General features: G+C 67.0%; 4 protein-coding genes across 4 annotated transcripts; 1 reads left to right on the top strand and 3 right to left on the bottom strand.

Annotated features, from left to right (window-relative positions):
• Nucleotides 1-24,529: 24,529 nt before the first annotated feature.
• Nucleotides 24,530-40,263, bottom strand: PPFIA3 (PTPRF interacting protein alpha 3). Its single transcript, XM_065658029.1, has 29 exons — nucleotides 40,033-40,263; nucleotides 39,342-39,443; nucleotides 38,954-39,118; nucleotides 38,308-38,382; nucleotides 37,581-37,697; nucleotides 37,210-37,398; nucleotides 35,668-35,814; nucleotides 35,143-35,277; nucleotides 34,450-34,533; nucleotides 34,233-34,364; nucleotides 33,922-33,984; nucleotides 33,754-33,833; nucleotides 33,246-33,381; nucleotides 31,760-31,935; nucleotides 30,964-31,174; nucleotides 30,547-30,671; nucleotides 29,965-30,116; nucleotides 29,754-29,847; nucleotides 29,386-29,467; nucleotides 28,603-28,803; nucleotides 28,091-28,153; nucleotides 27,956-27,982; nucleotides 27,466-27,641; nucleotides 26,687-26,784; nucleotides 26,105-26,280; nucleotides 25,627-25,695; nucleotides 25,319-25,481; nucleotides 25,053-25,113; nucleotides 24,530-24,613 (listed from the first exon to the last, which is right to left on the bottom strand). Exons 1-28 carry the CDS (start codon nucleotides 40,261-40,263, stop codon nucleotides 25,055-25,057), a joined length of 3,528 nt encoding a protein of 1,175 aa, XP_065514101.1. The 3' UTR covers nucleotides 24,530-24,613; nucleotides 25,053-25,054.
• Nucleotides 40,264-43,495: 3,232 nt separating this feature from the next.
• Nucleotides 43,496-49,803, bottom strand: LIN7B (lin-7 homolog B, crumbs cell polarity complex component). The gene is made up of 6 exons (XM_065658032.1): nucleotides 49,739-49,803; nucleotides 49,056-49,174; nucleotides 47,340-47,411; nucleotides 45,674-45,883; nucleotides 43,986-44,146; nucleotides 43,496-43,630 (listed from the first exon to the last, which is right to left on the bottom strand). The coding sequence occupies exons 1-6, from the start codon at nucleotides 49,776-49,778 to the stop codon at nucleotides 43,609-43,611; spliced, it is 624 nt and encodes a 207-aa protein (XP_065514104.1). The 5' UTR covers nucleotides 49,779-49,803; the 3' UTR covers nucleotides 43,496-43,608.
• A 408-nt stretch (nucleotides 49,804-50,211) lies between these two features.
• Nucleotides 50,212-59,665, bottom strand: SNRNP70 (small nuclear ribonucleoprotein U1 subunit 70). Its single transcript, XM_065658030.1, has 10 exons — nucleotides 59,578-59,665; nucleotides 58,988-59,145; nucleotides 58,211-58,273; nucleotides 57,771-57,825; nucleotides 57,627-57,691; nucleotides 57,078-57,140; nucleotides 56,893-56,974; nucleotides 53,297-53,398; nucleotides 52,212-52,299; nucleotides 50,212-50,896 (listed from the first exon to the last, which is right to left on the bottom strand). The coding sequence occupies exons 2-10, from the start codon at nucleotides 59,132-59,134 to the stop codon at nucleotides 50,323-50,325; spliced, it is 1,239 nt and encodes a 412-aa protein (XP_065514102.1). The 5' UTR covers nucleotides 59,135-59,145; nucleotides 59,578-59,665; the 3' UTR covers nucleotides 50,212-50,322.
• A 1,014-nt stretch (nucleotides 59,666-60,679) lies between these two features.
• On the top strand, nucleotides 60,680-66,724 carry KCNA7 (potassium voltage-gated channel subfamily A member 7). The gene is made up of 3 exons (XM_065658028.1): nucleotides 60,680-61,446; nucleotides 62,244-63,255; nucleotides 65,879-66,724. The coding sequence occupies exons 2-3, from the start codon at nucleotides 62,737-62,739 to the stop codon at nucleotides 66,722-66,724; spliced, it is 1,365 nt and encodes a 454-aa protein (XP_065514100.1). The 5' UTR covers nucleotides 60,680-61,446; nucleotides 62,244-62,736.
• The last annotated feature ends 1,079 nt before the right edge of the window (nucleotides 66,725-67,803 follow it).

The raw sequence follows: 67,803 nt of genomic DNA, 5'->3' as shown, positions 1-67,803 counted from the left end.
GTAGAGGCCGACAGGGGCCGACAGGGCCCGACAGGGGCCGACAGGGCCCGACAGGGGCCGACAGGGCCCGACAGGGAACAGTAGAGCCCGACAGAGCCCGACAGGGCCCGACAGGGCCCGCAGAGTCCAGTAGAGCCCAGTAGAGCCCAGTAGAGCCCGACAGGGCCCGACAGGGCCCGACCGGGCCCGACCGGGCCCAGTAGAGCCCGACAGAGCCCGACAGGGCCCGACAGGGCCCGACAGGGCCCGACAGGGCCCGACAGAGCCCGACAGAGCCCGACAGGGCCCGACAGGGAACAGTAGAGCCCAGTAGAGCCCGACAGAGCCCGACAGGGCCCAGTAGAGCCCGACAGAGCCCGACAGAGCCCGACAGAGCCCGACAGAGCCCGACAGGGAACAGTAGAGTCCAGTAGAGCCCGACAGAGCCCGACAGAGCCCGACAGAGCCCGACAGAGCCCGACAGGGAACAGTAGAGCCCAGTAGAGCCCGACAGAGCCCGACAGAGCCCGACAGAGCCCGACAGAGCCCGACAGAGCCCGACAGAGCCCGACAGGGAACAGTAGAGTCCAGTAGAGCCCGACAGAGCCCGACAGAGCCCGACAGAGCCCGACAGAGCCCGACAGAGCCCGACAGAGCCCGACAGAGCCCGACAGAGCCCGACAGGGAACAGTAGAGCCCAGTAGAGCCCGACAGAGCCCGACAGGGCCCGACAGGGCCCGACAGGGCCCGACAGAGCCCGACAGGGCCCGACAGGGCCCGACAGGGCCCGACAGGGCCCGACAGGGCCCGACAGAGCCCGACAGGGAACAGTAGAGCCCAGTAGAGCCCGACAGAGCCCGACAGGGCCCGACAGGGCCCGACAGGGCCCAGTAGAGCCCGACAGGGCCCGACGGAGCCCGACAGAGGCCGACAGAGGCCGACAGAGGCCGACAGAGGCCGACAGGGCCCAGTAGAGCCCGACAGGGCCTGACAGGGCCCGACAGGGCCCAGTAGAGCCCGACAGAGCCGGACAGAGCCCGACAGGGCCCAGTAGACCCCGACAGGGCCCGACAGGGCCCAGTAGAGCCCGACAGAGCCCGACAGAGCCCGACAGAGCCCGACAGGGCCCGACAGGGCCCGACAGGGCCCGACAGGGCCCGACCGGGCCTGACAGGGCCCAGTACAGACCGACAGAGTCCGACAGAGTCCGACAGAGCCCGACAGAGCCCAGTAGAGCCCGACAGAGCCCGACAGAGCCCGACAGAGCCCGACAGAGCCCGACAGAGCCCGACAGAGCCCGACAGGGCCCGACAGGGCCCGACAGGGCCCGACAGGGCCCGACAGGGAACAGTAGAGCCCAGTAGAGCCTGACAGAGCCCGACAGGGCCCGACAGAGCCCGACAGAGCCCGACAGGGCCCGACAGGGAACAGTAGAGCCCAGTAGAGCCCGACAGGGCCCGACAGAGCCCGACAGAGCCCAACAGGGCCCAGTAGAGCCCGACAGGGCCCGACAGGGCCCGACAGGGAACAGTAGAGACCAGTAGAGCCCGACAGAGCCCGACAGGGGCCGACAGGGGCCGACAGGGGCCGACAGGGGCCGACAGGGGCCGACAGGGGCCGACAGGGAACAGTAGAGCCCGACAGGGCCCGACAGGGCCCGACAGGGCCCGACAGGGCCCGACAGGGAACAGTAGAGCCCGACAGAGCCCGACAGGGCCCGACAGGGCCCAGTAGAGCCCAGTAGAGCCCGACAGAGCCCGACAGAGCCCGACAGAGCCCGACAGAGCCCGACAGAGCCCGACAGAGCCCGACAGAGCCCGACAGAGCCCGACAGAGCCCGACAGAGCCCGACAGAGCCCGACAGAGCCCGACAGGGAACAGTAGAGCCCAGTAGAGCCCGACAGGCCCCGACAGGGCCCAGTAGAGCCCGACAGAGCCCGACAGGGCCCGACAGGGCCCAGTAGAGCCCGACAGGGCCCGACAGGGCCCAGTAGAGCCCGACAGGGCCCGACAGGGCCCAGTAGAGCCCGACAGGGCCCGACAGGGCCCGACAGGGCCCAGTAGAGCCCGAAAGAGCCCGACAGAGCCCGACAGAGCCCGACAGGGCCCGACAGGGCCCGACAGGGCCCGACAGGGCCCAGTAGAGCCCAGTAGAGCCCAGTAGATCCCAGTAGAGCCCGACAGAGCCCGACAGGGCCCGACAGGGCCCGACAGGGCCCGACAGGGCCCAGTAGAGCCCGACAGGGCCCGACAGGGCCCGACAGGGCCCGACAGAGCCCGACAGAGCCCGACAGAGCCCGACAGAGCCCGACAGAGCCCGACAGGGCCCAGTAGAGCCCGACAGAGCCCAGTAGAGCCCAGTAGAGCCCGACAGAGCCCGACAGAGCCCGACAGAGCCCGACAGAGCCCGACAGAGCCCGACAGGGCCCGACAGGGCCCGACAGGGCCCGACAGGGCCCAGTAGAGCCCGACAGGGCCCAGTAGAGCCCGACAGAGCCCGACAGGGCCCGACAGGGCCCGACAGGGCTCGACAGAGCCCGACAGAGCCCGACAGGGCCCGACAGGGCCCGACAGGGCCCAGTAGAGCCCGACAGAGCCTGACAGAGCCCGACAGAGCCCGACAGGGCCCGACAGGGCCCAGTAGAGCCCGACAGAGCCCGACAGGGCCCGACAGGGCCCGACAGGGCCCAGTAGAGCCCGACAGAGCCTGACAGAGCCCGACAGAGCCCGACAGGGCCCGACAGGGCCCGACAGGGCCCAGTAGAGCCCGACAGAGCCCGACAGGGCCCAGTAGAGCCCGACAGGGCCCAGTAGAGCCCGACAGAGCCCGACAGAGCCCGACAGGGCCCAGTAGAGCCCGACAGAGCCCGACAGGGCCCGACAGGGCCCAATAGAGCCCGACAGAGCCCGACAGGGCCCTACAGAGCCCGACAGGGCCCTACAGAGCCCGACAGAGCCCGACAGGGCCCGACAGGGCCCGACAGGGCCCAGTAGAGCCCGACAGGGCCCAGTAGAGCCCGAAAGGGCCCAGTAGAGCCCGACAGGGCACAGTAGAGCCCGACAGGGCCCGACAGGGCCCGACAGAGCCCGACAGAGCCCGACAGAGCCCGACAGAGCCCGACAGAGCCCGACAGGGCCCAGTAGAGCCCGACAGGGCCCGACAGAGCCTGACAGAGCCCGACAGGGCCCGACAGAGCCCGACAGAGCCCGACAGAGCCCAGTAGAGCCCGACAGGGCCCAGTAGAGCCCGACAGAGCCCGACAGAGCCCGACAGGGCCCGACAGGGCCCGACAGGGCCCGACAGGGCCCGACAGAGCCCGACAGAGCCCGACAGAGCCCGACAGAGCCCGACAGGGCCCGACAGGGCCCAGTTTAGCCCAGTAGAGCCCGACAGAGCCCGACAGGGCCCGACAGGGCCCAGCAGAGCCCGACAGAGCCCGACAGAGCCCGACAGAGCCCGACAGAGCCCGACAGGGCCCGACAGGGCCCGACAGGGCCCAGTAGAGCCCGACAGAGCCCGACAGGGCCCGACAGGGCCCGACAGGGCCCGACAGGGCCCAGTAGAGCCCGACAGAGCCCGACAGAGCCCGACAGGGCCCAGTAGAGCCCGACAGAGCCCGACAGAGCCCGACAGAGCCCGAAAGGGCCCGACAGGGCCCGACAGGGCCCGACAGAGCCCAGTAGAGCCCGACAGGGCCCGACAGGGCCCGACAGTGCCCGACAGGGCCCAGTAGAGCCCGACAGGGCCCGACAGGGCCCGACAGGGCCCGACAGGGCCCAGTAGAGCCCGACAGAGCCCGACAGAGCCCAGTAGAGCCCGACAGGGCCCGACAGGGCCCGACAGGGCCCGACAGAGCCCAGTAGAGCCCAGTAGAGCCCGACAGGGCCCGACAGGGCCCAGTAGAGCCCGACAGAGCCCGACAGGGCCCGACAGGGCCCGACAGGGCCCGACAGGGCCCAGTAGAGCCCGACAGAGCCCGACAGAGCCCGACAGAGCCCGACAGAGCCCGACAGAGCCCGACAGAGCCCGACAGAGCCCGACAGAGCCCGACAGGGCCCAGTTTAGCCCAGTAGAGCCCGACAGAGCCCGACAGGGCCCGACAGGGCCCGACAGAGTCCAACAGAGCCCGACAGAGCCCGACAGGACCCAGCAGAGCCCTACAGAGCCCGACAGGGCCCGACAGGGCCCGACAGGGCCCAGTAGAGCCCGACAGGGCCCGACAGGGCCCGACAGAGCCCGACAGAGCCCGACAGGGCCCGACAGGGCCCGACAGGGCCCGACAGGGCCCGACAGAGCCCGACAGGGCCCGACAGGGCCGGACAGAGCCCGACAGGGCCCGACAGGGCCCGACAGGGCCCGACAGAGCCCAGTAGAGCCCGACAGAGCCCGACAGAGCCCGACAGAGCCCGACAGAGCCCGACAGAGCCCGACAGAGCCCGACAGAGCCCGACAGAGCCCGAAAGGGCCCAACAGGGCACAGTAGAGCCCGACAGAGCCCGACAGAGCCCGACAGAGCCCAGTAGAGCCCGATAGAGCCCGATAGAGCCACACAGAGCCCGACAGAGCCCGACAGAGCCCGACAGAGCCCGACAGAGCCCGACAGAGCCCGACAGAGCCCGACAGAGCCCGACAGGGAACAGTAGAGCCCAGTAGAGCCCGACAGGGCCCGACAGGGCCCGACAGAGAACAGTAGAGCCCAGTAGAGCCCGACAGAGCCCGACAGAGCCCGACAGGGCCCGGCAGGGCCCGGCAGGGCCCGGCAGGGCCCGACAGAGCCCGACAGGGCCCGACAGGGCCCGACAGAACCCGACAGGGCCCAGTAGAGCCCGACAGAGCCCGACAGAGCCCGACAGAGCCCGACAGAGCCCGACAGAGCCCGACAGAGCCCAGTAGAGCCCGACAGAGCCCGACAGAGCCCGACAGAGCCCGACAGAGCCCGACAGAGCCCAGTAGAGCCCGACAGAGCCCGACAGAGCCCGACAGAGCCCGACAGAGCCCGACAGAGCCCGACAGAGCCCGACAGAGCCCAGTAGAGCCCAGTAGAGCCCGACAGGGCCCGACAGGGCCCAGTAGAGCCCGACAGGGCCCGACAGAGCCTGACAGAGCCCGACAGAGCCCGACAGAGCCCGACAGAGCCCGACAGAGCCCAGTAGAGCCCGACAGGGCCCAGTAGAGCCCGACAGGGCCCGACAGAGCCCGACAGAGCCCGACAGGGCCCAGTAGAGCCCGACAGAGCCCGACAGAGCCCGACAGAGCCCGACAGGGCCCAGTAGAGCCCGACAGAGCCCGACAGGGCCCGACGGAGCCCGACAGAGCCCGACAGAGCCCGACAGGGCCCGACAGGGCCCAGTTTAGCCCAGTAGAGCCCGACAGAGCCCGATAGGGCCCGACAGGGCCCGACAGGGCCCAGCAGAGCCCGACAGAGCCCGACAGAGCCCGACAGAGCCCGACAGAGCCCGACAGAGCCCGACAGAGACCAGTTGAGCCCGACAGAGCCCGACAGAGCCCGACAGAGCCCGACAGGGCCCGACAGGGCCCGACAGGGCCCGACAGGGCCCAGTAGAGCCCAGTAGAGCCCGACAGAGCCCGACAGAGCCCGACAGAGCCCGACAGGGCCCGACAGGGCCCGACAGGGCCCGACAGGGCCCGACAGGGCCCAGTAGAGCCCGACAGAGCCCGAAAGGGCCCGACAGGGCCCGACAGGGCCCGACAGGGCCCGACAGAGCCCGACAGAGCCCGACAGAGCCCAGTAGAGCCCGACAGGGCCCGACAGGGCCCGACAGGGCCCAGTAGAGCCCGACAGGGCCCGACAGGGCCCGACAGGGCCCAGTAGAGCCCGACAGGGCCCGACAGGGCCCAGTAGAGCCCGACAGGGCCCGACAGGGCCCAGTAGAGCCCGACAGGGCCCGACAGGGCCCAGTAGAGCCCGACAGGGCCCGACAGGGCCCGACAGAGCCCGACAGAGCCCAGTAGAGCCCGACAGAGCCCGATAGGGCCCGACAGGGCCCGACAGGGCCCAGTAGAGCCCAGTAGAGCCCGACAGAGCCCGACAGAGCCCGACAGAGCCCGACAGGGCCCGACAGGGCCCGACAGGGCCCAGTAGAGCCCGACAGAGCCCAGTAGAGCCCAGTAGAGCCCGACAGGGCCCGACAGGGCCCGACAGGGCCCAGTAGAGCCCGACAAAGCCCGACAGAGCCCGACAGAGCCTGACAGAGCCCGACAGAGCCCGACAGAGCCCGACAGAGCCCGACAGGGCCCGACAGAGCCCGACAGGGCCCGACAGGGCCCGACAGGGCCCAGTTTAGCCCAGTAGAGCCCGACAGAGCCCGACAGGGCCCGACAGGGCCCGACAGGGCCCGACAGAGTCTAACAGAGCCCGACAGGACCCAGCAGAGCCCGACAGAGCCCGACAGAGCCCCACAGGGCCCGACAGGGCCCGACAGGGCCCGACAGGGCCCGACAGAGCCCAGTAGAGCCCGACAGAGCCCGACAGGGCCCGACAGGGCCCGACAGGGCACAGTAGAGCCCGACAGAGCCCGACAGAGCCCGACAGAGCCCGACAGAGCCCGACAGAGCCCGACAGAGCCCGACAGAGCCCGACAGAGCCCGACAGAGCCCGACAGAGCCCGACAGAGCCCGACAGAGCCCGACAGAGCCCGACAGAGCCCGACAGAGCCCGACAGGGCACAGTAGAGCCCGACAGAGCCCGACAGAGCCCGACAGAGCCCGACAGAGCCCGACAGAGCCCGACAGAGCCCGACAGAGCCCGACAGAGCCCGACAGGGAACAGTAGAGCCCAGTAGAGCCCGACAGAGCCCGACAGGGCCCGGCAGGGCCCGACAGGGCCCGACAGGGCCCGACAGGGCACAGTAGAGCCCAGTAGAGCCCGACAGAGCCCGACAGAGCCCGACAGAGCCCGACAGAGCCCGACAGAGCCCGACAGAGCCCGACAGGGCCCAGTAGAGCTTGACAGAACCTGACAGAGCCCGACAGGGCCCGACAGAGCCCGACAGAGCCCGACAGGGCCCAGTAGAGCCCGACAGGACCCAGTAGAGCCCGACAGAGCCCGACAGAGCCCGACAGAGCCCGACAGAGCCCGACAGAGCCCGACAGAGCCCGACAGAGCCCGACAGAGCCCGACAGAGCCCGACAGAGCCCGACAGGGCCCAGTAGAGCCCGACAGGTCCCGACGGAGCCCGACAGAGCCCGACAGAGCCCGACAGAGCCCGATAGAGCCCGACAGAGCCCAGTTTAGCCCAGTAGAGCCCGACAGAGCCCGACAGGGCCCGACAGGGCCCAGCAGAGCCCGCCAGAGCCCGACAGAGCCCGACAGAGCCCGACAGAGCCCGACAGAGCCCGACAGAGCCCGACAGAGCCCGACAGAGCCCGACAGAGCCCGACAGAGCCCGACAGAGACCAGTTGAACCCGACAGAGCCCGACAGAGCCCGACAGAGCCCGACAGAGCCCGACAGGGCCCGACAGGGCCCGACAGGGCCCGACAGGGCCCGACAGGGCCCGACAGGGCCCAGTAGAGCCCGACAGAACCCGACAGAGCCCGAAAGGGCCCGACAGGGCCCGACAGGGCCCAGTAGAGCCCGACAGGGCCCAGTAGAGCCCAACAGAGCCCGACAGAGCCCGACAGAGCCCGACAGAGCCCGACAGAGCCCGACAGAGCCCAGTAGAGCCCGACAGGGCCCGATAGGGCCCGACAGGGCCCAGTAGAGCCCAGTAGAGCCCGACAGAGCCCGACAGAGCCCGACAGAGCCCGACAGGGCCCGACAGGGCCCGACAGGGCCCGACAGGGCCCGACAGGGCCCAGTAGAGCCCAGTAGAGCCCGACAGGGCCCGACAGGGCCCGACAGGGCCCAGTAGAGCCCGACAGAGCCCGACAGAGCCCGACAGAGCCCGACAGAGCCCGACAGAGCCCGACAGGGCCCGACAGGGCCCGACAGGGCCCGACAGGGCCCGACAGGGCCCAGTTTAGCCCAGTAGAGCCCGACAGAGCCCGACAGAGCCCGACAGGGCCCGACAGGGCCCGACAGGGCCCGACAGGGCCCGACAGGGCCCGACAGAGTCTAACAGAGCCCGACAGAGCCCGACAGAGCCCGACAGAGCCCGACAGAGCCCGACAGAGCCCGACAGGGCCCGACAGGGCCCGACAGGGAACAGTAGAGCCCAGTAGAGCCCGACAGGGCCCGACAGGGCCCGACAGAGAACAGTAGAGCCCAGTACAGCCCGACAGAGCCCGACAGAGCCCGACAGAGCTCGGCAGGGCCCGGCAGGGCCCGGCAGGGCCCGACAGGGCCCGACAGGGCCCGACAGAACCCGACAGGGCCCGACAGAACCCGACAGGGCCCAGTAGAGCCCGACAGAGCCCGACAGAGCCCGACAGAGCCCGACAGAGCCCGACAGAGCCCGACAGAGCCCAGTAGAGCCCAGTAGAGCCCAGTAGAGCCCAGTAGAGCCCAGTAGAGCCCAGTAGAGCCCAGTAGAGCCCGACAGAGCCCGACAGAGCCCGACAGAGCCCGACAGAGCCCGACAGAGCCCGACAGAGCCCGACAGAGCCCGACAGAGCCCGACAGGGCCCGACAGGGCCCGACAGGGCCCAGTAGAGCCCGACAGGGCCCAGTAGAGCCCGACAGAGCCCGACAGGGCCCAGTAGAGCCCGACAGAGCCCGACAGGGCCCGACAGAACCCGACAGGGCCCAGTAGAGCCCGACAGAGCCCGACAGAGCCCGACAGAGCCCGACAGAGCCCGACAGAGCCCGACAGGGCCCGACAGGGCCCGACAGGGCCCGACAGGGCCCGACAGGGCCCAGTAGAGCCCGACAGGGCCCAGTAGAGCCCGACAGGGCCCGACAGGGCCCAGTAGAGCCCGACAGAGCCCGACAGAGCCCGACAGAGCCCGACAGGGCCCAGTAGAGCCCGACAGAGCCCGACAGGGCCCGACGGAGCCCGACGGAGCCCGACAGGGCCCAGTTTAGCCCAGTAGAGCCCGACAGAGCCCGACAGAGCCCGACAGGGCCCGACAGGGCCCGACAGGGCCCGACAGGGCCCGACAGAGCCCGACAGAGCCCGACAGAGCCCGACAGAGACCGACAGGGCCCGACAGGGCCCGACAGGGCCCGACAGGGCCCGACAGGGCCCAGTAGAGCCCTGTAGAGCCCGACAGAGCCCGACAGAGCCCGACAGAGCCCGACAGAGCCCGACAGAGCCCGACAGGGCCCGACAGGGCCCGACAGGGCCCGACAGGGCCCAGTAGAGCCCGACAGAGCCCGACAGAGCCCGACAGAGCCCGAAAGGGCCCGACAGGGCCCGACAGGGCCCGACAGGGCCCAGTAGAGCCCGACAGGGCCCGACAGGGCCCAGTAGAGCCCGACAGAGCCCGACAGAGCCCGACAGAGCCCAGTAGAGCCCGACAGAGCCCGACAGGGCCCAGTAGAGCCCAGTAGAGCCCGACAGAGCCCGACAGAGCCCGACAGGGCCCGACAGGGCCCGACAGGGCCCAGTAGAGCCCGACAGAGCCCAGTAGAGCCCAGTAGAGCCCGACAGGGCCCGACAGGGCCCGACAGGGCCCAGTAGAGCCCGACAGAGCCCGACAGAGCCCGACAGGGCCCGACAGGGCCCGACAGGGCCCGACAGGGCCCGACAGGGCCCGACAGGGCCCAGTAGAGCCCGACAGGGCCCGACAGAGCCCGACAGGGCCCGACAGGGCCCGACAGGGCCCGACAGGGCCCAGTAGAGCCCGACAGGGCCCGACAGGGCCCGACAGGGCCCGACAGGGCCCAGTAGAGCCCGACAGGGCCCGACAGGGCCCGACAGGGCCCGACAGGGCCCAGTAGAGCCCTGTAGAGCCCGACAGAGCCCGACAGAGCCCGACAGAGCCCGACAGAGCCCGACAGGGCCCGACAGGGCCCGACAGGGCCCGACAGGGCCCGACAGGGCCCAGTAGAGCCCGACAGAGCCCGACAGAGCCCGACAGAGCCCGAAAGGGCCCGACAGGGCCCGACAGGGCCCGACAGGGCCCAGTAGAGCCCGACAGGGCCCGACAGGGCCCAGTTTAGCCCAGTAGAGCCCGACAGAGCCCGACAGGGCCCGACAGGGCCCGACAGGGCCCGACAGGGCCCGACAGGGCCCGACAGAGTCCAACTCAGCCCGACAGGACCCAGCAGAGCCCGACAGAGCCCGACAGGGCCCGACAGGGCCCGACAGGGCCCAGTAGAGCCCGACAGAGCCCGACAGAGCCCGACAGAGCCCGACAGAGCCCGACAGAGCCCGACAGAGCCCGACAGAGCCCGACAGAGCCCGACAGAGCCCGACAGAGCCCGACAGAGCCCGACAGAGCCCGACAGAGCCCGACAGAGCCCGACAGAGCCCGACAGAGCCCGACAGAGCCCGACAGGGCACAGTAGAGCCCGACAGAGCCCGACAGAGCCCGACAGAGCCCAGTAGAGCCCAGTAGAGCCCGACAGAGCCCGACAGGGCCCGACAGGGAACAGTAGAGCCCAGTAGAGCCCGACAGGGCCCGACAGAGCCCGACAGAGCCCGACAGGGCACAGTAGAGCCCGACAGAGCCCGACAGGGCACAGTAGAGCCCGACAGAGCCCGACAGAGCCCGACAGAGCCCGACAGAGCCCGACAGAGCCCGACAGAGCCCGACAGAGCCCGACAGAGCCCGACAGAGCCCGACAGAGCCCGACAGACACCAGTTGAGCCCGACAGAGCCCGACAGTGCCCAACAGGGCACAGTAGAGCCGGACAGAGCCCGACAGAGCCCGACAGAGCCCGACAGGGCCCGACAGGGCCCGACAGGGCCCGACAGGGCCCAGAAGAGCCCGACAAAGCCTGACAGAGCCCGACAGAGTCCGATAGGGCCCGACAGAGCCCGACAGAGCCCGACAGAGCCCGACAGAGCCCGACAGAGACCAGTTGAGCCCGACAGAGCCCGACAGAGCCCGACAGAGCCCGACAGAGCCCGACAGAGCCCGACAGAGCCCGACAGACACCAGTTGAGCCCGACAGAGCCCGACAGTGCCCAACAGGGCACAGTAGAGCCGGACAGAGCCCGACAGAGCCCGACAGAGCCCGACAGGGCCCGACAGGGCCCGACAGGGCCCGACAGGGAACAGTAGAGCCCAGTAGAGCCCGACAGGGCCCGACAGAGCCCGACAGAGCCCGACAGGGAACAGTAGAGCCCAGTAGAGCCCGACAGAGCCCGACAGAGCCCGACAGAGCCCGACAGAGCCCGACAGAGCCCGACAGGGCCCGACAGGGCCCGACAGGGCCCAGTAGAGCCCGACAGAGCCCGACAGAGCCCGACAGAGCCCGACAGAGCCCGACAGAGCCCGACAGAGCCCGACAGAGCCCGACAGAGCCCGACAGGGAACAGTAGAGCCCGACAGAGCCCGACAGGGCCCGACAGGGCCCACTAGAGCCCGACAGAGCCGGACAGAGCCCGACAGGGCCCGACAGGGCCCAGTAGAGCCCAGTAGAGCCCGACAGGGCCCGACAGGGCCCGACAGAGGCCGACAGAGGCCGACAGAGGCCGACAGAGGCCGACAGAGGCCGACAGAGGCCGACAGAGGCCGACAGAGGCCGACAGAGGCCGACAGAGGCCGACAGAGGCCGACAGGGCCCGACAGGGCCCAGTAGAGCCCGACAGAGCCCGACAGAGCCCGACAGAGCCCGACAGAGCCCGACAGAGCCCGACAGGGCCCGACAGGGCCCGACAGGGCCCGACAGGGCCCAGTAGAGCCCGACAGAGCCCGACAGAGCCCGACAGGGCCCGACAGGGCCCGACAGGGCCCGACAGGGCCCGACAGGGCCCAGTAGAGCCCGACAGAGGCCGACAGAGCCCGACCGGGCCCGACCGGGCCCGACAGGGCCCAGTACAGACCGACAGAGCCCGACAGAGCCCGACAGAGCCCGACAGAGCCCGACAGGGCCCGACAGGGCCCGACAGGGCCCGACAGGGCCCAGGAGAGCCCAGGAGAGCCCAGGAGAGCCCAGGAGAGCCCAGGAGAGCCCGACAGGGAACAGTAGAGCCCAGTAGAGCCCGACAGGGCCCGACAGAGCCCGACAGGGCCCGACAGAGCCCGACAGAGCCCGACAGAGCCCGACAGAGCCCGACAGAGCCCGACAGAGCCCGACAGAGCCCGACAGAGCCCGACAGAGCCCAGTAGAGCCCGACAGGGGCCGACAGGGGCCGACAGGGGCCGACAGGGGCCGACAGGGGCCGACAGGGGCCGACAGGGGCCGACAGGGGCCGACAGGGCCCGACAGGGCCCGACAGGGCCCGACAGGGCCCGACAGGGCCCGACAGGGCCCGACAGTGAACAGTAGAGCCCGACAGAGCCCGACAGGGCCCGACAGGGCCCGACAGGGCCCGCAGAGCCCAGTAGAGCCCAGTAGAGCCCAGTAGAGCCCGACAGGGCCCAACAGGGCCCGACCGGGCCCGACCGGGCCCAGTAGAGCCCGACAGAGCCCGACAGGGCCCGACAGAGCCCGACAGAGCCCGACAGAGCCCGACAGAGCCCGACAGAGCCCGACAGAGCCCGACAGAGCCCGACAGGGAACAGTAGAGCCCAGTAGAGCCCGACAGAGCCCGACAGGGCCCAGTAGAGCCCGACAGAGCCCGACAGAGCCCGACAGAGCCCGACAGAGCCCGACAGAGCCCGACAGAGCCCGACAGAGCCCGACAGAGCCCGACAGAGCCCGACAGAGCCCGACAGAGCCCGACAGAGCCCGACAGAGCCCGACAGAGCCCGACAGAGCCCGACAGAGCCCGACAGAGCCCGACAGAGCCCGACAGAGCCCGACAGAGCCCGACAGAGCCCGACAGGGAACAGTAGAGTCCAGTAGAGCCCGACAGAGCCCGACAGAGCCCGACAGAGCCCGACAGAGCCCGACAGAGCCCGACAGAGCCCGACAGAGCCCGACAGAGCCCGACAGAGCCCGACAGAGCCCGACAGAGCCCGACAGGGAACAGTAGAGTCCAGTAGAGCCCGACAGAGCCCGACAGAGCCCGACAGAGCCCGACAGAGCCCGACAGAGCCCGACAGAGCCCGACAGAGCCCGACAGAGCCCGACAGAGCCCGACAGAGCCCGACAGAGCCCGACAGAGCCCGACAGAGCCCGACAGAGCCCGACAGAGCCCGACAGAGCCCGACAGAGCCCGACAGGGAACAGTAGAGCCCAGTAGAGCCCGACAGAGCCCGACAGGGCCCGACAGAGCCCGACAGGGCCCGACAGAGCCCGACAGAGCCCGACAGAGCCCGACAGAGCCCGACAGGGCCCGACAGGGAACAGTAGAGCCCAGTAGAGCCCGACAGAGCCCGACAGGGCCCGACAGGGCCCGACAGGGCCCAGTAGAGCCCGACAGGGCCCGACAGAGCCCGACAGAGGCCGACAGAGGCCGACAGGGCCCAGTAGAGCCCGACAGGGCCCAGTAGAGCCCGACAGGGCCCAGTAGAGCCCGACAGGGCCTGACAGGGCCCGACAGGGCCCAGTAGAGCCCGACAGAGCCGGACAGAGCCCGACAGGGCCCAGTAGACCCCGACAGGGCCCGACAGGGCCCAGTAGAGCCCGACAGAGCCCGACAGAGCCCGACAGGGCCCGACAGGGCCCGACAGGGCCCGACCGGGCCTGACAGGGCCCAGTACAGACCGACAGAGTCCGACAGAGTCCGACAGAACCCGACAGAGCCCGACAGAGCCCAGTAGAGCCCGACAGAGCCCGACAGAGCCCGACAGAGCCCGACAGAGCCCGACAGGGCCCGAGAGATCCCGACAGAGCCCGACAGGGCCCGACAGGGCCCGACAGGGCCCGACAGGGAACAGTAGAGCCCAGTAGAGCCTGACAGAGCCCGACAGGGCCCGACAGGGCCCGACAGGGAACAGTAGAGCCCAGTAGAGCCCGACAGAGCCCGACAGGGCCTGACAGGGCCTGACAGGGCCCAGTAGAGCCCGACAGGGCCCAGTAGAGCCCGTCAGAGCCCGACAGGGCCCGACAGGGCCCAGTAGAGCGCGACAGAGCCCGACAGGGCCCGACAGGGCCCGACAGGGCCCGACAGGGAACAGTAGAGCCCAGTAGAGCCCGACAGGGCCCGACAGGGCCCGACAGGGAACAGTAGAGACCAGTAGAGCCCGACAGAGCCCGACAGGGGCCGACAGGGGCCGACAGGGGCCGACAGGGGCCGACAGGGGCCGACAGGGGCCGACAGGGGCCGACAGGGGCCGACAGGGGCCGACAGGGGCCGACAGGGAACAGTAGAGCCCGACAGGGCCCGACAGGGCCCGACAGGGCCCGACAGGGAACAGTAGAGCCCGACAGAGCCCGACAGGGCCCGACAGGGCCCAGTAGAGCCCAGTAGAGCCCGACAGAGCCCAGTAGAGCCCGACAGAGCCCAGTAGAGCCCGACAGAGCCCGACAGAGCCCGACAGAGCCCGACAGAGCCCGACAGAGCCCGACAGAGCCCGACAGAGCCCGACAGAGCCCGACAGAGCCCGACAGAGCCCGACAGAGCCCGACAGAGCCCGACAGAGCCCGACAGAGCCCGACAGAGCCCGACAGAGCCCGACAGAGCCCGACAGAGCCCAGTAGAGCCCGACAGGCCCCGACAGGGCCCAGTAGAGCCCGACAGAGCCCGACAGGGCCCGACAGGGCCCAGTAGAGCCCGACAGGGCCCGACAGGGCCCAGTAGAGCCCGACAGGGCCCGACAGGGCCCAGTAGAGCCCGACAGGGCCCGACAGGGCCCAGTAGAGCCCGACAGGGCCCGACAGGGCCCAGTAGAGCCCGACAGGGCCCGACAGGGCCCAGTAGAGCCCGACAGGGCCCGACAGGGCCCAGTAGAGCCCGACAGGGCCCGACAGGGCCCAGTAGAGCCCGACAGGGCCCGACAGGGCCCAGTAGAGCCCGACAGGGCCCGACAGGGCCCAGTAGAGCCCGACAGGGCCCGACAGAGCCCGACAGAGCCCGACAGGGCCCGACAGAGCCCGACAGGGCCCGACAGGGCCCGACAGGGCCCAGTAGAGCCCAGTAGAGCCCAGTAGAGCCCGACAGAGCCCAGTAGAGCCCGACAGAGCCCAGTACAGACCGACAGAGCCCGACAGAACACGACAGAGCCCGACAGAGCCCGACAGAGCCCGACAGAGCCCGACAGAGCCCAGTAGAGCCCGACAGGGCCCGACAGGGCCCGACAGGGCCCGACAGGGAACAGTACAGCCCGACAGAGCCCGACAGAGCCCGACAGAGCCCGACAGAGCCCGACAGAGCCCGACAGGGCCCGACAGGGCCCGACAGGGCCCGACAGGGCCCGACAGGGCCCGACAGGGCCCGACAGGGCACAGTAGAGCCCAGTAGAGCCCGACAGGGCCCGACAGGGCCCGACAGGGCCCAGTAGAGCGCGACAGAGCCCGACAGGGCCCGACAGGGAACAGTAGAGCCCGACAGAGCCCGACAGGGAACAGTAGAGCCCGACAGGGCCCGACAGAGCCCGACAGGGCCCAGTAGAGCCCGACAGGGCCCGACAGGGCCCGACAGGGCCCAGTAGAGCCCGACAGGGCCCGACAGGGCCCGACAGGGCCCGACAGAGCCCGACAGGGAACAGTAGAGCCCGACAGGGCCCAGTTTAGCCCAGTAGAGCCCGACAGGGCCCAGTTTAGCCCAGTAGAGCCCGACAGGGCCCAGTTTAGCCCAGTAGAGCCCGACAGAGCCCGACAGAGCCCGACAGAGCCCGACAGGGCCCGACAGGGCCCGACAGGGCCCGACAGGGCCCGACAGGGCCCGACAGGGCCCGACAGGGCCCGACAGAGCCCGACAGGGCCCAGTAGAGCCCGACAGGGCCCGACAGGGCCCGACAGGGCCCAGTAGAGCCCGACAGGGCCCGACAGGGCCCGACAGAGCCCGACAGGGCCCAGTAGAGCCCGACAGGGCCCAGTAGAGCCCGACAGGGCCCAGTAGAGCCCGACAGGGCCCAGTAGAGCCCGACAGGGCCCAGTAGAGCCCAGTAGAGCCCGACAGGGCCCAGTTTAGCCCAGTAGAGCCCGACAGGGCCCAGTAGAGCCCGACAGGGCCCGACAGGGCCCGACAGGGCCCGACAGGGCCCAGTAAAGCCCGACAGGGCCCAGTAAAGCCCGACAGGGCCCAGTAAAGCCCGACAGGGCCCAGTAAAGCCCGACAGGGCCCAGTAAAGCCCAGTAGAGCCCGACAGGGCCCGACAGGGAACAGTAGAGCCCAGTAGAGCCCGACAGGGCCCGACAGGGCCCGGTAGAGCGCGACAGAGCCCGACAGGGCCCGACAGGGCCCGGCAGAGAACAGTAGAGCCCGACAGAGCCCAGTAGAGCCCAGTAGGGCCCGACAGGGCCCGACAGAGCCCAGTTTAGCCCAGTAGAGCCCGACAGGGCCCGACAGGGCCCAGTAGAGCCCGACAGGGCCCGACAGGGCCCAGTAGAGCCCGACAGGGCCCGACAGGGCCCAGTAGAGCCCGACAGGGCCCAGTAGAGCCCGACAGGGCCCGACCGGGCCCAGTAGAGCCCGACAGGGCCCGACAGGGCCCGACAGGGCCCAGTTTAGCCCAGTAGAGCCCGACAGCCCCCACAGAGCCCCCACAGAGCCCCCACAGAGCCCCCACAGAGCCCCCACAGAGCCCCCACAGAGCCCCCACAGAGCCCCCACAGAGCCCCCACAGAGCCCCCACAGAGCCCCCACAGAGCCCCCACAGAGCCCCCACAGAGCCCCCACAGAGCCCCCACAGAGCCCGACCGTGCCCAAGAGAGACCGCCAGAGCCCGCCAGAGCTCATTGCCCATTGCTCCGCAGGGCACCCCAACACGTTTCTTGGATCCTCAGAGCTCCCCCTTCCTCCTCAGGGCTCCCCAAAACGTTTCTTGGTTCCTCAGGGCTCCCCAAAACATGTCTTGCTTCCTCAGGGCTCCCCAAAACGTGTCTTGCTTCCTCAGGGCTCCCCAAAACGTGTCTTGCTTCCTCAGGGCTCCCCAAAACGTTTCTTGGTTCCTCACGGCTCCCCAAAACATGTCTTGCTTCCTCAGGGATCCCCAAAACGTGTCTTGCTTCCTCGGGGATCCCCATTACTTCCCAGGGCTCACCAAAACGTGTCTTGGTTTCTCAGGGCTCCCCATTCCTCCCCAGCGCTCTGCAAAACGTGTCTTGGTTCCCTAAGGTACACTTTGCTATTAATTCCCTTTCCATCATTCCTATGGCTCTTGAGCGTAGTGAGCTTTTCTTCCACAGCTTTCCAATCGTGGCTATTACCACGGGCTCATTCCTCCGAGAATCTGGACCTCTAACTCGCCCGGTGCCTCCATCAGTAATCGGGGACGGCGCCTGCCATCCTGCCGCCATCGGTTGGTGTCGGGTGAGTGACTCGGGGCGCTGCTGGCCGAGAGCGGTTTTAGATCGCTTACCGTGCGACGTTAGAGTGATGGCAAGGGGGACTATTACTGCTTTGACAAAATATGCCGGGCATATTCAGGTGAGACTCGATTCAGAGTGATCTGTACCTGGACGGGAAATGCCGAAAGCTAAAGGGGGGCGCTTCTGTTGAGTCGAAGTTCAGATGGGACCCCCTTGCTTACTAAACTCCTGCTCAGAGAGGAGTCTAAGTGCAGCAGGGTCCAAACTTAGCCCCAGGCTGGATCTACGCTTTGTGTCTGTTGTGAGGTTCGGAATGGACCCCCTTGCTTTCTAAACTCTTCCTCGGAGAAGAGTCTAGGTGCGGCTGGATCCAAACTTAGCCCCAGATGGATCTACAGCTCATGTCTACAATACACAGAGCGTAGGGGAAACACCTAAGGGATTACATTTATATATGGCCAAAGGATTGCATGTGCTCACTCAACCCCTTATATCACTTAGCTGGGATTTCAGAGTTTCATCATTCTGCACCTCGACGTCCTTACCTCCCCTCCAGGGGCCTGGGGTCTGGTGGATTGCGGTCCGGATCCTTGGTCCCTGGAGGCAAACTCTCAGGCAAAGTCCATGAAAACAAGTAACCGAACAGAGTGGTACGGCAGGAGGGCTGACTCGAACTGCTGCCTTTGCTGAGGTCCCACCTGAGTGTAGAAATTCCTGGGTATTTATACCCTTACACACTATTTACCCACCCCTCACACCATGATAGCAACAATAGCAACAGTTGTGTCTGGAGTCTTCTTGCTTCTTAGTGGATCCTTTGCACTGACCTCAGACAGGCCTTTGCTTTGTGCAGCTCTAGATACGGTTTACCGTCCATAGGCACTTCATGCCAGCCTTGAATGTAGTGTTTTCTGTGAATGAATCCTATTTGTTCAAAGAAGTGCAATGCGGGCCTGATCTCACAGGTGGCGATCGTAGTCTGTAGCTGCTTTTGTTGCCGTGAAGCAAAGGTCATAATGACAAGTGATATACTCTTAAGAGGCATTTTTCTTTAGCTAAAAAGACTCATATTGACAACGCGGTCACCTACAAAGAAAAAAAATTAGTTAAGACACTGTCTGTGAAATAACAGCACGCTAGTCAACAATGATCTTTGGTATCAACTGTAAAACACAAGTGAAGGGACTGTCCACTCCCCCTGCCCATGGATACTCTAGCCTGGATGATGGTACAAATTTTGCCTACAGACTTGAATGTGTCAATAGATTAACCATGGACGCCTGGGGCTCGGTCCACCCACACCTGACTCCATGCCTCCGGGCAGAGCAGCTCCAAGACAAACACGCACATGTGCAGACTGATGCTGCACAGAACGCTACAAACACCACCACTCCAACAGGACCAAAGTCATTCAAACATGAGAACAGCAGAGACGGCACCAAAACAAACTACAGGGAGGCAGTGGTGAGGTGAGGAGCCTCTACTGCTACCCCAAAACAAAAAGGAGCCGAACATCACGGCTCCTTACGAGACGGCGCCACTGGCACAACAAACAGAGACGGCGCAAGTGCAAGTAACTCCTGCAAAACCTAAAGACTTCAGGATGCTGGGAAGAAGTGCCAGTCCCTTAGACTGGATGGGTAGGGAGCAGAGCTGCCCACGCAGCCCAGAACTACACTATAAAACACGACTGACCAGAAATGTCCGAGATGCAGGAACCATCCACGCTTTCAGCTGCTGATACAAGAAAACCGGCACCCAACTGGCAACAGGCCAATTGGCACCGGCATTCCAGACCCCGGGATGGCACCTGAGATGTCTGTCATGCCCCTCGGGCACGACGAGACCCCAGGATCGTCTGAACGGCGCAAGGCAGGCTTCCCGAAGTGCACAACAACGCAGACACAGGCTGGAGCTGCCCTGCCCAAGCTGGCATCGCACTGTAAGGTTCCCTGCGCCCTTTACCCACCCAAAGGGGACTGTTCCTGGACAGTCCTTTCCCCTCTGAGACCTTTAGCCCCCCGCCCCTGCAGTTCCCAGCCCCTCCCCAGCCCCCGTGCCTCCACTTAGCTTTCAGAGGGCCGAGGGACCGAATCCATCCACGGAGGAAACCACCACATGGGCTCACGGGGATCTTCCTGCATTGCCGGGTTCCTCATCAACATCTGCAACAACACAAGTTAACACACGCTCACTAAGCAGTGCCAGCACTAAATATCATGTGCATCAACACCGACGACATCCACAGCACCCACCTCCCCCGAAGTTCCCAGGCGTTCCATTCAGCCTCTCGTGCCATGGGCGCAGGCAGAAACCCTCACCACTCGTTGCACCTAAGACAGCAGAAAAAGAGCTCTAGTGCTTGGGACAAGTCCCCAGCCCCACACTCCTCCTCACCCCTACCCCTGCTCACTGCAAACGGTCCTCTGAGTCCAAAGGGGTCCACAAAGCCCCTGCAAAACAAGAAGGAAACGCTGAACCGAGTCACCAGGCAATACTGTGCTCCTGAACACCAGCCACCTCCTCACCTTCTTGGCTGCTGGTCGGCGTGCGGCTTCGCCCCTCCGAGCTTGCCTGTAGCGCCTGCTAAAACAAAGGCGCATGCTCAGATACTGCCCAAAAGCACAGCCTGCCCGCAGACGGTCCCATGTCCTGCCCCTTTACCTTGGCTGCTCACCCACCTGGCCTCCGTCACCTTCACCTGCCACGCTGTTGACCGCGTTGAGGCCCAGCTACCACCTGTAAAACACAAGCAAAGGATGCTGAGACCTGCACCAGAAACACAACACCTGAAATGAGACGCTGCTTCGGCCCAGCGCTCCTTGCTCACCTCGACCGAGGAGCTGCGGTGCCAATACCCGGCTTTCCTCCTCGCTTCGCACCTATAAAATAGAGAAACAACCAAACTTACATAGAGGCACATGGCACACCTTCCCTCTGAGACCTCGCACCGGCCCACCTGCTCACGGCGCTCGGCTTGCCTCTTCCGTCGCTCTTTTGGGCCAAGTTTTCCCTCTGCATCTGAAATCAAGGTATTCAACAGGTCACCCAGATGCTGATCAACAGCTTGACCATTCCACAGGTCTGCTTTCTATTCACAAATAACACCAGAAGCTCTAATCGAGCCCCTAAATTACTGGTGAAGGGACTGCCCACTGCCCCTGCCCACAGCTGCTCCGTCCTAGATGACTGAACAACCTTTGCCCACACTATTACATATATCAAGAGATTAACCATGGACTCCTAGGGCTCAGTCCACCCACCCATGACTCTACGTCTCCAGGCAGAGCAGCTCCGAGCCAAACGCGCACATGCGAAGACTGACGCTCCACAGAACGCTACAAACAGCACGACTGCAACAGCACCAAAAACGCTCGACAATGAGAATGACTCCAAGACCAGAGACTGCATCAATCAAAAGAACCTGTGGGGAGGCAGAAGAGAGGCGAGAAGCCTCTACTGCAACCCCAAAACAAAAAGGAGCCGAACGTCACGGCCCCTTACGAGACGGCGGCACTGGCACAAACCAACCAACCGACCGAGACGGCGGCACTGGCAAAACGCTCCCGCAAGACCTAAGAACTTCTTCCCAGCATCCTGAAGTGCCAGTCCCTTAGACTGGATGGGTAGAGAGGAGAGCTGCCCACGCAGCCCTGAACACCACCATAAAACAACTGACCAGAAATGTCCAAGGCGCAAGAACCATCCACGCTTTCGGCTGCTGATACAAGAAACCTGGCACCCAATTGGCGATAGGCCAATCGGCACTGGCATTCCAGACCCCGGGATGGCGCCTGAGATGTCTGTCATGCCCCTCGGGCACGACGAGACCCCAGGATCGTCTGAACGGCGCAAGGCAGGCTTCCCGAAGTGCACAACAACGCAGACACAGGCTGGAGCTGCCCTGCCCAAGCTGGCATCGCACTGTAAGGTTCCCTGCGCCCTTTACCCACCCAAAGGGAACTGGTCCTGGACGGCCCTTTCCCCTCTGAGACCTTTAGCCCCTCGCCCCTGCAGTTCCCAGCCCCTTCCCAGCCCCCGTGCCTCCACTTAGCTTTCAGAGGGCCAAGGGACTGAACCCATCCGGGGAGGAAAACACCACATGGGCTCATGGGGATCTTCCTGCAGTTGCCAGTTTCCCCTTCATCCCCTGCAATAAGAAAAGAAAACAGACACACACTATTGAGCACCAGGGTAATATTTACCAGTACTAGTCTAATAGCCACTGCTCACCTTGGCTGAGTTCTGGGAAGGACATTTGAATCATCCATCCACCAGGGGCCACCGCCCACTGCAAGGGTTCTGGGGACAACACCGTGTTCTGTGGGTGATCAGGGAGGCGATGAGCCACCCCAGAGCCAGAAAGACACTCTGCCTTATGGCCCCGCTGCTTCCTGCAGAAGTGCTAGAACTCCATCTACAGATACAAGACGCTCACTCTAACCCCTGCTAGATCACCTGAGCGTCAGTCCTAGGAGAAAAGATTATACCAGCAGCTTGGTATACAGCAGTAAAAACCAAAGAAACAATGCTCCATTTTCATTGCAGTCAGGGGTTCTGGGAAAACGTGAAGCACCTGAAATTGATTTAGTAAATTACACATAGTTACAAACACACTTTCTGCTACAGCTGCTGTTGAACCTTTGCTGCTCCTGGAGCTCTTACCTCTAGCAGACACCTCCACTTCTCCAAACAGGTCTGTCCATGCTGACTAAACAGCTCAAAAGCTGCCCACTGCTGAAGGAGCAGCAGAGAACCAGCACCAAAGCAGCCCTGGAGCAGAATGAGCTCCTGCCCAGGGGCTGGGGCTCAAATACCCCGGGCCCCGCCCACCCCCCTCCCACAATCCCCTGGGGAAGGGGAGGGGTCAATCAGCCCAGGCCCCGCCCACCACCCTGACCAATCACCTGGGGAAGGGCGGGGTCAATCACCCCAGGCCCCGCCCACCACCCTGACCAAACCACCTGGGGAAGGGGCGGGGTCAATCGGCCCAGGCCCCGCCCACCACCCTGACCAATCACCTGGGGAAGGGGCGGGGTCAATCGCCCAGGCCCCGCCCACCACCCTGACCAATCCCCTGGCCCCTCACTGGCAATGTCAGCACCTGCACTTTTCTACCTCTATTGCATCTGCAATAACTGAGTACAGATTTCAACTTAGTTTTTTCTAGAATGTAGATAGAAAATTAAATACAATAACTATATTATTTGTAAAATTATGTATTGAAATTTCCGATAAAAAAATTAAGATGCTATTGCGTTACACTAAATTTCTAGCGAGACCACAGATACTACCTGACTTCTACCAGGAGTACACTCTGGTAGGACTGAATGACAAAGCACAATTAGATTCCACAAGAATCTCTTCTAAAAAGTAACCCAGGGCTTTCTTTGCCTCCCCAGGACTCCAAAGGTCTCCCCAGGACCCCCCTCATCCTCCAGGGCTCTCCGGACCCTGCCCAGCTATCGCCTCATCTCCCTGGGGCTCCCCTGAGATCCACCGTCCTCCCCAGGGTTCGCATCGATTCCCCGAGGCTGCCAAGTTCTCCCCAGGGCTCGCCTTGGTTCCTCAGGGCTCCCCAAAACGTGTCTTGGTTCCTCGGGGCTCCACATTCCTCCCCAGGGCTCCCCAAAACGTGTCTTGGTTCCTCAGGGCTCCCCAAACCATGTCTTGGTTCCTTGGGGCTCCCCGTTCCTCCCCAGGGCTCCCCTACAGGCCTTTGTCAGACTGTCGGATTCGGTCGGGCGCTGCCAGGCCCTGTTGAACCCTGCCAGGCCCTGCCAGGCTCCGTCGGGCTGTGTCAGGCCTCGTCAGGCTCTGTCGCTCCTTGTCGGGCTTTGTTGGGCTCTGTCAGGCCTTGTGGGGCTGTCGGGCTCTGTTGGGCTTTGTCGGGCTCTAACCTGTCTGGCCTAACTCTAACCTAACCCTAACCCAACCCTGACCCAACCCAAACCCTAACCCAACCCTCACCCAAACCTGACCCTGACCCAACCCTGACCCAACCTTAACCCAACCCTGACCCAACCCTCACCCTGACCCAACCCTGACCCAACCCTGACCCTGACCCAACCCTGACCCAACCCTCACCCAACCCTCACCCAACCCTGACCCTGACCCAACCCTGACCCAACCCTGACCCAACCCTCACCCAACTCTAACCCAGCCCTGACCCAACCTTAACCCAACCCTGACCCAACCCTGACCCAACCCTGACCCAACCCTGACCCAACCCTGACCCAATCCTGACCCAACCCTGACCCAACCCTAACCCAACCCTGACCCAACCTTAACCCAACCCTGACCCAACCCTAACCCAACCCTGACCCAACTCTAACCCAACCCTGACCCAACTCTAACCCAACCCTGACCCTGACCCAACCCAAACCCTAACCCAACCCTCACCCAACCCTAACCCAACTCTAACCCAACCCTAACCCTGACCCAACCCTGACCCTAACCCAACTCTAACCCAACCCTGACCCAACCCTAATGGCCCTCATCCCTAACCCTCCAATCCCCTTTCCTGGCCCCCCCAGACCTCCCCAACACCCCCCCCAACCCCTCCAGACCCCAAATAGTCCCCACACCCCCCAACTCCGCACAACCCCCCAGGGCCCCCCCAAGTCCCCCCGTTTTGCAGGCAGCCTCGTGGGCGAGCTCTCGGGAGCTTCACTGCAGCAAGCGCCCCCCCCAAACTGGGGTACCCTCCCGGTCCCACTGACCCCTCCTTTTTGCTGCCTCCCCCTCCCAGTTTGTCTGGAAATAAAAGGCCTGAACTGTTTGTGGTGGTAACGGGGAGCGGTGTTAATTGGGGTGGTCATGGGTTTGATTGGGGGGTCAGTTTGGGGTGGCAGAGGGTTAATTGGGGGGGTTAAGCGGGGGGGTTAATTGGAAAGGTCTGGGGGGGTCACTTGGGGGGGTCATGTGGTTAATTGCAGGGGGGGCACCACAAACTCCACATTATTTTTTTTTTTTTTCCCCATTTTTTATTTTTTTTTCCATGCAAAAATCCCCCCCCCGCACGCCCCCCCCGCAAGAGGAGGGAATTAAAAAGGGGGGGAGAGGCCAAGGCAATGGGGGGGGACACCCCCAACCCCCCCCAACCCCCCGCTTTTAGCAGCAGAACCGGAGCCCCCCGGGGCTCGGCAGTGGGGGAGGGGCCGCCCCCCCCCCCCCCGCCCCCCACACGGGGGGTGGCGATTTGGGGGGGGACCAATTTTCGCCCCCCCCCTCAAGCTTCATCCATCACTTCAGGGCACCTGCTTGGGGGGAGTGAAAATTAAAGGGGGGGGTCCCTAAAATAGCAGCCCCCCACTTTGGCGCCCCCATTTTTCCCCCACCCCCATTTCCCTGCTCCACCCCCCTATTTTTCAGGGTGTCCCACCCCCAGTCACATTCAGCAACCCCCAAACCCCTCCATTTCCACCTGTCCCCCCATTTTTGGCCCCCCCTCAAATTTCCCCCCCCCCCCCATTTCCAAGACACCCCCTCCATTTTTGGGTCCCCCCCTATTTTCCCAACCCACCCCTAATTTTCCAAACCCCCCATTTTTGTCCCAGCTTTTCAGCCCCCTCCATTTTTGCCCCCCCTTCATTTTCAGCCCCCCCCTTTTTGTCCCCTCCCCATTTTTTGCCCTCCTCCCAATTTTCCCACCTCCCCCATTTTCAGCCCCCCCCATTTCTGGTTCCCCCCCCTCACCATTAACAGGAGTAGGTCCTCACAGACACCCCCTCCCCCCTCTGGGGGGACACTGAGTTACCTGGGGGGGGACAATCAGGGTCAGGACCCCCCAGCCAAGAGACCCCCCCATGCCCCCCTGCCCCCCCATATTACCCTCCCCACACCATCACCCTCTGACCCCTGTATCACCCCCAACCCCCCCGCACCCCCATGTCCCCCCCAACTCCCATGTCCCCCCCATCCCCATGTCCCCGTCCCCCCATTTCCCCCTGTCCCCCCCTCACCCTCGGGCTGCAGTTTCCTGAGGGGCAGGGCCGGGGTCCCCAGGGGCCCCCCCCGGAAGTTGGGGGGCAGCATCTCGGCGGCGTCGGGTCCACCCCCCCGCAGCTCCTTCTCCCGGAACAGCTTCCGCCACGACGGGGAGCGGCTGAACGGCTTCGAGCCCTCCTGGGGTGGGGGGTCCAAGGGTGGGGGGTCCAAGGGTGGGGGGTCCATGGGTGGGAGTCCCATGGGTGGGAGTCCCATGGGTGGGAGTCCCAGGGTTCCATGGGGCATCCCAGGGGTTTCAGGGGGTTTTTGGGGGGGTCCTCACCTCGTCAAGGCGCCGGTCGGTGCCAACACTGATGAGGGTGGAAAATTCCTTCTCCAGCAGCTGCCGGGCCTGGGGGGACATGGGGGGGACATGGGGGGGACATGGGGGGGACAGTCCCTTCCCAGTGACCCCCCAGTCCCCTCGCAGTCCCTCCAGTACCTGTGTGTTCTGGGTGGGGATCTGCAGCACCAGTCCCCCCAGTCCCCCCAGTCTTCCCAGTCCCCCCAGTCCCCCCCAGTCCCCCCATTCCCCCCAGTCTTCCCAGTCCCCCCAGTCCCCCCAGTCCCCCCCAGTCCCCCCATTCCCCACCAGTCCCCCCAGTCCCCACCAGTCTTCCCAGTCCCCCCATTCCCCACCAGTCCCCCCAGTCCCCCCAGTCCCCCCATTCCCCACCAGTCCCCCCAGTCCCCACCAGTCTTCCCAGTCCCCCCATTCCCCACCAGTCCCCCCAGTCCCCCCCAGTCCCCCCAGTCCGTACCTGTGTGTTCTGGGTGGGGATCTGCAGCAGCAGCGCCAGGTCGGCCCAGTCGAAGGTCTCGTCCAGCGCCAGCAGCGCCCCGTGCACCCCCGACTCCCCCAGGTTCCGCGCGAACTCCCGCAGCCCCACCGACGTCACCCATGACGTCACGCGCTCGTTGGACCACACCACCACGTCTGCGGGAATGACGTCACAGCCCCGCGGCCCCGGCCCCGCCCCCCGGCCCCGCCCCCCGGCCACGGCCCCGCCCCCGAGCCCTCCCCATGGAAACGGCCCCTCCCCGAGCCGCGGCCACGCCCCTTCGGCCGCGGCCACGCCCCTTCGGCCGCGGCCACGCCCCCTTGCCCCTTTTGCCCCCTGCCTTGCCAGGGCCCCCCAGACCCCCCACTGTCCCCCCCGTGCCGGTGCTCTGGGCCCGGCTCTGCCCCCCAAACCCTCCGGGACCCCCCGGGCCCCCCGTACCGGTGCTCTGGGCCCGGCTCTGCCCCCCAAACCCTCCGGGACCCCCCGGACCCCCCGTACCGGTGCTCTGGGCCTGGCTCTGCCCCCCAAACCCTCCGGGACCCCCCGGGCCCCCCGTACCGGTGCTCTGGGCCTGGCTCTCCTCCCGCCGCCGCTCCAGCTCCTTCCGGTCGTAGTTGAGGCGCTTCAGGCACATGATCCCGTAGTGGAGGCTGACCCTGGGGGGCACGGGGCCGGGGGGCACGGGGCCGGGGTCACCGGGGCCGCCCCATGGACTCGGTGCTGCCCGGAGGCCCCGCCCCTGGACCCTGACCACGCCCCTCGTTCTGACCCCGCCCCTCGGCCCCGGCCACGCCCCCCGGGCTGGGGGGGGGGTCACCCTGGGGGGGTCAGGGGTCACCTCGGGGGTTGCCATTCCCTGCCCCCCCCCCATTTCTCCCCCATCCCCCCCATTCACACAGACCCCCCCTCCCCAAATCTGGGAGTGGGGAAGGGCTGGAGACCCTCCAAAATATTTTGGGGTGGGGGAAATTCTTCTTTTTTGGGGTAGAAATTTTCCTTTTTTGGGGGAAAAAAATTTCTTTTGGGGAGGAATTTGGGGGGGGGGGGGGCGGAATTCTCCTTTTTTGAGGAAGAATTTTCAGTGGAGAAATTTTCCTTTTTGGGGGTGAGAATTTCCCTTTGAGGGGGGAAATTTTCTTTTTTTGGGGGAGGAATTTCTGGGAGAGGATCTTTCTTTTCTGGGAGGAATTTTGGGAAGGAGATTTTTCATTTTGGGGGGGATTTTTCTTTTTTGGGGGAGGATATTTTCTGGGGTTTTGGCAGGGATATTTTGGGGGGAGGGTTAATTTTTTGGGGGTGCAATGATTTCTGGGGGTGTTTCCCCACCCCGCACTCACCGGTGGAAGGAATCGACCATCTTGAGCTGCCCCCGCAGCTCCTTCTTGCTCAGATGATCCAACATCCGCGCGTCCACCAGCGACTCCATGAAGAAGCTGCGGTACTGGGGCAGCCCCAGGCTGGGCAGCCACTCATTCCCCACCCACTCATGGTTCATGTCCCCGTATGCCAGGATCTGGGTGGGGGGGACACGGGCAGAGACCAGAACCCCCCCCCGGTGCCTCCCAATGGGGCCTTGGAGCTGCCATGACCTGCATGTGACCCCCCCCCCTTTTCTCTGCCAGGACCTGTGTGTGAGCCCCTTTTATCCCCATCAGGACCAGCCTGTGAACCCCCATTTTTCTCTGCCAGGACCCTCATTCAAACCCCGCCCCTATTTCAAGCCCCGCCCATTTGTGGGAGCCCCGCCCATTCGTGGGAGCCCCGCCCATTCGTGGGAGCCCCGCCCATTCGTGGGAGCCCCGCCCCCGCCCGAGCCCCGCCCCCTACCTGCTCCCAGCTGATCTCCTTGGTCTCCTGACAGCGGGGGAGGGGGAGGGGAGAGGCGTCAGGGGGGCCCATCCCCCCGCCATCCCCCACCCCCAGCCCCCCCACCCCCAGCCCCCCCAGCCCCCCGTCTCTCACGGGTTTGGTTTGTGCCGCCAGCGTCTCCACCTCCTCGTGCGTCATCCACACGTTGCCCGTGGACTGGGGGGGGAGGGGCGGGGGGGTCACTGGGGGGAGGGGCAGCAGTCGTGCGAGGCCACGTGAGGCCCCACGGGAAAGACCGCCCCCCCCCCCCCGTGTGAGCCCCTCGTGCAAATCGCCTCGTGTGAGCCCCTTGTGCAACCCCCCCTGGTGCAAAACCCTCGTGCAAACCCCTCATCCAACCCGCCTTGTGCAACCCCCCTCCAGAAAAACCCTTTGCACAAATCCTCTGGTGCAAACCCCCTTGTGCAAAACCCCCTTGTGCAAACCCCCTTGTGCAAAACCCCCTTGTGCAAAACCCCCTTGTGCAAACCCCCTTGTGCAAAACCCCCTTGTGCAAACTCCCTCATGCAAACCTCCTTGCACAAACCCCCCATGCAAACCCCCTTACAAAACTCCCTTGCACCAGCCCCTTGTGCAAACCCCTCGCACAAGCCCCGTGCACTGACCGTGCGCGAGGAGGCCGGTGCCGAGGGGCTGGTGAGCGACACCATCTCCTGGATGGCCAAGCGCAGCTTGAGCCGGTGCAGGGGGTTGCTGATCCCGATCTCGCGCTGGATCTCGGTGTCCGACAGGTTGGCCATGATGGCGCCGCTCTTCACGTTGGCGCGACAGGCGGCCACGTACCAGGCCGGCATCCCCACCCACAGCTGGGGGCACCCGGACGCCTGGGTCCCCGCCCGGACGCCTGGGTCCCCTCCCCAGCACCCCCCACACACCCACAGCTGGGGGCACCCGGACGCCTGGGTCCCCACCCGGACGCCTGGGTCCCCTCCCCAGCACCCCCCACGCACCCACAGCTGGGGGCACCCGGACGCCTGGGTCCCCGCCCGGACGCCTGGGTCCCCGCCCGGACGCCTGGGTCCCCTCCCCAGCACCCCCCCCACACCCACAGCTGGGGGCACCCGGACGCCTGGGTCCCCGCCCGGACACATGGGTCCCCTCCCCAGCACCCCCCACGCACCCACAGCTGGGGGCACCCAGACGCCTGGGTCCCCGCCCGGACGCCTGGGTCCCCTCCCCAGGACCACCCCACTATGGGTATTCCCAGCCCAGCATCCCCACCCACCCATGGCTGGGGGTCCCCACCCGGACACCTGGGTCCCTGTCCAGAACTCCCCTACTAAGCGGGGAAGGCACCCAAACTCCTGGGTCCCCCCCACAGCGAATCCCCCTGAACTGCTGGGTCCGCCCCGGACGCCTGGGTCCCCCGGACGCCTGGGTCCCCCCACCTCGAGCCAGGACACCACGGTGGGCCCGTCCCAGGCGGCGAAGGGCAGCCCCTGGCGACACGCCTCCTCCAGCAGTTCATGCCTGGGGGGGCAACGGGGGGTGAGACCCCACATGGGCACCCCCAAAACCCATGGGCACCCCCAGACCCCCCCAAACCCCCACCCTGAGACCCCCAAAGCCCCTTGACCCCCCTAATCCCCCCCCTGCATCCAGAACCCCCCAACCCCCCCTGCCCCCCATCCCCTCCAACCCCCCCAGACCCCCTGTACTCTCCCAGCCCCCTCCCCAAATCTTCCTGGACCCCCAAGCCCCCGGGCTCCCCCCAGCCCCCCGGTCCCCCCTCCCCGATTTGGGGACCCCCCCTCACTTTTTCTTGCTCCGCCGGTCCTTGTCCACCCCCCCCGGCAGTTTGGCCAGGCCCAGCGCCTCGGGGGGGGGCAGCTCCTCTGAGGGGGTCCCGGCTGGGGGGGGGGACACACAGTGAGACCCCCCCCAAAAAAGGGACCCTCCCCCCCACACACACACAACCCGGGGTGGGGGCACCCGGACGCCTGGGTCCCTTTTGGGGGGGGTCTCACCCAGGGGGGGCCCGTCCCGCGGGGGGGGCCCTGGCCGCCCCTTCTCCCTCTTGCCGAACAGGCGCCCGATGGACGATTTGATGCTTTTCTTCTTGGGGGGGGGCGGTTTGTGCAGGGGGTCGGGGGGGGCCCCGGGGCCCTCGGGGACCAGCCTGGGGAGGGGGAGTATTGGGGAGGGGGAGTATTGGGGGGGGTCACCCCTTGGGGATCCCCCATCACCCCCCCAAGGCTCCAAATACCCCCCACCCAGAGACCCCCCCGATGGGCCTCCCGGGACCCCCCTGCACCCCGATACCCCCCAGACACCCCGCCCAGGGACCCCAATAACCCCCCCAGAGAACCCCCAGGACCCCCCCGCACCCTAAGGATGCCCCCAGGGACCACAGTATCCCCCAGAGCCCCCCGGGACCCACCCCCGCACCCCAATATCCCCCATTAACCCCCCCCGCACCCCAACGCCCCCCCCGAGAACCCCCCACACCCCAAGGACCCCCCAGGGACCCCAATATCCCCCCATTACCCCCCCTGCACCCCAAGGACCCCCCAGGGACCCCAATATCCCCCCAGCCCCCCCAAACTCACCCCGCCCGGGGGTCTCTTGCCTCTTCCACGGGGGGGCCCCCCCGCTCCATTCGGGGTGCTCGGGGGGGCCCGGGGGGGTCCCCAGGCCCCTCCCCCCCCCGCGGCTCCTCCTTGGGCACATGGTTCTGGGGGGGGGGGGGGGGCGGCAGATAATTTGGGGGGACACACACTCTAATTTTGGGGGGGTCCCAGAAACACCCACATATTCTGGTCGCCCCCCCCCCGTTTTGGATTCACAAGCATTTCAGGGGGTCCCCATAATTTTGGGGGTGTTCCAATCATTTGGGAGGGTCCCCACCCATTTTGGGGGGTCCCCAATCGTTGGAGGGTTCTCCATCCATTTTAGGGGGTCCCCATCATTTGGAGGGGATGCCATCATTTTGGGGGGGTCCCCCTGTATTTTTGGGGGGGTCTCACCTCGCGGGCGGGGCTGGGCGGGGCCGGGCGGGGGGTGGAGCGGCCGCTGCTGGGGGGGGAGGGGCTGGCCAGGGAGGGGGGCAGGGAGGGGCTGCCCCCCCCACCCCCCCGGTACCGCCCTGGGGGGGTCCCCTCCACAGACCCCCCCCCAACGCGGCTCTCCAGCTCCTCCGCCCGCAGCTCCGTGCACTCCTTCTCCTCCTGGATCAGCCTGGGGGGAAACGGGGCGTCGGGGGGGGCCCAAAACGTGGGACGCCCCCCCCACACCCATGGGACCCCCCCTGGAACCCACAGAACCCCCGATATCGGTGGGACCCCCCTGGAACCCATAGAACCCCCCCCACACCTATGGGACCCCCCCTGGAACCCACAGAACCCCCGATATCGGTGGGACCCCCCTGGAACCCATAGAACCCCCCCCACACCCATGGGACCCCCCCTGGAACCCACAGAACCCCCGATATCGGTGGGACCCCCCTGGAACCCACAGAACCCCCGACATCTGTGGGACTCCCCCCGAATTCATGGTATCACCCCAAATGTCCCTCAGACCCCCCCCCGGTCACTGTTTCTCCTCCTCCTCCGTCAGCCTGGGGGGTCCCCAAAACATGGGTCCCAGGTTGGGGGGTCCCTGGGATTTGGGGCCCCCCCATGCACTTGGTCTCCTTGTTGACGCCTCCAGCTGTACCACCGGTGTCTGTGTGTCCTACGGGGGTTTTGGGGTCCCTGGGGGGTTTTGGGGGGTCCCCGGGGGAGGTCCCGGGTTTGGGAGTCCCTGCATTTTGGGGGTACGCACTTGATCTCCTTGTTGATGGCCTCCAGCTGCTCCTGCAGCAGCACCGCCAGCGTCTGTACGTCCGTCTGGCCGGGGGGGGACAGTGGCTCCCCCGTCCCCCCGGCCCCCCCCGGCCCCTCCCCCCGCTCCTCGTCAGAGCCCTCGGGGGGGAGGGGCGGCCCCGCCCAGTCCCCGCCCTGGCGGGGAGGAGAAGGATGAGGATGAGGATGGGGATGGAGATGATGGGGATGGAGATGGAGATGGGGATGGGGATGGAGATGGAGATGACGGGGATGGAGATGGAGATGGAGATGATGGGGATGGAGATGATGGTGGGGATGGGGATGGGGATGGAGATGATGGGGATGGAGATGACGGGGATGGAGATGGAGATGGGGATGGGGGTGATGGGGATGTTGATGGAGAGATGATGGAGAGAGGATGGAGAGATGACGGGGATGACGGGGATGATGATGGAGATGATGATGGGGATGGGGATGGAGATGACGGGGATGGGGATGGAGATGACGGGGATGATGGGGATCACGGGGATGACGGGGATCACGGGGATCACGGGGATGATGGGGATCACGGGGATCACGGGGATGATGGGGATGACGGGGATGGGGATGGAGATGGGGATGGGGATGGAGATGACGGGGATGGAGATGATGACGGGGATGGAGATGATGACGGGGATGGAGATGATGACGGGGATGGAGATGGGGGTGATGGAGATGGGGGTGATGGAGATGGGGGTGATGGAGATGATGATGGAGAGAGGATGGAGAGATGACGGGGATGATGGGGATGATGATGGAGATGATGATGGGGATGGGGATGGAGATGACGGGGATGGAGATGACGGGGGTGGAGATGGAGATGACAGGGATGATGGGGATGACGGGGATCACGGGGATGATGGGGATGGGGATGGAGATGACAGGGATGACGGGGATGATGATGGAGATGATGATGGGGATGGGGATGGAGATGACGGGGATGGAGATGACGGGGATGATGGGGATGACGGGGATGACGGGGATCACGGGGATGATGGGGATGACGGGGATGATGACGGGGATGGGGATGGAGATGACAGGGATGACGGGGATGACGGGGAGATGACGGGGATGGAAGAGGAAGAAGATGAGGAAGAGGAAGAAGCAGATGAAGAGCCCCCCAATCCCCCCCAGGTCCCCCCAAAATCCCCAAACCCCCCCAGCCCCTCCCCAACTCCCCCAAAGTCCCCCCAAAACCCCCACTCCTAAATCCCCCCCCACATCCCCCAACCCCTCCAGCCCCTTTCTGACCCCCCAAATTCCCCCGACCCCCCAAACCCCCTCCCAGATCCCCCCACCCCCCCAGCTCCCCCAAAATCACCCCCAAATGCCCAACCCCCCCCAGCACCCTCATCACTTCCTGACCCCCCCAAATTCCCCACCCCCCTGCACCCCCCCCAAGCCCCCTCCCTGACCCCCCCCTAAATCCCCCCCCGCCCCCCCACCTTGGCGTCCTCTTTTGGGGGGGCCCATCGGGCCTTGCGGGCCCTGCGGGGGGTTGGGGCACTGTAGGGGTCCAGGGGGGGCCCCCCCCCGGGACTTTGGGGGTACCGCAGCTCCAAGGCGCTGCCCGGAAGGGACCTGGGGGGCCGGGGGGGGCACGTGGGGGTGTGACCCCCCCAGACCCCCAGATACACGTTAGGGGGGGCTGAGGGTCATTGGGGGGGTCTTGGGTAACTGGGGTGGTCTGGGGTAATTGAGGGGGGTCCTGGGGGGGTCTTTGGGTAATTAAGGGGTAATTGTGGGGGTCCTGTGGTAATTAGGGGGGGGGTCTGGTGGGGGCTGGGGATAATTAAGGGGGATCCTGGGGGGGAGTTTGAGGGAGGGGCTGGGGGGTCCTGGGAAGTGGTTTGGGTTTTTGGGGGGGGGGAATCCAGGGAAGGTTTTGGGGGTGGAGTTTTGGGGGGGGTCCTGGGGGGAATTGTGGGGGTTTTGGGGGGGTTTGGGGGGTACCTGGAGTACGTGGAGCTGGGCCGCCCCCGGAGCTGGTCGAGCTCCAGCTGCATCCGCTCCATCTCCGCCAGCAGCTGCTCCTGGGGGGCCGAGGGGATTTTGGGGAGGGGGGGTCAATGCTGGGGATCCCTCCAGGGCTCCCCCGATCCCCTCCGCCCCCCCCCAGACCTTGTTGAGCAGCAGCTCGTCCTGCAACTTCTTCATGTTGGCGATTTCTTCACTCAGCGAGTTCTGCGGTTTGAAGGGGACACAAAGTGGGGGAGCCCCCAAAATAACTCAGAGGTCCCCTCCCAGATCCCCAAGACTCCCCCAGACCCCCCCACGTTCTCCAGGACCCCCCCAGACTTCCCCAAACCCTCTAAGATACCCCCATTCTCCTCCAGAGCCCCAGCCTCACCTTGAGCTGCAGCCGCTCGTTGGACCCTTCCAGGACCCCCCAAACCCACCATAACCCCCCAGACCCCCCAAGCTCCCCCCACCTTCTCCTCCAGGGCCCCCATCCTCTCCTTGAGGTGCAGCTGCAGCCGCTCGTTGGACTCGCACAGCAGCCGATCCACCGTCTCCGAGAGCCGCTTGTTGTGCTCGTCGTTCATCTTCTCCCGCTGCCGGGCCTGGGGGGGGCCCCGAATTCAGGGGGGGTCCCCACGATCGGGAGGGGGGTCCCCAAGGTTGGTGGGGTTGCCCCCAAAGTCTCACCCGCTGCAGCTCCTGGTTCTTCTCCTGCAGTTGGGCCTCGAGCTGCCGGAGCCGCTCCTCAAAGTTCCCGTGACGCTCCTCAGCCTGGGGACAGGGACATGGGGACAGGGGACATTGGGACATCACGGGGACGTGGGGATATGGGGGGACATGGGGACATCATGGGGATATGGGAACATGGGGACGTGGGGATGGGGGGGACATAGGGACCCCTGAGGCTGGACACCTCCGCTGTACCTCCCAGATCTGCACCCCCAGGACCCCTCCAGGACCCCGAGAAGCCACCGGAGCCCCCCCAGAACCCCTCAAGAACTGACCAGGACTCCCCAAGACCTCCAAGAACCCACAAGGACCTACCAGAACCTCCTGAGGACCCACCAGAACCACCCCCAGAACCCACCAAAAACCCACCAGAACCACCGCCAAGACCCCCCAAGAACCCACCAGAACACCCTAGAACCTCCTCAGGACCCACCAGAACCCCCCAAGAACCCACCAGAACACCCTGGAACCTCCTCAGGACCCACCAGAACCCCCCAAGAACCCACCAGAACACCCTGGAACCTCCTCAGGACCCACCAGAACCCCCCAGGAACCCACCAGAACACCCTGGAACCTCCTCAGGACCCACCAGAACCCCCCAAGAACCCACCAGAACTCCCCAAGGACCCTCCCAAGTTGTCCCCCCTCCACCTTGGTGAGCGCCGCCACCCTCTGCGCCAGCTGGGCCTCGATCTCGGGGAGGGTCTCAGCCTTTTGGAGGGTCTGCTGGAGCTTGGCCTTGGCGTCCTCCAGCCACTCCTGCAGCTGCCGGCCCTTCTCCTCGCTCTGGGGACGGGGACAGCGCCGTGGGGCGGGGGACAGCGCCAGGGGACACACACGGCCGTGGGGCGGGGGACACGGCCATGGGCGGGACACACAGCCATGGGGTGAGGGACACACAGCCACGGGGGGGACACACAGCCATGGGGTCAGGGACACCATCCACTGCAGCTCCTCGGTGAAGGTCCCATCAGGGCCACCACCATGGGGACATCACCCCATGGGGCTCTTTGGGACAGAGACGTCACCGTGGGACACGAGTGGAGGGCCCAGGGTGAGGGTCCCATGTTCAGGGACCCACGTTGGGTTCCCGGGGAGTGACCCACATCGGGGTGTCCCTGTTGGGTTCCGGGGGGTGTCCCCATCGCGGTGTCCCCGCGGGGTCTGGGCTGTCACCTGGCGGTACAGCGAGTCCTTGCTGGCCAGCTCGTTCTCCAGACGGTCGTTGGCGTCGTGCAGGGACGTGGCCTCGCGCTGAGCGCTCAGGTAGCGCCGCTCCAGCGTGGTGATGCGCTCCTCCATGTCCTCCCGCTGCGCCAGCGCCTGCGGGGACAGGGACAGCGGGATGGGGACAGTGGGGATGGATGGGGGTGATGGGGACGGGATGGGGACAGTGGGGACGGGATGGGGACAGTGGGGACGGATGGGGGTGATGGGGATAGGATGGGGGTGATGGGGACGGGATGGGGACAGTGGGGATGGATGGGGGTGATGGGGACAGGATGGGGACAATGGGGATGGATGGGGGTGATGGGGATGGATGGGGGTGATGGGGACGGGATGGGGACAATGGGGATGGATGGGGGTGATGGGGACGGGATGGGGACAGTGGGGACGGGATGGGGACAGTGGGGACGGGATGGGGACGATGGGGATGGATGGGGACAGGGGGGATGGATGGGGACAGGGGGGATGGGATGGGGACAGGGGGGATGGATGGGGACAGGGGGGACGGGATGGGGATGATGGGGACGGGATGGGGATGATGGGGACGGGATGGGGACAGTGGGGATGGATGGGGATGATGGGGACGGGATGGGGACAGGGGGGACGGGATGGGGACAGTGGGGATGGATGGGGACAGGGGGGACGGGATGGGGACAGTGGGGACGGGATGGTGTGGGATGGGGTGGAGATGGGGACAAGGACATCAGGGGTTTGAACGGGGACATCATGGGGGTGGGGACAAGGACATCATGGGGAGGGGGACAAAGACATCATGGGGACAGGGATGGGATGGGCCCCAGTTTGGGGCTGTTCCTGCAGCCTGGGCCCGGTCCCCCCAGTCCAGGCCTAGTCCCTCCATTCCGGGCCGAGTGTCCCCGGTTTCGGGGTGCGCCCGTCGCTCTGTGTGTGTGTGTCCCCATTTTCGCTGCCCCTGTCACTGTGTGTGTGTGTCCCCCCATTTTCAGGGTGTCCCTGTTGCTCTGTGTCCCCATTTTCGGCACCCCCGCCACTCTGTGTGTGTGTCCCCGTTTTGGGCGCCCCTGTCACCGTGTCCCCGTTTTGGGTGCCCCCGTCACTGTGTCCCCATTTTCGGGGCGCCCCCGTCACCGTGTCCCCGTTTTGGGCGTCCCCATCACCGTGTCCCCATTTTCGGGGTGCCCCCGTCACCGTGTCCCCGTTTTGGGTGCCCCTGTCACCGTGTCCCCGTTTTGGGCGACCCCGTCACTGTGTCCCCATTTTCGGGGTGCCCCCGTCACCGTGTCCCCGTTTTGGGCGCCCCCGTCACTGTGTCCCCATTTTCGGGGCGCCCCCGTCACCGTGTCCCCGTTTTGGGCGCCCCCGTCACTGTGTCCCCATTTTCGGGGCGCCCCCGTCACCGTGTCTCCGTTTTGGGCGCCCCCGTCACTGTGTCCCCATTTTCGGGGCGCCCCCGTCACCGTGTCCCCGTTTTGGGCGCCCCCGTCACCGTGTCCCCGTTCTGGGCGCCCGTACCTCCCGCAGGTCCCTCTGCAGCTTGGCGCCGCTCTCCTGGGCGCGCTGCAGCTCCCGCTGCGCGGCCGCCGCCTCCTCCTGCAGGCGGCCCAGCTGGCGGCCCATGGCGGCCGCGCGCTCGCGCTGCTGCGCGGCCACCGCCCGCTGCCGCCACAGCGACGCCTCCAGCTCCGCCTCGCGCCGGCGGCCCTCGGGGGTGCCCTGCGGGGGCGCGGGGACGCGACCTTGACCCCTGGGCCTGGGGGTCTTGGCCCGGCCCCGGCCCCCGGTCCCGTGGACCTCAGGGGCTGCTTGGGGGGGGGGATGTGGCCCCTGCCCCTTGGCCCTTGACATGCAACCTCTGACCTTGACGACCAGCCCATGACCTTGACCTCTGACCCCAGCCCCCCCGCCCCGCCCCCCGGCCCCGGTACCGGGGTGTCCCCGTCGCTGGGCGTGTCCTCCAGGCCGGAGCGCCGGCGGGAAAGCTGCTCCCGCAGGGACAGCGACTGCAGACGGACGGACAGACGGACGGAGTCACCCCCCGGGGACACACACCCGTGGGGACGTCCCACCCATGGGGACATCCCACCCATGGGGACGTCTCGTCATGGGGACACCAAGTCGTGGGGACACCAAGTCGTGGGGACATCTCCACCCATGGGGACACCAAGTCATGGGGACATCCCACCCATGAGGACGTCTCGTCATGGGGACATCTCACCCATGGGGACACCCCCACCCATGGGGACACCCCCACCCATGGGGACACCAAGTCACAGGGACACCTGCCCATGGGGACACCAAGTCATGGGGACATCCCACCCATGGGGACACCCCCACCCATGGGGACACCCCCACCCATGGGGACACAATGTCATGGGGACACCAAGTCATGGGGACATCTCACCCATGGGGACACCCCCACCCATGGGGACACAATGTCATGGGGACACCAAGTCATGGGGACACCAAGTCATGGGGACATCTTGTCAGGGAGACACCAAGTCATGGGGACATCCCACCCATGAGGACGTCTTGTCATGGGGACACCAAGTCATGGGGACACCTGCCCATGGGGACATCTTGTCATGGAGACACCCCCCCGGTGTCACCCACCTCCTGGTTGGACACCTCCAGCTCCTCCTCCAGGACGGCCACTCGCTCCAGGGCCACCCGCAGCCGCTCCCGCACCTGCTGGGGACACCGGGGAGTGACCCGCGGCCGCCAGCACCCAGGGGTGCCCCTGGGACCCTCCAGATTGGCCAAGGAGCTCTTGGGGGGCCACCAGGTTCCCCAGAGCTTGGGGACCTCCTGGATTGTCCCCAGAGCCACTTGGGTCACCCCAACACCTCCTGGTGTCCCACGGGTCACCCCTGAAGCCACGCGAGACCCTTGAGACACCCCCAGAGGCCACCAGGTGCCACCAGGTCACCCCCGAAGCCACCTGAGACCCTCAAGACACCCTTGGGCACCACCGGGTGCCACCAAGTCCTATCAGGTCCTACCAGAAGCCACCTGAGATCCTTAAGACACCCCCCAGGTCACCCCAGAAGCCACATGAGACCCTTGGGCCACCCTTGGGGACCACCAGGTGCCACCAGGTCCCCCTGAACCCACCTGAGACACCCCTGGTTGCCACCACGTCCCCCCAGAAGCCACCTGAGACCCCTGAGACACCCCCGGGTCCCACCAGGTGCCACCAGAAGCCGCCCTGAGACCCTTGGGCCACCCTTGGGGACCGGGACGTGCCACCAGGTCCCACCTTCTCGTCCAGGGCCTTGTGGTGCTCGAACAGGGACTTGAGCGCCTTGAGCACCTCGACCTCGGAGGAGACGCCAGCTGGGGACTGCGCCTGGCGCTTGACGACCGTCATCCGCAGGGAGCGCTCGTGGCGCGACACCAGGCACTCCAGGTGCTCCAGCAGCAGCTGGGGACACGGGGACAGTGTGGGGACATACATGGAGACACCAGGCACTCCAGGTGCTCCAGCAGCAGCTGGGGACACGGGGACAGTGTGGGGACATACATGGAGACACCAGGCACTCCAGGTGCTCCAGCAGCAGCTGGGGACACGGGGTCATAGTGCCACATGCCAGGTGCCAGGTGACACGGTGACACGGGGGCAGGTGCCAGCGCCCCGCTGTCCTCACCCGCGTGTTGTTGCGCTCGGCCTTCAGCTCCGCGATCTCCTCCTCGCGCTCCAGCAGCTGCTCCCGGCACAGGTTCAGCTCCTTGGTCAGCGCCGCCAGCTCCTGGGGACAGCGGGGACATACAGCGGGGACATACAGCGGGGACATGGGGGACAGCGGGGACACAGGGACAGCGGGGACACAGGGACATCAGGGACATGGGGGACAGTGGGGACACAGGGAACAGCACCCACCCCAGCCCTTAGGCCCCAGCCGAGCCGTGCTCCCCTCCTTAACTGCCCGTCCCCTCAACCCCGCCCACCCCTCCCCTCCCCCTCAGGCCCCACCCCCTTAGGCCCCGCCCTTCCTGCCCTGCCCCCTTAGGCCCCACCCCAACCGAGCCACGCCCCCTCACCTCCCACACCCCATCACCTCAACCCCGCCCTCCCCACCCCCATCCCCTCTCGCCCTCCGCCCCCTCAGGCCCCGCCCCCTCAGGCCCCGCCCAAACTAAGCCACGCCCCTCCCTTCCTCTGCTCTAATTGGCCCCACCCACCCCCGCCTGATCCCCTCCACCCCCTCAGGCCCCACCCCTTCAGGCCCCGCCCATCACGCCCCACCCCTCAGGCCACGCCCCCTCAGGCCGCGCCCCCACGAAGCCACGCCCCCTCGCCTTCCCTCGCGCCAGCCCCTCCCCTCGGGCCCCGCCCACCTGCGGCAGGGCGCTGGCCAGCTGGCGCTGCAGCGAGTCCTTCTCGTGCGCCAGGTCGCGCAGGCGCAGCTGCGCCGTGGCCAGGCCCTCCTGCGTGTCCCGCAGCGTCTCCAGCAGCCGCTCGCGCTCCCGCAGCATCTGCACCATCAGCTGCTCCAGCCCCGGCTCCTCGGGGGCGCCCGAGCCGCGCCGCCCGTCCTCGCTGATGGTGGGGAGCACCTCGCACATCATCCTGCTGCTGGGGGGGCCCGCAGCCCTGCCTGGAACACAGGATGGACAGCAGGACATCGGGACGTCAGCGCCTCGCGCATCATCCTGCCCAGGGGCTGCAGCCCTGCCTGGAACAGGGGACGTGGACGTCAGCACCTTGTACGGGACCCTGTCTGCGCCCTGCCTGCAGCACGGGACGGGCAGGACATCAGAGCCTTGTGCATCCTCCTGCCTGCGTCCTGCCTGCAGCACGGGACGGGCAGGACATCAGAGCCTTGTGCATCCTCCTGCCTGCGCCCTGCCTGCAGCACGGGACGGGCAGGACATCAGAGCCTTGTGCATCCTCCTGCCTGCGCCCTGCCTGCAGCACGGGACGGGCAGGACATCAGAGCCTTGTGCATCCTCCTGCCTGCGCCCTGTCTGCGCCCTGCCTGCAGCACGGGACGGGCAGGACATCAGAGCCTTGTGCATCCTCCTGCCTGCGCCCTGCCTGCGTCCTGCCTGCAGCACGGGACGGGCAGGACATCAGAGCCTTGTGCATCCTCCTGCCTGCGCCCTGCCTGCGTCCTGCCTGCAGCACGGGACGGGCAGGACATCAGAGCCTTGTGCATCCTCCTGCCTGCGTCCTGCCTGCAGCACGGCACGGGCAGGACATCAGAGCCTTGTGCATCCTCCTGCCTGCGCCCTGCCTGTGTCCTGCCTGCAGCACGGGACGGGCAGGACATCAGAGCCTTGTGCATCCTCCTGCCTGCGTCCTGCCTGCGTCCTGCCTGCAGCACGGCACGGGCAGGACATCAGAGCCTTGTGCATCCTCCTGCCTGCGCCCTGCCTGCGTCCTGCCTGCAGCACGGCACGGGCAGGACCTCACACATCATCCTGCCTGCGCCCTGCCTGCGCCCTGCCTGCAGCACGGCACGGGCAGGACATCAGAGCCTTGTGCATCCTCCTGCCTGCGTCCTGCCTGCAGCACGGGACGGGCAGGACATCAGAGCCTTGTGCATCCTCCTGCCTGCGCCCTGCCTGCGCCCTGCCTGCAGCACGGGACGGGCAGGACATCAGAGCCTTGTGCATCCTCCTGCCTGCGTCCTGCCTGCAGCACGGGACGGGCAGGACATCAGAGCCTTGTGCATCCTCCTGCCTGCGTCCTGCCTGCAGCACGGGACAGGCAGGACCTCACACATCATCCTGCCTGCACCCTGCCTGTGTCCTGCCTGCAGCACGGGATGGGCAGCACCTTGTACCTCGTCCTGCCTGCACGGGGGGCCCAGCAGGAAGGCCCGGCTCCTTACACCCTAAAACACCCCCCAGCACCCCACATGTGTGGGGCCCGGATGCCGGGGTTCCCCCAACCCCCACCCCCGGACGCCTGGGTCCTCCCCCCCGCAAGCCCATCCCATGACACAGAGGGGTGTGTGTCCCCCCTCCCCACCACCTTCCAAATCCCAGGGGGGCCCCCGGACGCCTGGGTCCCCTGGTGTGGGGGAGGGGGGGCATCCACGTGTGACACACGGTCATGATGGGGGGGGGAAATACGGAGGGGTGCAAAAGAGGGGGGGTGTAAAAGAGGAGGTTGCAATGGGGGTGCAGAAAAGGAGGTGCAAACGGGGGGGTGCAAAAGAGGGGGTGCAAATGGGGGGTGCAAAAGAGGGGGTGCAATGGGGACTGGGAGGGTGTCAATGTGGGGGTGAAATGGAGGCTGCGATGGGGGTGCAGAGGGGCCTGGGGGGTGTCAATTTGGGGTGCGATGGGGGGATGCAATGGGGGGGTGCAACGGGAGGTTGCAGCGCGGAGGTGCAATGGGGGGTCCTGGGGTGCAATGGGGGGATGCAATGGGGGTGCAAAGGGGAGATGCTGGGGTGCAGGGAAGGGATGCAAATGTGGGGGTGCAGCGGGAATGCAAAGGGGGTTGCAGAGGGGGTGCACGGGGGGATGCAAGGGGGGCCAATGTGGGGGGCAGTGGGGATGCGATGGGGGTGCAGAGGGGCCTGGGGGTTATCAGTGGGGGGGTGCAAAGGGGCCTGGGGGGGTGTCAATTTGGGGATGCACTGCAGGATGAGATGGGGGGTGCGATGGGGGTGCAATGGGGCCTGGGGGGCCAACGGGGGGGGTGCAGTGGGGGTGCAGTGGGGGTGCAGTGGGGGTGCAGAGGGGTCTGGCGGGGGTGTCAATTTGGGGATGCACTGCAGGATGAGATGGGGATGACTGGGAGCAATGGGGGGGTTCAATGGGGGGGCTCAATGGGGGGGGTTGGGGGCGTCCAGGGTGGGGGTGTGATGGTGGGTGTGGGGGAGGGGTCCGGGGGTGGGGGGGCTGGGGGGCCAGGCCCGGTCCTACCTGGGCTGCGAGCGGCGCTGCGGCAGCTCCGCTGGAGGGAGGCGGCCCCGGGGAGGGGGGGGTCTCTGCCCGCCGCCCCCGCTCCCGTCCAGGCCCCCGCCGCGCCCCGAGCCCCGCGGCCGCCGCCCGCCCCCCACCCCCGCCACCGAGCCCCCCCCCCCCCGCCCGGCTCCGCTAAAAAAAAACGCTGCGCGGGCCCTTTAAGAGCGGCGCTGACGGACGGCGGCGTGGACCAATGGGAGCGCGCCCTGCGGTCCGGCGGAGCCTTGGCCCCGCCCCCGCGCGGGGAGGGAGGGGGAGGGGAGCGGCGGCGCCAGCGGCCAATGGGAGGCGGCGGGGGCGGGGCCGGCGGGGGGTGATGTCATCGGGGCGGGGCGGCGGCGCGCACGCGCGTTGCCATGGAGACGGGGCCACGCCCCCTGCAGGAAGTCTCCATGGAGATAGAGGGACCGCCCACCCCTGCGCGTTGCCATGGAGACGGGACCGCCCCTCCATCCCCGTCGCCGTGGAGACGGCGCGTCCATCCAGGCGCGTTGCCATGGACACGTGTGTCTCCCCCCAGCAGGTCTCCATGGGGACAGACCATCCATCCCTGTGTGTTGCCATGGAGACAGGACTGCTCCTCCCGTGTCGCCATGGAAACGGTCGGCCCTTCCACGCCCGTTGCCATGGAGAGAGGATCACACCCCCCATATGTGTTGCCATGGAAACAAACCATCGCATCCACCTGTTGCCATGGTGACAGCTCCACACCCCCCCCATCACCATGGCAACAGCCCCTCCTCCCCCTCCCCACACCCGTTGCCATAGTTACAGCCACCCCCCACCCCGTGTGCCCCAACCCCCCCAGAGAGGACCCAGGCGTCCGAGCCCCTTCCCCCCCCACCCCATGACACACATCAGCCTTTCAATGGGGGGGGTCAATAAATACTGTACAGAGGGGGCTGCGCCCCATAAATAATCCAAATATACAGAGGGGACCTTGGGGAGCACCAGGGGTTTTGGGGGCCCGGGGGGGGTCCGGGGGGGGCTCTAGCCCCTCGATTCCAGCGACCTGTGGGGTGAAATTGGGAGTGGGTCAGTAAACTGGGGGGGTCAGGCAGGTTTGGGGGTGCTGAGGGGGATTCGGGGAGGGCCAAGGTGGGGTTGGGCGCTCAGGAGATTTGGGGGCGCCGGGTTGGGTCTCGGGGGGCGGTCGGGGAGGGTTTTCAGAATGCAGGTTTTTGGGGGCGCAGGATTTTCAGGGTGCACTTTGACAGCACGCAGGGGGGTTTTGGTGCAGGATTTCAGGGGTGCATTTTTTTGTGGGGTGCAGGATTTTTGGGGTGCAGTTTTTCAGCGCGCAGGGGGTTTTTTTCGGTGTGCGGTCTTTGGGCTGTTTCGGGGGGTGCGTTTGTGGGGGTGCTCACGAGTAGCTGTTGTGCTGGCGCCGCCGGGCCGTGCGCAGCTTCTCGAATCGCGCCTCCATCTCCTCCAGCACCCGCGGCGTGTAACGCACGACCAGCTTCACCGAGCCCTGCGCCGCCTTCAGCAGCTCCACCGCGCGCTCGTGCTGCTCCCCCTCCACGCTCTGCACCCCGAAAACACGCTCAGAACCCCCAAACCCGCACACACCCCCCCAGAACCAACAGTGACCCCTCCAAACCAACACCCACCCCTGCAAACCCGCTGCTGCATCCTATACCCTGCAAACCTTCTGCTGCACCCCCAAATCTGTGCTGCACCCCCAAACCTGCTCTGACCCCCCAAAACCCACTCGGACCCCCAAATCCTGCTCTGACCCCCCAAAACCCGCTCGGACCCCCAAATCCTGCTCTGACCCCCCAAAACCCGCTCGGACCCCCAAATCCTGCTCTGACCCCCCCAAACCCGCACACACCCCCCCCAGAACCAGCACCCAGCCCTGCAAACCTCCTGCTGCACCCCCAAAATCTGTGCTGCACCCCAAAACCTGGATTACCACCCCAAAAACCTGCTCTGACACCCCAAACCCTGGGCATCCCCTGCAAACCCTCTGGCGCACCCCAAAACCCCTCCTAGACCCCTCCAAACACCTCGTAGCCCCCCTAAACCTCTTGTAGCCCCATCAAAGCCCCCCAATACTCCCCTGTAGCCCCCCCATGACCCCCCAAACCCCTCATAGCCCCCCAAATCCCCTTGTAACCCCCCCGCAACCCCCCTGCACCCCCAAACCCCCTGTAGCCCCCCATAACCCCTCCAAACACTCTCATAAACCCCCAAATCCCCCATAATCCGCCCAAACCCCTCGTAGCCCCCAAATCCCCTCATAACCCCCCGAACCCCTCCCATAGGCCCCCCCGAACCCCTCTAATTCCCCCATGTCCCCCCATATCTCCAAAACCCCATGTCCCCCCCATGACGCCCCCATCCCCACGTCCCCATAACCCCGTGTCCCCCCCATGATGTCCCCACGTCCCCATATCCCCATGTCCCCCCCATGACACCCCCATGCCCCCCATCCCCACGTCCCCATATCCCCGTGTCCCCCCCATGATGTCCCCACGTCCCCATATCCCCCCATCCCCATGTCCCCCCATGACGCCCCCATCCCCACGTCCCCATGTCCCCCCATGACGCCCCCATGCCCCCCCATCCCCACATCCCCATGTCCCCCCATGACGCCCCCCATCCCCACGTCCCCATGTCCCCCCATGACGCCCCCATGCCCCCCCATCCCCACATCCCCGTGTCCCCATGTCCCCCCATGTCCCCCCATGCCCCCCCATCCCCACGTCCCCATGTCCCCATGTCCCCCCATGCCCCCCCATCCCCACGTCCCCATGTCCCCATGTCCCCCCATGTCCCCCCATGCCCCCCATCCCCACGTCCCCACGTCCCCATGTCCCCCCATGTCCCCCCATGCCCCCCATCCCCACGTCCCCATGTCCCCGCGTCCCCCCATGACTCCCCCATGCCCCCCATCCCCACGTCCCCGTGTCCCCCCATGTCCCCCCATGCCCCCCATCCCCACGTCCCCGTGTCCCCGTGTCCCCCCATGACGCCCCCACGCCCCCCATCCCCATGTCCCCCCAAACCCCTCCCATAACTCCTCGCCGCCCCCCCGGCCCCCGCTCACCACGCCGTTGACGCTGAGCAGCTGGTCCCCCCTCTTGAGCCCCCCGTGCCGGTCGGCCACCCCGCCCGGGATGACGCGCGAGATGTAGATGGGGGAGTTCTGCTCCTTGCCCCCCATGATGTTGAAGCCCAGACCCTCCTCGGTCTTGGGCAGCTCCACCACCCGCGGGTGCGCGTGGCCCTCGCTGGCCGCAAAGGCCGCCACGGTGGCCTGGGGACATGGGGGGACATGGGGACATGGGGACATCGGGGGGACATGGGGACATGGGGGACATGGGGACATGGGGGGACATGGGGACATGGGGACATCGGGGGGACATGGGGACATTGGGGGGACATGGGGACATGGGGACATGGGGACATCGGGGGGACACGGGGACACGGGGGGACATGGGGACATGGCGGGACATGGGGACATGGGGACATTGGGGGGACATGGGGACATGGGGGCATCGGGGGGACATGAGGACATGGGGGGGACATGGGGACGGCAGGGGGACATGGGGGAACATGGGGACATCGGGGGGACATGGGGGGACATGGGGACATGGGGACATGGGGGACATCGGGGGGACATGGGGACATTGGGGGGACATGGGGACATGGGGGGACATGGGGACATGGGGACATCGGGGGGACATCAGGGGGACATGGGGACATGGGGGGACATGGGGGCATGGGGACATGGGGGGGACATGGGGACATGGGGACATGGGGGACATCGGGGGGACATGGGGACATGGGGACATTGGGGACATCGGGGGGACATGGGGGGACCCGGGGACATGGGGGGACATGGGGACATGGGGACATCGGGGACATTGGGGGGACATGGGGGGACATGGGGACATGGGGACATTGGGGACATCGGGGGGACATGGGGGGACATGGGGGGGACATGGGGGGGACATGGGGACAGTGTAGGGACATTGGGGACTGGGCACACCATGGGGACATGGGGACACCGGGGACAGCGGGGGGATGTTGGGGAGATGGGGACAGGGGACAGTGTGGGGGGACAGGGGGATATGGGGACATCCCGGGGACATGGGGGAATGTGGGGGACATGGGGGGGACACGGGAGATGGGGCCATGGGGGGGACATGAGGATGTGGGGGACACCACGGGGACAGCAGGGAGATGGGGGGACAGGGGACACCGGCGTGACAGTGTAGGGACATCGGGGACAGTTTGGGGGACACGGGGACATGGGGGGACATGGGGGACAGAGGGACACGGACACAGGGACACGGGGACAGGCGCGGCCAGGACAGCCGACCGGCCCCCGCGGGGGGACAGACGGACGCTGGGAGGGGACAGATGGACGGGGCGGGGCGGTGACAGCGCGGGCGAGAGACGGGGACACGGGGACAGCCCGGGTGGCGGGGGAGCCCGGGGGGTGTTGGGGTCCCTGGGGGGTTATTGGGGTCCCCAGGGAGGATTTGGGGGGGGTCCCAAGGGGTTTGAGGGACTCAGGGGGTTTAGGGGGGACCCAGGGAATTTGGGGGTTCCAAGCGGGTTTGGGGGGGGATCCTGGGGGTTTGGGGGTACCAGGGCGAGTTTGGGGGGGGTCTTGGAGAATCTGGGGGTGTCAGTGGGTTTTGGGGTGCCCGGGAGGCTCGGGGGGTGCTGGGGAGGTTTTGGGGTGCGGGGGGGTTTTGGGGTACCTTGGCAGTGGCGTGAGCTCGAATTTCGGGGCTCCCGGTGATGTCCAGGGTGTCGTAGAGCTGCTCGTAGACCTGCGAGGGGGGACGACACCCCAGTTTTGGGGGGACCCCCCAGGGACCTGGGGGGACCCAGGTGTCCGGGGCAGCCCCCCCACCCCGCAAGGAGCTGCTGGGGAGGATTTGGGGTGACCCCGGGGGGAAGGGGGGCTGGGAGGGGTTTGGGGGCCCAGGAGATATTGGGGAGCCCTGGGGGATATTGGGGGGTGCAGGAGGGATGTTGGGGGGCCCTGGAAGGATAATGGGGGGCGCCGGGGGGACACTGGGGGATAGTGGGGGGCCCTGGATGGAAGTTGGGGGGCTCTGGGGAATATTGAGGATCCTGTGGGGATGTGGGGTCCCCATGAGGGTTTTGGGGTCCCATGTGAGTTTCAGGGTCCCGTGTGAGTTTCGGGGTTCCTATGTGGGTTTGGGGGTCCCTGTGTGTGTTTGGGGTCCCGTGTGTGTTTGGGGTCCCTGTGTTTGGGGTCCCGTGTGTTGGGGTCCCATGTGTTGGGGGTCCCTGTGTTGGGGGTCCCTGTGTTGGGGGTCCCTGTGTGTGTTGGGGGTCCCGTGTGTTTGGGGTCCCGTGTGTGTTTGGGGTCCCTGTGTTCGGGTCCCTGTGTTTGGGGTCCCGTGTGTTGGGGTCCCGTGTGTTTGGGGTCCCTGTGTGTGTTTGGGGTCCCGTGTGTTTGGGGTCCCGTGTGTTGGGGGTCCCTGTGTTGGGGTCCCTGTGTTGGGGTCCCTGTGTTGGGGGTCCCGTGTGTTGGGGGTCCCTGTGTTGGGGGTCCCTGTGTTTGGGGTCCCTGTGTTGGGGTCCCGTGTGTTGGGGTCCCGTGTGTTTGGGGTCCCTGTGTTTGGGGTCCCTGTGTTGGGGGTCCCTGTGTTCGGGTCCCTGTGTTGGGGGTCCCTGTGTTGGGGTCCCTGTGTTGGGGGTCCCTGTGTTGGGGTCCCTGTGTTGGGGGTCCCGTGTGTTGGGGTCCCTGTGTTTGGGTCGCTGTGTTGGGGGTCCCGTGTGTTGGGGGTCCCTGTGTTCGGGTCCCTGTGTTGGGGGTCCCTGTGTTCGGGTCCCTGTGTTGGGGTCCCGTGTGTTGGGGTCCCTGTGTTGGGGGTCCCTGTGTTCGGGTCCCTGTGTTGGGGGTCCCTGTGTTGGGGTCCCTGTGTTGGGGGTCCCTGTGTTGGGGTCCCTGTGTTCGGGTCCCTGTGTTGGGGGTCCCGTGTGTTGGGGGTCCCTGTGTTCGGGTCCCGTGTGTTGGGGGTCCCTGTGTTCGGGTCCCTGTGTTGGGGGTCCCTGTGTTCGGGTCCCTGTGTTGGGGTCCCGTGTGTTGGGGTCCCTGTGTTTGGGTCGCTGTGTTGGGGGTCCCGTGTGTTGGGGGTCCCTGTGTTGGGGGTCCCTGTGTGTGTTGGGGGTCCCGTGTGTTGGGGGTCCCTGTGTTGGGGGTCCCTGTGTTGGGGTCCCTGTGTTGGGGGTCCCTGTGTGTGTTGGGGGTCCCGTGTGTTGGGGTCCCTGTGTCCGGGTCCCTGTGTTGGGGTCCCTGTGTTCGGGTCCCGTGTGTTGGGGTCCCTGTGTTTGGGGTCCCTGTGTTCGGGTCCCGTGTGTTGGGGTCCCGTGTGTTGGGGTCCCGTGTGTTTGGGGTCCCTGTGTCCGGGTCCCTGTGCTGGGGGTCCCCCCCGCGGTACCTCTCGGATGGCGGAGCAGAACTTGCTCTGCAGGACCCTCTGCAGCGCCTGCAGTTTCTGGGGGGGCAGCTCCCCGCTGCGCTGCAGCCGCTCCAGCAGCTCCACGGCCCGCGCCACGTCTGGGGGACCCCGAACCCCGCGGGTCACACGCAGACCCCCGGGAGCCCCCGACATCCGCACGGGAGCCCCAACAACCGCCAGGAACCCCCAAATCCCCCGGTCACGCACAGACCCAACGACCCCACACGGCCCCCCAATAACCCCCCAGGACCCCCCAACATCCACACAGGGCCCCCCAGTAACCCCCCAACATCCACACAGGGCCCCCCAGTAACCCCCCAGGACTCCCCAACATCCACACAGGGCCCCCCAATCTCCCTGGTCACACACAGACCCACAGGGCCCCCCAATAACCCCCCAGGAACCCCGGACATCCCCACGGGGACCCCCAATAACCTCCAGAACCCCCCACAGCCCCCCAGGAGCCCCCGACATCCCCATAGGGCCCCCCAATGACGCCCACAGCCCCCCCGAACATCCTCCAGCGCCCTCCAGAGCCCCCCACCACCCCCCAGGGCCCCCAAACATCAACCCGACACCCCCCCTAGGGACCCCCCCGTATTCTCCCCGCCCCGTGTCACACCCTGCCCGCCCCGCACCCCACGCCGCCCCCGGCCCCGCACCCCGCTCCAGCCCCAGCGGGTCCCCGCTCAGCGCTGCCATCTTCCCGCGCGCGCGCCGCCGGCCCCGCCCCCCGCCCCGCCCCGCCCCGCCGCGCGCGGCTCCGCGGGAAGGGGGAGGAGCCCGCGCGCGCGCAGCCCCGCCCCCGCCTACGCGCGCGCGGGAGGCGGCAGCAGCGCGCCGGCAGCGGGCGGGGCCGCAGCCCCATCCGCGGGGAGGGGGCCCCGAACCGCGGCCGCCCCACCGCAGGGACGGGACCCCCGCCCAAGCTTGGTGGAAACCCCACTTCGGGGCCAGGAACCCCCCAAGTCACCCTCCAACCCCCCCCCTCCATTTTGGGGGTTCAACTTCCCCCTTACACCGAGAACGGGGGGGCCCCCCCCAGGGGGTTGTTCCCACCGGGGCGGGATTCCCCAAACCCCAACTAGGGGCCCCCGACCCCCCTTTAAGCCCGCCCCAAAATGACACGTTTTTTTCCATTAAAACACCTTTATTTCCAAGAAAAAAAAACAAAAAGGGGGATATTTTTGGGGCGGGTATCCAGAACTGGGGGCTCCCCCCCTCACTCCAAGGGGGGCTCCCCCCCTCACTCCAAGGGGGGCTCCATCAGGTAGCCGTTCTCCCCCCCCAGGTAGCCGTCGGGGGCCGAGTCGGGCTGCAGAAACAGCTCGGGGGGCGGCTCCCCCGCCCCGCCCAAGGGCTCCCCCGCCTCGGGGCCCGATCCCGGGGGCCGCTCCTCCCGCCGCTCCCCCCCCCGCTCCCGCTTGTGCTCCCGCTCGCGCTCCCCCCGCTCCCGCTCGCGCCGCCGCTCGCGCTCCCGGTGCCGCCGCCGCTCGCGGTTCTTCTCCTCCGGCCCCAGCGCGTCCGGGGGCCCCGACTCCGAGCCGCCCCCCCCCAAATCCTCCAGCGGCTCCAGGGGCTCCGGGCCCGCCTCGTCCTTCTTGTCGCGGTCGCGGTCGCGCTTGCGGTCGCGGGAGCGGGAGCGGCGCTTGCGGTCGCGCTCTTTGCTGCGGTCGCGGCTGCTCGGGCGCTTGCGCTCGCGCTCGTCCTTCTCGCGGCTGCGCGTGCGGCGGCGCCGGTCGCGGGAGCGGGAGCGGCGGCGGTCACGGTCGCGGGACGAGCGGTCGCGGCGGTCGCGCTCGCGCTCGCGGTCGCGGTCCCTGCGGGGAGAGGACGGGGAGGTTGGGGGACCGGGGAGGTTGGGGGAGGTTGGGGGGACCGGGGCGCTGGGGGGACTGAGGGGACCGGGGGGACTGGGGGGACCGGGGAGATTGGGGGGACCGGGGAGATTGGGGGGACCGGGGCCGCTGGGGAGATTGGGGGAGGTTGGGGAGACCGGGGGAGGTTGGGGGGATTGGGGGAGGTTGGGGGGACTGGGGCGCTGGGGGGACTGGGGAGGTTGGGGGGACTGGGGAGGTTGGGGGGACCGGGGAGGTTGGGGGACCGGGGAGGTTGGGGGGATTGGGGGAGGTTGGGGGGACCGGGGAGGTTGGGGGACCGGGGAGGTTGGGGGGACTGGGGGAGGTTGGGGGGACCGGGGGAGGTTGGGGGGACCGGGGCGCTAGGGGGATTGGGGGAGGTTGGGGGGACCGGGGAGATTGGGGGGACCGGGGGAGGTTGGGGGGACCGGGGAGATTGGGGGAGGTTGGGGGCGTTGGGGGAGGTTGGGGGGACCAGGGAGGTTGGGGGGACCAGGGGCACTGGGGGGACTGGGGGAGGTTGGGGGGACCGGGGGCGTTGGGGGAGGTTGGGGGGACCGGGGAGGTTGGGGGGACCGGGGAGATTGGGGGGACCGGGGCCGCTGGGGAGATTGGGGGAGGCTGGGGGGACTGGGGGCATTGAGGGTATGGAGGGGACTGGGGAGACCGGGGGCGTTGGGGGAGGTTGGGGGGACTGGGGGCCTTGGGGGAGGTTGGGGGGATTGGGGGCGTTGGGGGTATTGGGGGGACCAGGGGCATTGGGGGGATTGGGGGAGGTTGGGGGGACCGGGGGCGCTGGGGAGATTGGGGGAGGTTGGGGGGATTGGGGGCGTTGGGGGGATTGGGGGAGGTTGGGGGGACCGGGGGCGTTGGGGGGACCAGGGGGATTGGGGGCGCTGGGGAGATTGGGGGAGGCTGGGGGGATTGGGGGTGTTGGGGGTATTGGGGGGACTGGGGCAACCGGGGGGATTGGGGGACACTGGGGGAAGTTGGGGGGACCGGGGGGATTGGGGGCACTGGGGGCACTGGGGGTATTTGGGATATTGGGGGAGGTTGGGGGGACCGGGGGGATTGGGGGGATATGGGGGTGTTGAGGATATTTGGGACATGGGGGACAATGGGGGGTATGGGGGGACTGGGGGTACAGAGGGGACACGGGGGACCCGAAGGTGACAAAGAGAGACCCCCAGGTGGCAGAGGAGGACCCCAAAGGGACGCAGGGGACCCCAAAGGGACGCAGGGGACCCACAGGTGCCCCCCCGTGCCCCCAACCCACCGCTCGTCGTATCGCGACGTGTCGTCCCTGCCCGAGTGCCGGATGTTGACGTCGGCCCCTCCGCGCCGGGTGCCCCCCAGACCTCCCCCTGCGGGACACGGCCCGTCAGCCCCGCCGGGGGCACCCACACGGGGCCACCCCGACACGGGGCCACCCTGAGACCGGGGCCACCCACACGGGGCCACCCCGAGACCAGGGCCACCCCAACACGGGGGTCACCCCGAGACCAGGGCCACCCCGACATGGGGGTCACCCCGAGACCGGGGCCACCCACACGGGGCCACTCTGAGACCAGGGTCACCCCGACACGGGGGTCACCCCGACACGGGGGTCACCCTGAGACCGGGGCCACCCACACGGGGCCACCCTGAGACCAGGGTCACCCCGACACGGGGGCCACCCCGAGACCGGGGCCACCCCGACACGGGGCCACCCCGAGACCAGGGTCACCCCGACACGGGGGCCACCCCGAGACCGGGGCCACCCCGACACGGGGCCACCCCGACACAGGGGCCACCCCGAGACCAGGGCCACCCCGACACGGGGGCCACTCCGACACGGGGGTCACTCCGACACCAGGGCCACCCCACACGGGGGTCACCCCGACACGGGGGCCACCCCGAGACCGGGGCCACCCCGACACGGGGGTCACCCCGAGATGGGGGTCACCCCGAGACCGGGGCCACCCACACAGGGCCACCCCGAGACCAGGGCCACCCCGACACGGGGCCACTCCGACACGGGGCCACCCCGACATGGGGGTCACCCCACATGGGGGCCACCCCGACACCAAGGCCCCCCCGACATGGGGGTCACCCCACATGGGGGCCACCCCGACACCAAGGCCCCCCCGACATGGGGGCCACCCCACATGGGGTTCACTCCGACACAGGGGCCACCCTGACACAGGGGTCACCCCACACGGGGGTCACCCCGAAATGGGGGCCACCCCGAAATGGGGGCCACCCCGACACAGGGGCCACCCCACACGGGGGCCACCCCGACACGGGGGCCACCCCACACGGGGGCCACCCCAAGACACCCCGAGACCCCCCGGGACCCCCCGGGACCCCCCGGACACCGACCTAGCCGCCGCGGCCTCCAGCCCTTCACGGTGCGGCCGCGCTCCACGTCCACCAGCACCCGCCGCCCGTCGATCTTCTTCCCGTCCGCGTGCTTGTAGGCGGCTGCAAAACATTTGGGGGGGTCCGGGGTTTGGGGGGAGGCAGGAGGATGGGGGGGGGGGACACGCACATTAGTGACATTGGGGTCCGGTCAACCCGCCCCCCACCCCAAAAACACACCCGCCCCCCAACCAACACCCCAATAAACAGCCCAGCAGACACACCCCCTGGGGGCGGCCCCCCGGTTTGGGGGGGCTGCAATGAGGTGCCCCCCCCCCCCCCCCAAATACATGGCTGGAAAGGAAAAAGGGTTACGGAGAGTGAAGACCCCCCCCCCGCCCCACCAAAAAATTATTGTGGCCCCCCCGTCACACAATTTGGGGCGGCACCCCCTATATTAGCAAATTAGCCCCCCCTTTTTATTGGGGGGGGCACCCCAATTGGTGGCTTACCTGAGCAGTGCCCCCCCCAACACACCCCCCCGCAACACACTCAGCCCCCCCAAGCTTCTTTCTGGGGGTGGCACCTTGTTTACCTGCAGATTGACCCCCCTCCCAGCTCTTTTTTTTGGGGGGGGCTCCCCAATTGGTGCCTTACCTGAGCGGTGCCCCCCCCTAAACATACACGGCCCCCCAAAACACCCCCCAACACACTCATCCCCCAGTTTGGGGGGGGGGACACCCGGCCCCCCCCTTAAGGCGCCACTGGTTTGACCCCCCCCATCACCAGCCCCCCCCCCATCCCACCCCCCAATCGACTCTCCCATCACGTCCTGGGGTGTTTGGTGGGGGGAGCGGGTCCGCGCGCCCCCCCCTCGGTTTGGGGGGGCCCCGATTCCGGCAGCCGCTGGTCCTGAGCAGGCGCTGGGGCCCTTACCTGAGACCCATCGTCACCCCCCCAGGACCCCCCGGAGCCCCCCAGCCCCCCCCCAACTGGGGACCCCCCCTTGACCCCCCCCCACCCTACAAGTGGGGTGTGGGGGTCAAAACACAACCCCCCCCCTTTTTTTCACCCCCCCCACCCCACGGTCGCTGGGACCAGGGGGGGTCGTTTCCCAAACCCAGGGGGGGCTCAGCCCCCCCCCCCCAAATCCCACCCCCCCTCGCTATAGGGCCTGTGTCCCCCCCCTCCCAAACAATACTATAGGTCCTACGCAAACATCCAAGCTCACGGGGGGGTCCCCAATCCTTATTATTTTTTGGCAGGGTGGGGGCACCATGGGTGCCCCCCCGCCCCGGGACCAATTTGGGGGGGGGGGCCACTTGCCCCCCTCCCCCCATCCTCGGGCAACAACCACACGGGGACACTGGGGGGGGGTCCTGCTTTGTTGCCCCCTCCTCACTTTAAGGGGTGGGGGGGTCCCTTAGGGCCCCCCCCAAAAAAAAAACCAAAGTGGGGGGTCACGCGTCCCCACCTCAGCGGAGACTGAGGCCGTGACCGCGGTTTTTGGGGGGGGGGGGAAGGAAGAATCTGCTCCCTGCCCGCGCTCGGGGGGGTGAAACAGTGCGGGGCCCCCCCCAAAATAAAGGGGGGGTGTCGAGGAAATTTGGGGGGGCGGGCACACAGGGGGGACGCGCCGGTCGCACCCCGACATTGTCGCGTCCCCCCCGCGTGCGCGCGTGTCCCCCCCTTCAATAATTCCTCTCGTCCCCGCTGCGGGGGGGCCGGGGGGGCTCCCGGGACCCCCCGCCGCCCCCCCGGTGTCGCCGTCGTTCCTTTCGGGGGGGTTAGAAACGTGTCTTACCAAGATACAAACCCTTATACCAACCATAGAGGGTGTTGGAAGGGGGAGCACTAGGATCAGCTGCAAGCCAGCAGTGGCAAAAGCCATCACAAAGGTGGCTGCAGTGACAATAAAACAGTGTTAATACACCCGGCCGGCCACGGGCCGCGTCCCCCCCCCCGCCACAGCGACCCCCGGACGGACGGACCCGCCGGCACCGACACACGGACGCGCGGAGGGGGGGGGTGGACAGAGCGGCGCGTCCTGAGCTGCGACTGTAGCCCGGGCGCCTGTGGTTTCACCCGGAGCCCGGGCTGCCGGAGCTTGGCCACGTGTTACCTTGGCCGCCTGTAGCTCGACTGCCTGTAGTTTAAGCGACTGTAGCCTTGGCTGCCTATGGTTTGACCGACTGTAGCCTGGGCCGCCTGTAGTTTGGCCGCCTGTTACCTCAGCTGCCTGTAGCCTTGGCTGCCTGTAGTTTAACCAACTGTTGCCTTGGCTGCCTACAGTTTGACCGACTGTAGCCTTGGCCGCCTGTTACCTCAGCTGCCTGTAGTTTAACCAACTGTTGCCTTGGCTGCCTGTAATTTGTCGCCTGTAGCTTTGGCTGCCTGTAGTTTGGTTGCCTGTAGCCTTGGCTGCCTGTAGCTTGACCAGCTGTAGCTTTGGCTGGCTGTAGCTTGGCTAACTGTAGTCTTGGCTGCCTATAGTTCGGCACCTGTAACCTTGGCTGTCTGTAGTTTAACCAACTGTTGCCTTGGCTGCCTGTCGTTTGACTGACTGTAGCCTTGGCACCTTGTAGTTTGGCCGCCTGTTACCTCAGCTGCCCGTAGCTTTGGCTGACTGTAGTTTGTCACCTGTACCCCTCCCTGCCTATGGTTTGGCTGCCTGTTGCCTTGGCTGACTGTAGCTTGACTGATTGTAGCCCTGCCTGACAATGATTTGGCTCCTTGTAGTTCGTCACCTGTAACCTCGGCTGCCTGTAGCCTTGACTGACTGTAGCTTGGCCAACTGTAGCCTTGCCTGCCGATAATTTGGCTGCCTGGACTTGATCACTGTATCTACATTGGCTGCCTGTAGCCTCGGCTACTTACAGTTTCACCACCGCCTGTAGTGTGTCTGCCTGTAGCCTTGCCTACCAGCAGCTTTGTCTACAGCCTGTGGGTTGTCTACCTGTAACCTCAGCTGCCTGTACCTGTATTCCTGGCCACCTGTACCCTGACTGCCTATGCCTTGGCCACCGCCTGTAGTTGGTCGGCGGCCTGTACCTTGGCCACCTGTAGCCTCGGCCACTTGTCACCCCGGCTACCGGTAGCTTGGTCGCCTGTAGTCTCGGCCAACAACTGCAGCTTGGACAACCACCCGTAGCCTCAATTACCTACAGCGTGACCGCCTGTAGCCTTGGTCACCTATAGCGTGGCCGCCTGTAACCTCAGCCACCACTTGTAGCCTCGCAGTTGCCTACAGCTTATCCAGCAGTTGCCTTGGCCACCTGTAACCCCGGCCGCCTGTAGCCCCACTCGCCTCCGGTTTAGCCGCCTACAGCCTGGCCTGCCTACAGCTTGGCCGCCTGTAGCCTCAGCCGCCTGTAGCTCGGCCGCCTGTGCCCCTCGCCACCCGTAGCCTCAGCCACCAACAGCTCGGCCGCCTGTAGCCTCGGTCGCTCGCGGCTCAACCCCCTACAGCCTCAGCCGCCTGTAGCCTCAGCCGCCTGTAGGTGCTGCCCCTGGTTGTACTTACCCGCAGGGCCCCAGGGAGGGCCCGGTTGTGGTTTTTAAGAGGTTGTACATGCGGTTGTAGGGGGGAAAAGGGGGTTGCGGCGGGGGGTACTCACAGTGCATGTCCCGCTCGTGCTCGTACTCGATGAAGGCGTAACCACGCGGCTTCCCCGAGCGCTTGTTGTACACCATGTAAATCTGAGCGGACAGGCGGAAAAGGGCGGCAGGAACAGGCGTCACCCCCAGAACGGGGGTTGTGCGGAGGGGGGTTGGGTTTTGGGGGGGAACCCCCCGCGCTCACCCGCTTGATGGGGCCGTAAACCTCGAATTCGCGGCGCAGCTTCGACTCCGTCGTGTCATAGTTCTAGGCGGGGGAAAAGTGAGGGGGACCCCCAAAATATGGGGGGTTGTGGGGATCGGGGGGTGACCCACGGATTGGGGGGACCCCCAAGGATTGGAGGGCCCCCCCTCAGATTACAGGGCAGCCCAAGGATTAGAGGGACCCCCACAGATCCGGGAGGACCCCAGGGAATGGGGGGACCCCACAGATTAGGGGTGACCCCCACAAATTCGGGGAGACCCCCACAAATTAGGAGGGACCCCAGGAATTGGGGGAACCCCCACAAATTAAGGGGAACCCCCAAGGATTACAGAGACCCCCACAAATTAGGGGGAACCCCAACGAGTAAAGACACCCCAACAGATTGGGGGAGACCCCTAGAAGGACCCCCCCAGATTAAAGGGGAGCCCCAAGGATTGGGGCAAGCATCCAGAATGCAGAGCAGACCCCGGAGATTAGGGGGCACCCCCAGAAGTTTCAAGGGACCCCCTTACCCCCCCCCAAACTCACCACTCTGGCCACAAAAAGGGTTTTGAAAGCGTCTCCCTGGGCGTTGGGGTCGTTGTGGGGATCCCCTGGGGGGGCGGAGAAAAAGGGGGTGTCAGAGGAAAAATGGGGGACCCCCCAAGCCCCCCGGGGAACCCCCCAACTTACACATCTTGAGCTCGGACTCCACCTCTTGCTGCCGCCGCTCGATCTTCTCCCGCCGCTGTTGGAGGGAGCAAAGGGGGGGACACATCAGGGACCCCCAAAAGGCAAAGAGGGGACCCAAAAATAAGGGGGGCAGGGACCCCCAAAACCCAGGGGGTGGGTAATAAACCTCAGGGGGGCCCTAAAACCTGGCGAAGGGCACTAAAACCTGGGGGAGGAATGAAAAATCACAGGTGGACCCTAAAACTCAGGGAGGAGACCCTAAAACTTGGGGGGCCCTAAAACCCGGGGGGGACAAAGAGCCAGCCCTGCACCCCAAAACTGGACCTGCTGACATTGGGGGGGACATGTTCCCAAGCCACCAGTTTTGGGGACCCCCCAACACCCCTAGCCCTATGTGGAGGGCTCTGCACCCCATTTTTTGGGGGGGGTTCCGGCTGTACCTTGCGCTCCATTCGCTCCTCCCGCGTCTCAGCGCGGGTCGGGGGGGGCGCATCGCGGGGGTCCTGGGGGGAGATGGGGGGTGAAAAGGGGGGGTTGCGAGTTTGGGGGGAGTTTGGGGGTTCAGAGAGTGGTTTGGGGGTTCGGGGGGGTTGGCAGTTCAGGGAGGTTTTGGGGTTCGGGGGTGTTGGGGGTCCAGGGGGGGTTTGGGGTTCTGAGGGGGTTTGGGGGTCCAGGAGGGGTTTTGGAGATTGGGGGGGTTTTGGGGTCCGGGGGGGGTTGGGGGTTCAGGGGGGGTTTGGGGTCCGGGGGGGGTTGGGGGCTCGGGGGGGGTTGGGGGGCCGGGGGGGGTTTTGGGGTCCGGGTGGGGGTTGGCGGTTCAGGGGGGGTTTGGGGGCTCAGGGGGGTTTTGGGGTCCGGGGGGGGGTTGGGGGTTCAGGGGGGGTTTGGGGTCCGGGGGGGGTTGGGGGCTCGGGGGGGGGTTGGGGGGCCGGGGGGGTTTTGGGGTCCGGGGGGGGGTTGGGGGTTCAGGGGGGGGTTGGGGTCCGGGGGGGGGTTGGGGGCTCGGGGGGGGTTGGGGGGCCGGGGGGGTTTTGGGGTCCGGGGGGGGGTTGGGGGCTCGGGGGGGGTTGGGGGGCCGGGGGGGGGGTTGGTGGTTCAGGGGGGGTTTTGGGGTCCGGGGGGGGTTGGGGGCTCGGGGGGGTTTTGGGGTCCGGGGGGGGGTTGGGGGCTCGGGGGGGGTTGGGGGGCCGGGGGGGGTTGGGGGGGCCGGGGGGCACCTCGAACTCGCGGATGTAGGGGGCGATGCCGCTGTAGGGCTGGTTGTGGTGCTTCTCGTGGGGCAGTTTCTCCAGGGGGGGCAGGTAGGGGATGGGGTCCCGGGGGGCGAAGAGCGCCAGGAGGTTGGGGGGCAGGAACTGCGTCATCCTGGGGGCGTCTGGGGGGAGACGGGGGTCAGGGCCCACAGAACCGCCCCGACACCCCAATACCCCCCTGACCCCCCCCGACACCCCAATACCCCCCTGACCCCTCACCACCCCCCCCCACGACCCCCTAGAACCTCCCTCAGCCCCACAGGGACCCCCCGACCCCCATAACCCGCCCCCAGAGCCCCCCCAGGGCCCCCCGACCCCCACACCGGACCCCCTGGACCCCCCCAGAACCCCAATAACCCCACACCGGGGCCCCCCACGCTCCCCCCAGCCCCACATTAGGCCCGTTCAGCCCCACAGCAGCCGCCCTGGGACCCCCTAACCCCCCCGGCCCCCATAACCCCCCCGGCCCCCATAACCCCCCTAACCCCCCCGGCCCCCATAACCCCCATAACCCCCCCGGCCCCCCCGGCCCCCCACGTGACCCCCGCACGGACCCCCCGGGCGCTCGCGCTCGCGCTCCGGCCTGGCCCGCGCCGCGCGCCCCTCTGCGCATGCGCACGCGCGGACGGCGGCGCGAGCCGGAACTCGCTGCGGACAGGGGGCGGGGCCTGAAGGGGGCGGGGCCTGAGTGCGGGCGGGAGATCCCTCCGCCGCGGGCGGGAAAGGGCGGGGAAAGAGTCCGCGGAGGCCACGCCCCCGGGCGCCGCGGCAACGGGCGGGACGTCGCCATGGCAACCGGGAGGGGCGTCACACGCACCGCGTCGTTGCCATAGCAACCGGGGTGACAACCCAAGAGCAGCCGGGGTGACACCCCGTGTCCCAGACGTAGCGACCGGCACGACAACAGCGCGTCGTTGCCATAGCAACCCGGGTTGACACCCCCCCCCCCCCCCCCCCCCGGCAGTCGGGGTCACAAGGGGGTGACACCCCCGCCCGCCCCCTTAGCAACCGCGGTGACACCCCCGCGCCGTCGCCATAGCAACCGCGGTGACAACACCGTGTCGTCGCCATAGCAACCGCGGTGACCCCCCCCCCGCGTCAACCCCCGGGGGGGGGGGTGTCCCCACAGTGTCACAGGGGGTGTCACAACCCCGGACGCCTGGGTCCCCTCCCTGGGGTGACAACCGGTGACAGCGGGGGGGGAAGGGCCCGGAGAAGGACCCAGGCGTCCGGGCACCCACCCCACCCCCCCACCCCCCCGTTATTTTTAGCCCGCGGGGGGGAACCCGACACCGCGGGGCCACCCTGTTTACGGGACAGCGGCGGTGACAGCGGGACGGCGGGGTCGGGGACACCCGGTGACGGGGGACGGGAGTCGGGGACACCCCGGGCACGGGGGATGAGGGGGTCGGGGACTCCCCGGTGACAAGGGGGGACGTCTGGGGGCGAGGGCCGGGGGTCGGGGACACCCGGGGACGGGCGGGTGGGGACACGCTGGTGGCATCTGGTGACGGGTTGGGGACACCCCAGTGACGGGGGGTTGGGGACACCCGGTGACAGGAGGTTGGGGACACCCGGTGACGGGGTTGGGGACACCCGGTGATGGGGGTTGGGGACACCCGGTGACAGGGGGTTGGGGACACCCGGTGACAGGAGGTTGGGGACACCCGGTGACGGGGAGTCACGTGGGGTGGGGACACCGGTGACGACAGGACACCCACGGCCACCGGGGGGGCCCTGGGGGGATTGGGAGTCACCCGGTGACAAAGGGGGGACCCTGTGGGACCCCCGAGGACTTTGGGGTCCCCCAGGTCCTTGAAGGACCCTCCAAGGCCCCTAAAGGACCCCCCAGGTCCTTGAAGGTCCTTCAGGTCCTTGAGGGACCCCCGAGATCCTCAAAGGACCCTCCAAGGCCCCTAAAGGTCCCCCAGGTCCTTGAAGATCCTCCAACCCTGTAGACACCCCAGAAGACTTCAGGGTCCCCCAAGATCCTGGAGGGACCCCCCAAAGTCCTTGAAGGACCCTCCAAGGTCCTTGAAGATCCTCCAACACCGCAGACCCCTCCCAAGGCTTTCGGGGTTCCCTGCAAGACCCCCAAGAGTTCAGGGGTCCCCCCGTATCTGTAGGGCCCTTGTGGGACCCCCAAGGACCTTGAGGGTCCCCCAACCCTGTAGAACCTTGGGGAGCCCTTGGGGGGCTCCTCGAAGGACCCTCCAGGTCCTGGAAGGTTCCCCAAGGTCTTTGAAGGTCCCCGAGATTTTGGAAGATCCTCCAGGTCCTTGAAGGACCCCCCAAGGTCCTCGAGGTTCCCACAGGTCCTCAAAGGTCCCCAAAGGCCCCGAGGAACCGCCGAGGTCCTTGAGGGACCCCCGGAGATCTCCCAGGTCCTTGAGGTCCCTCCAGGTCCTTGAAGGTCCCTAAAGGTCCTTGAAGGTCCCTAAAGGCCCTTGACCGCCCCCCCAGGTCCTTGAGGGACCCCTGAGATCCCCCAGGCCCTTGCGGGCCCCCCCAGGTCCTTGCGGGTCCCCAAAGGTCCTTGCGGGTCCCCCAGGCCCTTGAGGGACCCCTGAGATCCCCCAGGCCCTTGCGGGTCCCCCCAGGTCTTTGACCACCCCCCCAGGTCTTTGAGGGACCCCTGAGATCCCCCAGGCCCTTGAGGGCCCCCCCGGGTCCTTGTGGGTCCCCAAAGGTCCTTGTGGGCCCCCCCAGGTCCTTGCAGGTCTCCCAGGCCCTTGCGGGCCCCCCCAGGCCCTTGTGGGTCCCCCAGGCCCTTGAGGGCCCCCCCAGGTCCTCGTGGGTCCCCCCGGGTCCTTGCAGGTCTCCCAGGCCCTCGTGGGTCCTCCCAGGCCCTTGTGGGTCCCCCAGGCCCTTGAGGGCCCCCCCAGGTCCTCGTGGGGGGTGGTTGTCCCCCCGGGTCCTTGCGGGTCCCCAAAGGTCCTTAAGGGCCCCCCCAGGCCCTTGAGGGTCCCCCGGGCCCTTGAGGTCCCTCCAGGCTCTTGCGGGTCCCCCAGGTCCTTGAGGGACCCCTGAGATCCCCCAGGCTCTTGCGGGTCCCCCCAGGTCCTTGACCACCCCCCCCAGGCCCTTGAGGGCCCCCCCAGGTCCTATCAGATCCTTGAGGAACCCCTGAGATCCCCCAGGCCCTTGCGGGTCCCCCCAGGTCCTTGACCACCCCCCCCAGGCCCTTGCGGGTCCCCCAGGCCCTTGAGGGTCCCCCCAGGTCCTTGACCGCCCCCCCAGGCCCTTGAGGGACCCCTGAGATCCCCCAGGCTCTTGCGGGTCCCCCCAGGTCCTTGACCACCCCCCCCAGGCCCTTGCGGGCCCCCCCAGGCCCTTGAGGGACCCCTGAGATCCCCCAGGCCCTTGCGGGCCCCCCAGGCCCTCGTGGGTCCCCCCGGGTCCTTGCGGGTCCCCAAAGGTCCTTGACCGCCCCCCCAGGTCCTTGAGGGACCCCTGAGATCCCCCAGGCTCTTGCGGGTCCCCCAGGTCCTTGACCACCCCCCCCAGGCCCTTGCGGGCCCCCCCAGGTCCTATCAGATCCTTGAGGGACCCCTGAGATCCCCCGGGCCCTTGCGGGTCCCCAGGCCCGTGCAGGACCCCCAAGCTCCTCGCAGCTCCCGCCCCCCCCCAAAGGCCTCGGGGGTCCCTGCCCCCTCCGCGCCCCCACCCTGCCGTCCGCCCCCTCGCCGCCGCCGCGCGCGCCGCCCCCCGCCATGGGGGAGCCCCTGGGCTGCTGCGAGCGCGTGGCCATCAACGTGGCGGGCCGGCGCTTCGAGACGCTGGGCCGCACGCTGCGCCGCTTCCCCGACACCCTCCTGGGCGACCCCCGGCGCCGCCGCCGCTACTTCGACCCGCAGCGCCGCGAGTATTTCTTCGACCGGCACCGCGGGGCGTTCGGCGCCGTGCTCTACTACTACCAGTCCGGGGGGCGGCTGCGGCGCCCGCCCGACGTGCCGCTCGACGTGTTCCTGGAGGAGCTGCGGTTCTACCAGCTGGGCGACGAGGCCGAGGGCCGGCTGCGCGAGGCCGAAGGCTGCGGGGCGGAGGCGCCGGCGGCGCTGCCGCGCGGGCGCTGGCGCCGCGGGGCCTGGCTGCTGTGCGAGCACCCCGAGAGCTCGCGGGCGGCGCGCGCCGTGGCGCTGCTCTCCGTCGTCGTCATCCTCGTGTCCATCGTGGTGTTCTGCCTGGAGACGCTGCCGCAGTTCCGCGCCGGCGCCGAGGGGGCGGCGCAGGTGAGTCGCGGCCGCGCGGGAGGCGGATGTGGGCTCCCCCTGCTCGTCCGCACGCTCTTCGTCCCCGGGATCCGCAGCCCCGCCGTCCTCCCCATCATCCTCATCCTTGTGATCCCCAGCCCCACCATCCTCCTCATCGTCCTCATCCTCTTCGTCCCCGGGATCCGCAGCCCCGCCGTCCTCCCCATCATCCTCATCCTTGTGATCCCCAGCCCCACCATCCTCCTCATCGTCCTCATCCTCTTCGTCCCCGGGATCCCCAGCCCCACCGTCCTCCCCATCATCCTCATCCTTGTGATCCCCAATCCCATCGTCTTCATCCTCATCATCCTCATCCTTGTGATCCCCAACCCCACCATCCTCCCCATCATCCTCACGCTCTTCGTCCTCGTCCTCGGGATCCCCAGCCCCACCATCCTCCTCATCGTCCTCATCCTTGTGATCCCCAACCCCATCGTCTTCATCCTCATCACCCTCATCCTCATCATCCTCATCCTTGTGATCCCCAACCCCACCATCCTCCTCATTGTCCTCACGCTCTTCATCCTTGTCCTCAGGATCCCAAATGCCACCATCCTCCTCATCCTCGTGATCCCCAACCCCACCGTCTTCATCATCATCATCCGCATGCTCTTCGTCCTCATCCTCGGGATCCCCAGCCCCACCATCCTCCCAATCATCCTCATCCTCTTTGTCCTTGGGATCCCCAGCCCCGCCGTCCTCCTCATCATCCTCACCCTCTTCGTCCTCGTCCTTGTGATCCTCAACCCCACCGTCTTCATCCTCATCCTGTTCATCATTGTTTTTATGATCCCCAACCCCACCATCCTGCTCATCATCCTCACGCTCTTCGTCTTCATGCTCGTGATCCCAAATGCCACCATCCTCCTCATTGTCCTCGTCCTCGTGATCCCCAATCCCACCATCATCCTCATCATCCTCACCCTCTTCATTCTCATCCTCCTGATCCCCAACCCACCGTCTTCATCCTCATCATCCTCATCCTGTTCATCGCTGTCTTTATGATCCTCAACCCCACCATTCTCCTCATCATCCTCATCCTCGTGATCCCCAACCCCACCGTCTTCATCCTCATCATCATCATCCTCATCCTTGTGATCCTCAACCCCACCGTCTTCATCCTCATCATCCTCACCCTCTTCATCCTCATCCTTATGATCCTCGATCCCACCATCCTCCTCATCATCCTCATCCTCACCTTCCTCACCCTTAAGGTTCTCAACCCCACCATTCTTAGTATCTTCATCATCCTCCTACTCAAGTTCATCATCCTCATCTTCACCATCACCACAATCTTCATCATCATGACCCTCAAGCCCATCATTCCCACGTTCGCCGTCTTCATCATCTTCATCTTCATCTCTACCGTCATCCTCATGATCCTCAGCTCCACCATCCTTATTCTCGCCATCTTTTTGCTCATGATTTTCGCCCTCATTCTCACCATCATCACGATTTTCATTATCCTGATCCTCAACTCATCGTCATCTTCATCTTCACCTTGCTCACTCTCATTCTCGTTCTTTTTCATCTTCTCCGCTCTTTTCTTGTTATAATTTTCGTTTTCGTGCTTTTGTTCCTCATGTTCTCCTGCCTGGAGCCCGTGCCTCAGTGCCTGCCAGGGAGCCCCTCAGATCTTCCTCATCCTCATTGTCCCCACCATCCTCCTCCTCACCATCCTTCTCACCATCCTCCTCCTCTTCATCCTCATCGTGTCTCAAGCCACTTTTTCCTTCTGTTCCCCAACCCCACCGTCTTCACCATGGTTCTGTTTCCCAGTCTGCTCGTCATCATTCTCCTCCTCACGCTCTTCATCCTCTTTTTTGCTTCTCTCCTTCATGTTCTCGTCGCCATCATCATCACCTTCATCACATCCTCCTCCTCCACCTTATTCCCTCTCGTTCTTCCTCCTCCTCCTCCTCTTCCTCCCGTTAACCCGTACTGGGCAGGGGACCCAGGCGTCCGGGCGGGCTCTAACCCCCATTAACCCGTACTGGGCAGGGGACCCAGGCGTCCGGGCGGGCTCTAACCCCATTAACCCGTACTGGGCGGGGGACCCAGGCGTCCGGGCGGGCTCTAACCCCCATTAACCCGTACTGGGCAGGGGACCCAGGCGTCCGGGCGGGCTCTAACCCCCATTAACCCGTACTGGGAATGGACCCAGGCGTCCGGGCAGGCTCTAACCCCCATTAACCCGTACTGGGCGGGGGACCCAGGCGTCCGGGCGGGCTCTAACCCCCATTAACCCGTACTGGGCGGGGGACCCAGGCGTCCGGGCGGGCTCTAACCCCCATTAACCCGTACTGGGCAGGGGACCCAGGCGTCCGGGCGGGCTCTAACCCCCATTAACCCGTACTGGGCAGGGGACCCAGGCGTCCGGGCGGGCTCTAACCCCCCGTTACTTATACTGGGAAGGCTCTGGGTGGGCTCTAACCCCCATTAACCCGTACTGGGAATGGACCCAGGCATCCGGCTGTGCTCTAACCCCCCGTTACCTATACTGGGAAGGCTCTGGGTGGGCTCTAACCCCCATTAACCCGTACTGGGCAGGGGACCCAGGCGTCCGGCCGCGCTCTGACCCCCTGCCTCCCTCTCCCCCCAGCCCCCCGCGCCCCCCCAGGGCCACCCCAACGCCTCGTCCCCCCCGGCGCCCCCGCGGTGGGGGCTGAGCGACCCCTTCTTCGTGGTGGAAACCGTCTGCATCTGCTGGTTCTCGCTGGAGCTGCTGGTGCGGCTGCTCGCCAGCCCCAGCAAAACCGCCTTCTTCCGCAACGCCATGAACCTCATCGACCTGCTGGCCATCGCGCCCTACTTCGTGGCGCTGGGCACGGAGCTGGCGAGCCAGCGCGGCCTGGGCCAGCCCGCCATGTCGCTGGCCGTGCTGCGCGTCATCCGCCTGGTGCGCGTGTTCCGCGTCTTCAAGCTGTCGCGCCACTCGACGGGGCTGCAGATCCTGGGCCAGACGCTGCGCGCCAGCATGCGCGAGCTGGGGCTGCTCATCTTCTTCCTGCTCATCGGCGTCGTGCTGTTCTCCAGCGCCGTGTACTTCGCCGAGGCCGAGGACGCGGCCACGGCCTTCACGTCCATCCCGCAGGCGTTCTGGTGGGCCGTGGTGACCATGACCACGGTGGGCTACGGGGACATGGCGCCGGTGACGGTGGGCGGGAAGCTGGTGGGCTCGCTGTGCGCCATCGCGGGCGTGCTCACCATCTCGCTGCCCGTGCCCGTCATCGTCTCCAACTTCAGCTACTTCTACCGGCGGGAGCTGCGCGGCGGGGAGGGCGGCGACCACGCCCCGGCCCCGCCCTGCCCCGCCCACCCCCCGCCCCCCACCCCGCCCGGCACGCCCAAGGCGGCGGGGGGAGGGGCGCGGGGGGAGGGGGAGGAGCTGCGGGACGGGGAGGCGGGGGGGGAGGGGCGGGCGGGGGCGGGGCGCGCAGGTTGGTGACGCAGGTGTGAGGGGGGAGGGGCGCGGGGGCGCGAGGACGCGCGGGGCGCACGAGGGTGCACGAGCATCAACGAGGACATACGGGGTGCACGAGGACGCGCGGGGTGCACGAGGGTGCAGGAGGATCAATGAGGGTGCACAAGGACACGCGGGGTGCACGAGGGTGCACGAGGATCAACGAGGGGGCACAGAGACAAACGAGGGTGCACGAGGACATACGGGGGTGCACGAGGGTGCACGAGGATCAACGAGGACATATGGGGTGCACGAGGACACGCGGGGTGCACAAGGGTGCAGGAGGATCAATGAGGGCGCACGAGGATCAATGAGGGTGCACAAGGACACGCGGGGTGCACGAGGATGAACGAGGACATACGGGGGTGCACGAGGGGGCGCGAGGATCAACGAGGACATATGGGGTGCACGAGGACACGCGGGGGTGCACAAGGGTGCAGGAGGATCAATGAGGGTGCACAAGGACACGCGGGGTGCACGAGGACATATGGGGTGCACGAGGGTGCACGAGGATGAATGAGGGGGCACAGAGACAAACGAGGGTGCACAAGGACATACGGGGGTGCACGAGGGTGCACGAGGATCAACGAGGGGGCGCGAGGACGCGCGGGGTGCACGAGGACATATGGGGTGCACAAGGGTGCACGAGGGGGCACAGAGACAGATCAGGGCGCACAAGGATAAACGAGGGAGCATGAGGATCAACAGGGGTGCACAAGGACATACGGGGGTGCACAAGCGGGCACAAGGGGGCACGAGGACACACGGGGCGCACGAGGACAAACCTGGAGGGTGCGAGAGGACGCACGAGGACGCACGAGGATCCAGGAGGACGCACGAGCGTGCCCGGGACTGCGCGAGCACACACGAGCGTGCACAAGGACGCACGGGGACACACAGGACGCACGAGGACATATGAGGACACACGGGGACGCACAAGGACGCACGAGCGTGCACGAGGACGCACGAGGACGCACATGAAACCCCCCTCCCCCCGCCCCCTCCCTCGCTTTCCGGCACCTTCTCGGGTTTCGCGGCCGCGGTGGCTCCGGGAACCGGATCCC

This window comes from Caloenas nicobarica, unplaced genomic scaffold, assembly GCF_036013445.1.
Source record: "Caloenas nicobarica isolate bCalNic1 unplaced genomic scaffold, bCalNic1.hap1 Scaffold_412, whole genome shotgun sequence".
Taxonomy (NCBI): domain Eukaryota; kingdom Metazoa; phylum Chordata; class Aves; order Columbiformes; family Columbidae; genus Caloenas; species Caloenas nicobarica.
Note: the sequence above shows the minus strand (reverse complement) of the source record. Positions and strands in the feature narration are given on the sequence as shown.

Bases quoted from the DNA above. Each gene is read 5' to 3' on its own strand.
- PPFIA3 (XM_065658029.1), bottom strand. From the start codon at position 40,263: ATGATGTGCGAGGTGCTCCCCACCATCAGCGAGGACGGGCGGCGCGGC. The intron at 39,119-39,341 runs GTGAGGACAGCG...CCGTGTCCCCAG, and splicing joins CCGAGCGCAACAACACGCGG to CTGCTGCTGGAGCACCTGGA. The intron at 30,117-30,546 runs GTGAGTTTGGGG...CCCCCTCCCCAG, and splicing joins GCAAGAGACCCCCGGGCGGG to GCTGGTCCCCGAGGGCCCCG.
- LIN7B (XM_065658032.1), bottom strand. From the start codon at position 49,778: ATGGCAGCGCTGAGCGGGGACCCGCTGGGGCTGGAGCGGG. The intron at 49,175-49,738 runs GTGCGGGGCCGG...GGGGTCCCCCAG, and splicing joins CCCGCTGGGGCTGGAGCGGG to ACGTGGCGCGGGCCGTGGAG. The intron at 43,631-43,985 runs GTGAGCACCCCC...TTCACCCCACAG, and splicing joins CGCCAGCACAACAGCTACTC to GTCGCTGGAATCGAGGGGCT.
- SNRNP70 (XM_065658030.1), bottom strand. From the start codon at position 59,134: ATGACGCAGTTCCTGCCCCCCAACCTCCTGGCGCTCTTCGCCCCCCGG. The intron at 57,692-57,770 runs GTAAGTTGGGGG...CCGCCCCCCCAG, and splicing joins GGAGTCCGAGCTCAAGATGT to GGGATCCCCACAACGACCCC. The intron at 52,300-53,296 runs GTCGGTGTCCGG...CGTGTCCCGCAG, and splicing joins CTGGAGGCCGCGGCGGCTAG to GGGGAGGTCTGGGGGGCACC.
- KCNA7 (XM_065658028.1), top strand. From the start codon at position 62,737: ATGGGGGAGCCCCTGGGCTGCTGCGAGCGCGTGGCCATCAACGTGGCG. The intron at 63,256-65,878 runs GTGAGTCGCGGC...CTCTCCCCCCAG, and splicing joins GCGCCGAGGGGGCGGCGCAG to CCCCCCGCGCCCCCCCAGGG.